At 35.6% G+C, this 72,089-nt stretch overlaps 5 protein-coding genes across 6 annotated transcripts; 2 read left to right on the plus strand and 3 right to left on the minus strand.

Moving 5' to 3' along the window:
* The first annotated feature begins 37,904 nt into the window (after positions 1-37,904).
* LOC113325093 lies at positions 37,905-38,868 on the plus strand. Its single transcript, XM_026573326.1, has 3 exons — positions 37,905-38,195; positions 38,270-38,391; positions 38,487-38,868. The coding sequence occupies exons 1-3, from the start codon at positions 37,905-37,907 to the stop codon at positions 38,866-38,868; spliced, it is 795 nt and encodes a 264-aa protein (XP_026429111.1).
* Positions 38,869-43,327: 4,459 nt separating this feature from the next.
* Positions 43,328-45,983, minus strand: LOC113325094. Its single transcript, XM_026573327.1, has 2 exons — positions 45,558-45,983; positions 43,328-44,059 (listed from the first exon to the last, which is right to left on the minus strand). Exons 1-2 carry the CDS (start codon positions 45,981-45,983, stop codon positions 43,328-43,330), a joined length of 1,158 nt encoding a protein of 385 aa, XP_026429112.1.
* Positions 45,984-50,843: 4,860 nt separating this feature from the next.
* Positions 50,844-51,813, plus strand: LOC113321336. The gene is made up of 3 exons (XM_026569228.1): positions 50,844-51,036; positions 51,121-51,182; positions 51,322-51,813. Exons 1-3 carry the CDS (start codon positions 50,970-50,972, stop codon positions 51,460-51,462), a joined length of 270 nt encoding a protein of 89 aa, XP_026425013.1. The 5' UTR covers positions 50,844-50,969; the 3' UTR covers positions 51,463-51,813.
* A 524-nt stretch (positions 51,814-52,337) lies between these two features.
* LOC113321889 (protein phosphatase 2C 57-like) lies at positions 52,338-55,430 on the minus strand. Of its 2 annotated transcripts, XM_026569838.1 has the most exons (10): positions 54,991-55,430; positions 54,377-54,505; positions 54,146-54,248; positions 53,891-54,001; positions 53,706-53,785; positions 53,544-53,597; positions 53,341-53,457; positions 53,174-53,261; positions 52,888-53,077; positions 52,338-52,702 (listed from the first exon to the last, which is right to left on the minus strand). In XM_026569838.1, the coding sequence occupies exons 1-9, from the start codon at positions 55,278-55,280 to the stop codon at positions 52,907-52,909; spliced, it is 1,143 nt and encodes a 380-aa protein (XP_026425623.1). In that variant the 5' UTR covers positions 55,281-55,430; the 3' UTR covers positions 52,338-52,702; positions 52,888-52,906. The 2 variants fall into 2 exon arrangements, with proteins under 2 accessions (XP_026425623.1, XP_026425622.1); XM_026569837.1 differs by lacking the exon at positions 52,338-52,702 and having other exon boundaries at positions 52,738-53,077.
* A 146-nt stretch (positions 55,431-55,576) lies between these two features.
* Positions 55,577-59,948, minus strand: LOC113321888 (protein NLP6-like). The gene is made up of 5 exons (XM_026569836.1): positions 59,280-59,948; positions 58,193-58,758; positions 57,978-58,025; positions 56,943-57,879; positions 55,577-56,831 (listed from the first exon to the last, which is right to left on the minus strand). Exons 1-5 carry the CDS (start codon positions 59,734-59,736, stop codon positions 55,765-55,767), a joined length of 3,075 nt encoding a protein of 1,024 aa, XP_026425621.1. The 5' UTR covers positions 59,737-59,948; the 3' UTR covers positions 55,577-55,764.
* Between the last annotated feature and the right edge of the window lie 12,141 nt (positions 59,949-72,089).

The following is a 72,089-nucleotide window of genomic DNA, read 5'->3' on the forward strand; positions in this document are numbered from 1 at the left end:
GAATTTCCATTAGCTTTCTCTTAGACATCCTTTATTCCGCATAAGATTTTCTCCAATGAAATGTATGTGAAAATAAATATCTACATCCATGTAAGATAGATATTCACTTTCTTTAAAAAAAATTCTCCAACCTCAACTTCTTAAATCAATGTGAAGATGACATGGTTAAATTTTTAGTTGACATCCTCAAGGTGAACGTCTAACTAGTAAGCTTTTGCTTAACTAAAATTAATTATAATGTATTAAATAACTATTTTTTAGTTCTAATAAAATCTTAAAACTACTAAGAATGAAATTTACATTTGATCAAAAAAAGATCACCAACAACAAGATTGGAGATGAATTTTTTTACCCCCGAAATTTAAGGAAAACTAAGAATGAGATGTGTTATTTGTGTTGCCACCTAGGAAACACACATAATAACCATCAAAGAAGTTCTGGTACCTTCATCGGGTGGTAGAAGTGAGTGTAAACCGACCATATTGTCTGCCACAGTTACGCATTTAGAAAAATCAGAATCCCACACCAATTTTCTATAAATTTTGTTGTTTGGGCCATATAAAATTATATTCCCATGATCGACCTTCCATAAAGTCTCATCATTTTTAAAATTCCATATTAACCGTGTAAACGTGCTACTAGTTATACTTCCCAACGTAGTGGAGAAACTTTTAACCCAAGATTCTTTCAACCCATATTCTTGCATCATCCATATATCAACGCGGACATTAAAAACATGAAAAACTAAAGATAGGCAACCACCAAATTCTACCACATTTATTTTATACATACCTTTTTTCAATGGTTCGTTTCGATATGGCATAGGTTCTTATGGTAGTGCCACCTCCTGGAATCTCTCATTGACCATATCAAAACATACCAGACTATTTGATCGTGTTCTTAAGGTAATCACAAGCCAATGCATACCTCCTTTGAAGAGCACTCCATAATTAAATGGTCTCATGTAAAGTATGCAGTAAGGTGTGCTTTGAGGGTCTTTCCAGGAATTTGAGCTTAACGTATAAACATCAACAGTAGAGCACTTTGAATCCAAGTCGATAACAACCCTTACCAATTTGTAATCGTCAGTCTTGTAATCATAACTCAATCTGTATCCATGTATATAATGGTTTCTGTTTATCTCTCTTTCCATGGGTATTTTCTGGCACGCTTTCGTTGTCAAATTCCAAATATAAAATTCTTCGCGATTATTTTTAATAGTACGTATCCAGCACAAATTCGTCACCGAATAAAGACACTCAACTTTATCAAAATCTTGAAACATGGAAGGGTAGTCCGTCCGATTAATAATTTCACGGCAATCACATATTGATGTTGTTGATGTTGTCAATGACAGTAAAGACGATACTGACTTATAATCTGTCGTCAACATTGTTGGAACAATTTTTAAATTATGCCTGCACAACAAATAAAAATCAAACACAAAACAATTGTTATGGCTAGGTCGCTTTCTTTAAGACGTTTCGCGGCTCTGCCCAAGATTGTGCAAGCAGTTCTTCAATTACATGTCGTCACCAGGATAAAACAACCAAGATCAATCTCTTACACAATCGCTCTTGCACGTTGAGAGGATGTGAAACTTCTACACTTCATTCTTTCTCAGAAACTCTTTAGAAAAACTAAGGATGATCACACACTTGTTTTTCTTTTTCACAAAAATTCATTTTCTAATAAACTCAAGAGACATAATAGAAAACTCTCACATAAGAAAAAGGCTTCTACAACTCTCCCAATTCTTTACATAAAAAAACTAAAACATTAAAGAACATTCATCTCTTTTTTTTATTTTTTCAACCAAAATTCTGATTTATAGTCAAGAGTTTCAAAACATTTAAAATGTTATTATGATGGAGTTAACACCATTAAAAACCAGAAATATGTAATGGTCAAAATTAATGTTAACAAAATTAATTTTTTCATTTAAGAAACTTAAATGCTATTAAAAAATTTCTTTTTATTTATTGGGAAATAAATTTATGTTTTAAATATATATTCCCAACAATCCCCACTTATATTGTTAAAACATTGAGCAAAAACGTACAGAGTTGTGCATAAGCAAAGGTGTCTGACGACTTGAACCTTTACGTAGTGTTAATAAGTTCTCTTAAAATCTGACCATAGATTGAACATAAATCTTGAACTCTAGGAGATAAAAAGATTACTTAACACACACGACTATACTAGTGTAAAGTCTAAAGCCAACACATTACGGCCCTGCGCTTGTATCCCAGTTTAATGAATGATCTAGAGAACTTCCCATATTCTCATAGAAAGAGGCCCCACTTTCACATTCATATAGGTGAGTTTATCAAGAGTACTCCTGAAAGTACCCCACTCTAAATAGAGATATAAACATCATTAAGAGTTTAAAATTTTAAAATAAAAAACTAAACTCAACCTTTACTCGTTTCAGGATGTCATGCCGTGGGATGGATTCTTCAAAAGCATGATTCTCGCATCTCCATATCATCAATGACTTAGTCTAATCCATTTGAACCTATTTATAGGTTGGGTATCCATCATAAATGACTCAATCTCAATGAGCATCAACCTCATCCCATAAGATGTATTCACACCTTCTTATTAATCCTTTCGTCAAAGGATTAACGAATACTCTTTTCAGACACTATATAATCCATATTCTCATAGAATCAACTCTTATAATTGTCGTTACATACTCAATTCATGCAATAGCCGCGGTACTATCACATTGGATTAATATGTTTGTTCCTCTATCTATTAGAGGATCGAATCACTCGATCCCTTAAAGGATTCAACTGAAAGGATGTCCAATCATCTTCGCAATATCCTTAAAGGATTGCGGTAACCATTTAGATAATGTATTTCTAGGCGTAAGATGTGTATGAAACACCTCATAACCTTCGCAACATCTTACCAATTTTTCATACTAGGATTGGTGAATCTGAATATAAAACCCCCACTACAAAAAATACTTATGTATATATATATATATAATCAATCACGTAGCAAAGAAGCATACTGAGCTACCATACTCATGTCTAGTGCAATCACACACAATCTCAAAATCATTAGCACTAAACCAAATGAGTGAAAACTTGTTTACAGTCAAGACTATATATATCTCTGTCTCTTTTAAAAATTCTATTTTCATTGAAATGAAAATTGATCCGAAGAAAGAAAAGATTCGTTTCAAAAATATACGCCATCTTCACTCAAGTCTTTCATGTCAAATAGCAAACTAAGCATGTTCTCAGTTTCATTTTCATCATATAAGTTAGAATAAAAAATCAACAAATCACTTATGCATACAAAACAAAGAGTAATGTGCATTTCACTTTCATCAATTCTGAAATCATTCGAATGATCAAGTAAAAAAAATTATTTTTTAAATTGTTTTAAAGTTGTTTTTCAGAATATAAATGATAACTTATCTAACTTATATGATTTCCTTTATTGTAGAAACTACACAGTTTTCCATGCTTGGTTTACATAGATTCTCATCCTTAACTTACACAAAAGTATATATTTCTACTTATGACTATAACAAATCATATATTGTAGAAACAACATCAATAAAACAAGCATGTAAGTTATTTAGCGACATGAATGCAAGAGTCAACAATTTTCAGTTTGCTTGTCTAAAAATAATAGGCTCATAAAAACTTTTTGCCAAAGATTTTTAATAGTAAAGTTACTCTCTATAAGAAGTTATTTTCCAGCAACAAAATATTCATGACTAAAATTTAGTCTCACTATATATGTTTTTCTAGGTTCATTTTTAGTGAATTACTTGTCACCTTCATTTTTCTAGTTCCTCTAATTTAAAATCAAAGCTGTTAAAACATAGGGTATGAAATCCCCACTATTTTTTGACTCAAACAAGAATTTCAAAACAATATCCAAAGATCCCAAAAATTGTGAAAAACTAATAAACCAATGATCTAAACCCAAAACGTTTTCCACAATATAGAGAAAAATTCAAACAATTTTCTTGAAAGCAACATTGCCTAATATTCACTACTCAAAAAACATATTTGATATCAAGAAAAGTTACTCGAAGCATCTCTAGAAAATTCTCAAATACTTTATTTCATCAAATACCATTGCAAGTTGCGTAAGATTTGAAAATGTACATGCTTTTATGAGTTTGGTAAGATTATTACAAACATGTTACTCAAAAATTCACCAAGTTCATAAGAAAATATAACATGCTCATATTCATCACTAAGTCATTGATTTCTTAAAAAGCATGACAAAAATCTCATATTTCAAATATTCAAAATTCAATTTATGTAATGATAAAATTGTAATATTATATTCAAACATTTTATCCATAACTTATCATTTGTAGCAATACAATGATCAAATTCAACAAATTTCTTACCTCACTCTTGTTTATAACAAGATATGAACACCTTGTTATTAACAAGTTGAACATCTTGGAAACTAGATATATCTTTAACAAGATTGTTCTACCCAAAGTAAACTTTTAGGCTATACCAATACCGAAAGTCCTAGTGATGTGAGTATATCTCTACGCCACTTTCTTTCAAAATGATTAGGTTCAACTTTTGAACCATAACCTATCAAAACAAATATGGTGTAAAACACCAATATATATCAACCTCTCACCGTATCCATAGTTCACTTTAGCTAAGCTTGAAAAGCGTTGTTAATAACATTTGATATCCTTGCAATGCCATGCAAGATTAGCAAATAATCTCATAATCAATATTATGTTCATTTCTTGGTGAGAGTTGATATTCACATTTTTTTTGATTAGGTTTCTAATTATTTCGGTTTTGGGTTCGTATAAAATTTCATCTCATAAGTTCAAAACTTATATGAGTCACATTTTTATTGTCATACACAATAATTCTTAATATCTTGTTTCCCTAAAATTTATTCTAAGATTGAACAATAAACTTATTCAATTTAGAATGCCATTATTTGATCACTGCAATAACTACAAATAGTTCATCAAACATACCTCAATTGCTTTTAAAGCTCAATTGGTTATAAACTCCGTTCTTTGCGCACCAACAAAGAAATCAGAAACTCCATTGCTCCTCATATTGATTAGTCTCCCACAATTTTTATTTCATTGGAAACTAAAAACTTGCTCAAGTAAGTGAATTTTCACCTGTCACAATCACGTACGTGTGAGCATTTGAAACCAAAACATAAGAAGGTATACACTTACATAATTACTTAAAAATCAACTAATATAATACTCCAAGTTTCTCTTAATTGTCAAACAAAGATTCAAAGTTATATAGTTACAACATCATATATTTATAACTCTCTATCAAGCGTTTTATCAAACATATGTGGTGCACTAGTTTGATTGCTAACAATAATATTTCTTTCCAATACCGAAACAAGAGTACGAAGTACTAGAATCAAAACATGATCTTTAAAGTAATTTCTTACATCTCTAATCTCAAGTATCATGTTTCATATTTTGGACAAACATACACAACGATTTTGAAATCACCAAATCTCTCAAACTAAATATCCAAATTGAAAATTTCAAAAAGGGTTTTAAATATAAGTTCCTGATCTACAAGTTTTGTGTGACACATGTATTCAAATTTTCCACACAAATATTAGGAAAAACGGATTTAATCAGGATTAATTTTCTGCCCGTCAGAATTTTTCAGATACGTTATGTAGTTTTCTAACTACTTTAAAAATTACTATCCAGACTCGAAAAATTTTGAAATTTGACATGAATGATTCTCATGATGTCTAATGCACCCGGTTAAAATTTCAATACCCAATTCATTTTCTTTAAAGAGATGCATATAAAACTCTAACGTTTGTGTATCTTCAACAATATATATATATATATATATATATATTATGCTGAAAACTCATGAAAAATATATCAACCATGTTACAATCCTAGTCCACCAATATTAGACATAAAATTCACTCTAGGTATCAGGTTACCTAAAATCTCAAGCATCATGTTCAAACTTTAAAGAAAAAAATATACCGTTATAATTTTATCAAACAAAATAAAACAATGATACTTATCGCGTTTGAGCAATTGTTTTCTTTTGGTATCCATGGCAGAATAAATCGTCTTAAAATTGTTGGAATAATTGCTGAATTATGCCTGCACAACAAATAAAAATCAAACACGAAACAATTGTTATGGATGAGTCACGGACTAGGTCGCTTTCTTTAAGACGTTTCGCGGCTCTGCCCAAGATTGTGCAAGCAGTTCTTCAATTACGCGTTGTCCCCAGGCTAAAATAGCCGAGATTAATCTCTTACACAATCACTCTTGCACGTTGATAGGATGTGAAACTTTTACACTTTATTCTTGCTCAGAAACCCTTTAGAAAAACTAAGGATGATCACACACTTGTTTTTCTTTCTCACAAAAATTCATTTTCTAATAAACTCAACAGACATAATAGAAAACTCTCACATAAGAAAAAGGCTTCTGCAACTCTCCCAATTCTTTACATCAAAAAATTAAAACATTAAAGAACATTCATCTCTCTTTTTTATTTTTTTCAACCAAAATTCTGATTTATAGTCAAGAGTTTCAAAACATTTAAAATGTTATTAAAAAATGTTATTATGGTGGAGTTAACACTATTAAAAACCAGAAATATGTAACGGTCAAAGTTAATGTTAACAAAATTATTTTTTTAATTTAAGAAAGTTAAATGCTATTAAAAACTTTCTTTTTATTTATTAGGAAATAAATTTATGTTATAAATATATATTCCCAACAATTCCCCACTTATATTTTGAAAACATTGAGCAAGAACGTATAGAGTTGTGCATAAGTAAAGGTGTCTGGCGACTTGAACCTTTACGTAGTGTTAATAAGCTCTCTTAAAATCTGACCATAGAGTGAACATAAGTCTTGAACTCTAGGAGATAAAAAGATTACTTAACACACACGACTATACTAGTGTAAAGTCTAAAGCCAGCACATTACGGCCCTGCGCTTGTATCTCAGTTTAATGAATGATCTAGAGAACTTCCCATATTCTCATAGAAAGAGGCCCCACTTTCAGATTCATATAGGTGAGTTTATCAAGAGTACTCTTGAAAGTACCCCACTCTAAATAGAGATATAAACATCATTAAGAGTTTAAAAATTTAGAATAAAAAACTAAACTCAACCTTTACTCGTTTCAGGATGTCATGCCGTGGGATGGATTCTTCAAAAGCATGATTCTCGCATCTCCATATCATCAATGACTTCGTCTAATCCCTTTGAACCTATTTCTAGGTTGGGTATCCATCATAAATGACTCAATCTCAATGAGCATCAACCTCATCCCATAAGATGTATTCACATCTTCTTATTAATACTTTCGTCAAAGGATTAACGAATACTCTCATAGAATCAACTCTTTTCAAACACTATATAATCCACATTCTCATAGAATCAACTCTTATAGTTGTCGTTACGTTCTCAATTCATGCAATAGCCGCGGTACTATCACATTGGATTAATATGTTTGTTCCTCTATCTATTAGAGGATCGAATCGCTCAATCCCTTAAAGGATTCAACTGAAAGGATGTACAATCAGCTTCGCAATATCCTTAAAGGATTGCGGTAACCATTTAGATAGTGTATTTCTAGGCGTAAGATGTGTTTGAAACACCTCATAACCTTCTCAATATTTTACCAATTTTTCATACTAGGATTGGTGAATCTGAATATAAAACCCCCGCTACATAAAATACTTATGTATATATATATATATAGTCAATCACGTAGCAAAGAAGCATACTGAGCTACCATACTCATGTCTAGTGCAATCACACACAATCTCAAAATCATTAGCACTAAACCAAATGAGTAAAAACTTGTTTACAGTCAAGACTATATATATTTCTGTCTCTTTTAAAAATTCTATTTTCATTGAAATGAAAATTGATCCAAAGAAAGAAAATATTCGTTTCAAAAATATACACCATCTTCACTCAAGTCTTTCATGTCAAATAGAAAACTAAGCATGTTCTCAGTTTCATTTTCATCATATAAGTTAGAATAAAAAATCAACAAATCACTTATGCATACAAAACAAAGAGTAATGTGCATTTCACTTTCATCAATTCTGAAATCATTCGAATGAATCAAGTAAATAATTTTTATTTTTTAAATTGTTTTAAAGTTGTTTTTTAGAATATAAATGATAACTTATCTAACTTATATGGTTTCCTTTATTGTAGAAACTACACAGTTTTCCATGCTTGGTTTACATAGATTCTCATCCTTAACTTACACAAAAGTATATATTTCTACTTTTGACTATAAAAAATCATACATTGTAGAAACAACATCAACAAAACAAGCATGTAAGTTATTTAGCGACATGAATGCAAGAGTCAACAATTTTCTGTTTGCTTGTCTAAAAATAATAGGCTCATAAAAACTTTTTTCCAAAGATTTAATAGTTTGAAGAACAAAGTTACTCTCTATAAGAAGTTATTTTCCAACAATAAAATATTCATGACTAAAATTTAGTCTCACTATATATGTTTTTCTAGGTTCATTTTTAGTGAATTACTTGTCACCTTCATTTTTCTAGTTCCTCTAATTTAAATCAAAGCTGTTAAAACATAGGGTATGGAATCCCCACTATTTTTTGACTCAAACAAGAATTTCAAAACAATATCCAAAGATCCCAAAAATTGTGAAAAACTAATAAACCAATGATCTAAACCCAAAACGTTTTCCATAATATAGAGAAAAATTCAAACAATTTTCTTGAAAGCAACATTGCATAATATTCACTACTCAAAAAACATATTTGATATCAAGAAAAGTTACTCGAAGCATCTCTATAAAATTCTCAAATACTTTATTTCATCCAATACCATTGCAAGTTGCGTAAGATTTGAAAATGTACATGCTTTTATGAGTTAGGTAAGAATTACATACATGTTACTCAAAAATTCACCATGTTCAAAAGAAAATATAACATGCTCATATTCATCACTAACTCATTGATTTCTTAAAAAGCATGACAAAATCTCATATTCAAATATTAAAAATTCAATTTATGTTATGATAAAATTGTAATATTATATTCAAACATTTTATCCATAACTTATCATTTGTAGCAGTGCAATGATCAAATTCAACAAATTTCTTACCTCACTCTTGTTTATAACAAGATATGAACATCTTGGAAACTAGATATATTTTTAACAAGATTGTTCTACCCAAAGTAAACTTTTAGGCTATACCAATACCGAAAGTCCTAGTGATGTGAGTATATCTCTACGCCACTTTCTTTCAAAATGATTAGGTTCAACTTTTGAACCATAACCTATCAAAACAAATATGGTGTAAAACACCAATATATATCAACCTCTCACCGTATCCATAGTTCACTTTAGCTAAGCTTGAAAAGCGTTGTTAATAACATTTGATATCCTTGCAATGCCATGCAAGATTAGCAAATAATCTCATAATCAATATTATGTTCATTTCTTGGTGAGAGTTGATATTCACATTTTTTTTGATTAGGTTTCTAATTATTTCGGTTTTGGGTTCGTATAAAATTTCATCTCATAAGTTCAAAACTTATATGAGTCACATTTTTATTGTCATACACAATAATTCTTAATATCTTGTTTCCCTAAAATTTATTCTAAGATTGAACAATAAACTTATTCAATTTAGAATGCCATTATTTGATCACTGCAATAACTACAAATAGTTCATCAAACATACCTCAATTGCTTTTAAAGCTCAATTGGTTATAAACTCCGTTCTTTGCGCACCAACAAAGAAATCAGAAACTCCTGTAGTTGCAGGAAATCCTACACTACACCCCTCATATGATTTCATTAATACTCAACTCATTTTTAGATTTAGAATCTTAATTTTATTGATGAATCTTTGAATAATCTTACAAGAAAAGATAAAGGAATGAAGAATAACCTCTGCTCTAGACTTTTTCTCTCATATTTACTTGTTTCTTACTCAAAAAAGATCTCCCTCTCTTCCTTCACCATTGAACTACAATTTATAGAGAAATACATAGTGGATGACAGCTAATCTGTCCTTTATTTTTGGATATGGCTTGCGACATTCTCGCAACCTTACAAATGTTAATCTCGCAAACTCTCTAATTTTCGCAGGACCATTACATCTTTCTCATGATTTTATCTGACGTCGTTTATTATATCGTTTCTGAAATTGTTCTGCGACGATGTTGTGTTGTATTGTTGATAATTTCGCTGAGATATTATTGCTGCGAAATTCTGATCCCACATCTTGCCTCTTCTCATATCTTCTCTGCGAAGTAGAGAATGATGTGAGAAATGCCGCAGTTATCCATCATTTCATATTTTGCATTTATCACACGTATCCTTTTTCCCATCTGTTTCTTGACACGTCTTTTGTAACTGCTGTTTTTTAATCGCTCATATCTTTCCGCATTTATCGTGTTTATCTTTTCGAGAAAAACTTTCCTCTATATATACTCTTTCTCATTCTCTTTTTCTTTCTTTTTATTTTCTCTCTGCAACTTCATCGTTCTTCTGCAAATTCCATTATTGTAACTTTTCTCTTTCTTCTTCTTTTAATCTTTTTAAGTTCTTTTTCATCTTCATACTGTTCCCTCTGTAGATCTTCATCATTCGTAATTTTCTTCGAAATAATCTTCCTTCTAGTGTTTTCCATGGATTCATCAAGGTTAGTTTTCTTTTTTCTTCCGTATGGGTTTTGCTGAAATTGATCTTGCTTACTGCCTTATTTGATGTTGTTTATGTGATTCCCATACTCTTGTTATTTCAGCAAAAGCGCCTCCAACACTAAATTTACGGTTCATAACCCCAATATTCCCAAACCGCAACATAAGATTGTTGTGCATAAAAGAAAGTCTGCGAATCACAGGGTAGTAAAAAACATTATTCTTTTCTAATAATAATATTGTTGCCTCTGTTTCTTATCTGGATTATAATTCGCAGGGTGATAAGGATGTCAATAAACCTCTCAAGAAATATCGCCACCTTAAAACTGTTGAAACCTCTGTTCCATTCCACTTACTTATCTCTTCTAAATCTCCTGCGACATCTTCGCAAGATAAACCATCATATCCACCTCAGACTTCATTTCTTCAACTGACCTTTCAATGATTGAAACCCCCATTATTGATCCTTCTGTGAATGAAACTTCTTCTCTTCCTATTGATAATGTTTCTCAACCTTATATTATTGCCAGTTCTCTACCTGAGTCTCTTCCCTTTTCGAAAGAAACCGTGGAAGGAATAGATATTGCTTTCAAAGTTTTGTCTAAAGTCCTGGATGATGGAAAGAAGTTTTCCATTGATCATGTCAAGTCTAGTATGTGCGAAATTCTGAGTAAGTATTTCGATTCTGAAAGAGCTGCTTCGCAAACAGCTTTGGAAAAAGAGTGCAATGCTCTTCGTCTCGAAAATCAAAAGCTTCAGAATGTTTTGTTGGATCATGACAACCTTCGCAAGAAGAATGATGAATTGAGAGGTATGATTTTCTTATCTGTGTCTTCAATTTGCCTTTTTAATGGTTTTATCCTTCCCATATTTAATTATCCTTGAAATCCCTCTTTCACATGTTAAGCCTTAAACCAGAAACGAATAATGGAGAGATATCAATTTGAATCTGCTGTTGAAGAAGCCCGTGTTGATAAAGAGATTTTGATGGATCAATATAACCAATTATATAACCTTTATTCATATTCTCTTGATCATATAAATAATCTTACCAATAAAAATACCCAATTAGTTCAGAGGCAAGAATTATTAAGTAATGAAATATCTCGCCTTTCTTATTCTTTAACTAAAGCTAATTTAGGGATGGAAACTTTACTAGATGAGAATAAAACCTTATCTCAAGAGAAACGAACTTGTTTAAACAACATGGCGATATCTTCGCAACAACTTAGCATTCTTCAGTGATGACCAAGAACAATCTCTTCGCTCTTTGAGAAATGAACTTAAAGAAGTAACAGAGTCATCTATTGCTGAAAGAGATACACTCATTCAAGGTAGAATATATTTAAGTGTAAAGGCGAATCAACTTAAAGAACAATATTCCAAATTAGAAGAATCGTATTCTTCTCTTGCGAAGAAAAATGCCTTTCTTATTTATAAAGTGCAAAATCTTCAGTCTCGACTTAAAGGTTTAGTTGGAGATAAATTTATGACGCAATGGACCGTTGGGAGAATAGTTGTCTGACCTTGATTCAACACCTTATTTCGCAAAAGGAAGGTAGTCATAATAGTTTGACTGCCTTAACTATCTTTTCTTTGTCATATATTTTTGAGTTCTTCATCTTATTGAATTTTTGTATTCTACCTTTCGCAGAGTCTGAGAAGAATCTTCATTCCTCCCTTTCTGTTTTGGAGGCTAAATATTCCCAAAATTCGCAAATAAAATGCATTACTCGTCTCTGTCCTTACTGGTTCTCGCGACCGAGCAGAAAGAAGACTTGATTATCTTGCTTATTTTAAGGACATTCAAGATAGGAATCATCAGAGAGCACTTCTTCGTCAAGTTCATCTCCAGGCTGAAGTCCTTGTAAATGATATTTTATTGTCTAAATCTCTTCCTCCTACATCAATCGAACCTTTGGAAGTATATAATGATGAAGTTCCTCGTCCTGCTGACAGTGATTATGATTATGAAAGTGGTGCTGAGGATAATTTTTTGGAAGATGGAGAAGAAATTCCTTCTAAGGAAGCATCTGCTGGTTTTAATCAAAATGAAAACGAAAGAGAAATCCCTTATGAAGAAGTAATTGCTGGCGATAACCAAGGTGCTAATCAAGGAGAAGATCAGAATCGAAATGAAGGAGAGGCTGGCGATAATGAGAACATTGGCGAAGAACGTCTATTATCTCCTTCTAGTGGAATTAATACTGAAGCATGAGATTCTTATCTAGTTCTAACTTCTTGAATTGTCTTGTATTTATTACTTTTTGCGAATAATATTCTTCAACCAACTTTGGAATCAATTTTCCCTTTTAGTATTTTGCTGGTGAGAAAAATAATGCCTCTAATTTATTGATTCCCATACTTGCCTCTCATTATCTTTCTTGCGAAAAATAATCTGTTATGAATACTTATAAATATTTTTTTTGTCATGTGGTCTTATTTTGCCTTCCTAATTAAAGGTCTTATTATGCAACATCTTGTCATTGTGACAAAATCGCAGGACGTCCTTGCACTTTTATGCAAAAACCCATTGATCTTTCCTTAACTTTTTCTTTTGTATTGTGGCCTCTTCAGGAATGTTGCGACAATATGACAGACCTAAATATTCTTGCGAAAATAAAGCCCCATGACATTGCCGTCTTGCGACGAAATCGCAGGACGTCTTCGCACTTTCATGCGAAAACCCATTGATCTCGTCTTATCTTTTTCTTTTGTATTATTGCCTCTTCAGGATTGTTGCACAAATACGACAAGCCTTAATACCCTTGCGAATAAAAGGCCTCATGACATTTGCGTCTTAAGATACTTATCAGCTCCCTAATGGAGGGTGTCGCCCTTATCTCCCCCCTGGTTGCCCCTTCAAGGAGGCGTACTTCTACCGTACAAGGTTAGCTCCTCCCATCCAGTCTTAACAACAACCAGTTTTTTTCGCAGCCTCTTATCCCTTTTACCTATAGGGATTATGGTTACGAGACTTCACCCTAAGTGGGGTTTTCTTCAGGCCGAGTGCAGTATAAGCCAAGAATTATCAAGAATGGAAAAGTACGCTTCAAAAGCCCCTGGCACCCTTGACTCAACCGTGTACCTCTGCGCCTTGATCAGATCTGCACTCCTTGGGAGAGTCCTTATTACCTTAGTCTCCCAACCTAAGTCATATGCTTAAGCTGAGAATCCAAGGTGCCTCTCCCGGATGGGCTTTATTGACCCCAAATCTCCATGACTCAGGTTCCGGTGGCGGTGTAGACTTTCCCTGAGCCATGCAACAGGTACCCCCTTATATGACGTACTTTAGGTCTTACATTTGCCTCTTGCGAAATTTTATTTGCGAACTAAGGTGTACGCCATAAAGGTTCGTCCCTTTCTTTTATGTCATTGTTCTGTGATTATCTCTGCGAAAGTTTTGCACATCATGATCTTGTTTTGATATGAATAATATCGCAATTATTTCAGAATCCATAACTTCTCAAAGATTCTTATGGATAATATCTTTTTAAGTACAACCTGTTCCATGGTCTGTCAAGTCTGTGACCAACATCTCTACCTTCTGGATCCATTAATCTATAAGCTCATGTTCCAACTATCTCCTTAATGATGTAAGGTCCTCCCATTTTTTCGCTCATTTTCCACCATTTTCTCGCTGATATATTGGTGTCTCTCGCATAACTAAATCTCTCAGTTGGAATTCACGTACTTTGACACGTTTATTATACTCTCGGGCTAATCTTTGCTGAATCTCCATATGTTGTAAAACTTTTTCTCTTCTTTCTTTTAATTCATCAAGTTTGTTTAAGATCAAACCCGCACTAAGATTTTTCTCCCAAGCTTCTCTCTTTGTTGTCGGAATAACAACTTCTGTTGGTAACACCGCTTCAACTCTGTATGTTAAAACAAAAGGTGACATTCCAGTAACTTCTCTTCTAGTTGTATTATAAGCCCATACTGCATTATGTACTTGTTCGCACCATGCTCTGTGATGTCCTTCCAATTTCTTCTTTAATATATCTTCAACTGTTATGTTTGTTGCTTCTACCTATCCATTAGCTTGTGGATACAAAGGATTAGACTTTCCACATTTTATCTTAAATGCATTAAGTAACATTTCTATGTTCTGTCCTTCAAATTGTTTCCCATTATCAGATACCAACTGCGCAGGAATTCCGAATCTGCAAATGATATTTTCGAATATGAATGTAAAGATATCTTTATCGCGAATATGCTGTACTGCCTTCACTTCTGTCCATTTTGTGAAATAATCTGTTGCGACTATTAAGTATCTTCTTTGTCCAGAACCTGGTAAAAATGTCCCCACAATTTCTAAGCCCCACTTTCCAAAAGGCCATACACAGTTTGAAGATGACAATGGTGCTCTAGGTGCATGTATTTTCTTTCCATGCCGCTGACAATCTTCGCAACGTCTTGATATTTATTTTGCATCTTCGTTCATGTATGGCCAGTAATAGACTTGCATTTTTGCTCTATGTTCCAAAGATCTTCCCCCGCTATGATTGCCAGCATCCCCACTATGTAACATTTTTAGCACTTTTTTCTCCTTCCTCTCGTGTCAAACATCTGAGTGATGGTCCATTAAAGGATTTTCGGTATAACAACTCATCTCTTAATTCATAATTCGTTGCGCGTCTTTTTAACTTGTGTGTTTCCAATCTATTTCTTGGTGTTTCTCCTTTCACCAAATATGCATGAAGTTCCGTTCTCCAATCTGTGATATTGTTCGCTTGTTCTTCTTCTTCACCGTTTTTTATCATCACGTCCACTTCTTCTTCTTCTTTATTGATTGATGGTGACAGAAGTGTTTGTATTTTTATGCATCTCGCAGTTGGATCTGTCATCATGCTTGAGATGAAAGCAAAAGCGTCTGCGAGTTTGTTATCCTTCCTTGAAATGTGCCTCCATTTTATTTTTGGGATTTTCGCTGACAATTCTTCAACGAGCTTCTTGTATTTCTTCAAGGATGATTCATTTTTAGTATACTCTCCCTTTATTTGGCGAATAACTAGCTGCGAAACACTAGTGATCCTAACATTTGCTAGTTTCATTTCTATTGCGAATTTTAAGGCATGTATCACAGCTTCATATTCCGTTTCGTTATTAGTGGACGCGAATTACAATCTGGATGAAAAAGCCATCTTTATTCCTTCTGGCGAAGTTAAAACAATTCCAACTCCATTGCCTTCTCCATTTGATGATCCATCTACCAATATCTCCCATCTATTTGGTTCTGTTAATAAATCTTTTGGATCTCCGTGTTCTTCTTCTACATCCATCATTTCTTCTACCGCTTCATCTTCTTCTAAAGGAAATTCTGCCAAGAAATCTGCAACAACATGTGATTTTGGTGAAGACAAAATTTCATATTTAATATCAAAGTGGCCTACTTGTGCGTTCCATCTCTCCACTCTTCCTGATCTTTTAGAATTCTTCATCACTGATTCAATTGGTACTTTCGTTAATACCTTTATCTTGTGCGCTTGAAAATATATGCGGAGCTTAAATGATGCATAAACTAATGCTAAGATCAACTTCTCAATCTTTGAGTGATTCTTCTCGGTAGTATTAAAAGTTTTGCTAATGTAATAAATGGGTTTCTCCACTCCTGCGTCTATTCGCAATAACAAAACACTTAATGCATGCGACGTCGTCGCAAGATAGATCAATAATTCTTCTCCTGACTCTGATTTTTGTAAAATAGTTGTATTCATAAGATTTTATTTGATCCCTTGAAAAGCTTTTTCGCATTCATCAGTCCATTTGAATTTGGCACCCTTCTTGAGTATATCGAAAAAAATATTTGCATTTGTCTGATGATCGCGAAATGAATCTCCCCAGGAAGCTAGAAGCCCATTCAACTTCTGTACATCTTTTATTGTTGCTGGTGTTGGCATGTCACGAACTGCTTGCACTTTTTCTGGATCAACCTGTATTCCTTCCTTTGATACAATGTAGCCTAAAAATTTTCCCGATGCAACTCCAATAGTACACTTCTCAGGATTCAGTTTAATGCTATACTGCCGCATTTGTTCAAAAATCTCCCTCAGGTCCTGTACATGGTATTTGGCTTCTTTACTCTTTACTAACATGTCATCCACGTATACTTCTAATGTTTTTTGTATCCATTTTGCGAACACCTTCTCTACCATTCTTTGGTATGTCACTCCCACATTTCGCAAACCAAATGGCATTTTCGTGTAACAATATAAACCTATAGGGGCGAAGAAAGCAGTATGTTCTTGATCTTCTTCAGCGAGAGGGATTTGGTTATACCATTTGTATCCATCTAAAGACGATACCCTATCATTTCCCGCTGCGGATTCCACCATTTGAGGAATATCTGGTAACGGAAAACTATCTTTTGGGCAAGCTTTGTTTAAATCAGTGAAATATATGCAAATCCTTATTCCGTTGTTTTTCTTTGGGACAATCACCATATTCTCTATCCATTCTGGGTATTTAGCTTCTCTTATGATTCCCGCATCAAACATTTTTTGTAGTTCTTCTTCTATTTGGGAATGGTAAGTTGTTGCAATTTTTCTTATTCTTTGTTTAAATGGTCTCACATTTTTGTTAATCTCCAACTTGTGGCATGTAATTGATGGATCTATTCCCGGTATCTCATCCATGCTCCCTGCGAAAACGTCTTTATATTCTCGCAAAAGGTTAACAATTATTTCCTCTTCTTCTACATACATCTTGGTTCCAATTCTCAATATTAGAGGTTCTTCTATAGTCCCAACGTTTATTTCTTTTGTTGGTTCTGCGGCAGTGTAACTGGGATTGGGTTCTCCCATTGGTGTTGGTTCTTTTATTGTTTTCACAGGTCCTTCTCCTTCTTCCGAAATTTCGCTGGGTATTCCCTTGCCTTCTTTTTCCCTTAGCATATATACTCTAAATTCTTCTTCTTTCTTTGCTTCCTTTGCCAACTTTCTGCGAAATTATTTCCTCTTTGCTTGTCCTTCATAATGCTTTACTTCAATTTGATGACATGGTGGGCCCGGGAAAGCGTATAAAATTGAAGCGAAATGAAACGCGGGCCTACAGTAATACCGCAAGTGCACGGTCGTCGGTTGTAGCTCGTGCAAGTACGGATCGATCCACAGAGACTGGGTGTGTTTTGGAGTTTTCTAGCTATTTTGGGCTCTAGTTGGCTATTGGGCTTTAGGTATCAAAGGGTTGTGGTACCAATGGGTTATGAATACCCTTTGGAACTGTTGGGCTTTGAGTACCCTTTGAGTAAATTGGGCTTAATGGGTTTGTTGTAATGATGAAGTGCTTTAGGCCTTGGGCCTTTGAATGATTTGGGCTTGGGCTCAGTGTAGTGAACTGAGAATGGGGTTCAATATCTTTTGATGTGAACTGGACTTGGTAACAGTGAACTGTGGCTGGGCCTTAACCTGAACTTTGAACCTGTGCTTTGATTAAGTCCACAGTGGGCTTTTGTAATGAATCTGGGCTTCAGCAGTCTTTGAAATGAACTGAACTGGTAGCCCAGAGTTGAACTGGACCTGAAGCAGCAGCAGTGCAAAGGGCTTCAGCAGCAGCAGAAGCAGAAGCAGTGCACAACAGCAGCAGAAGGGGGAGAACAAGGAAGCAGAGCACTAGTGAAGAAAAAGGGCAGGTGCTCAGCAGGGGAAGGGAGAGCAGGAGCTGTGCAGGCTGACAAGGTAAGGCAGGCTGGGCAGGGAAGCAAAGTAGCAATGGTGAGAGTGCAAGCCAAGTAATAAAAAAACAGAGATAGTTGCAAACCAAGGCTACAAGCCAAGGGCAGGAGTGTGGAGATAAGCTGACAATTAAGTAAAAAAAAAGGAAAAAAAAAAGCAAAGCCAAGGCAATGGGTTTAGGCATTCATCTAGAGTGGGAAGAGAACCAGCTTGCTCACAGTCACTAGTGAGCACTAGTTTCTCCCCACTGCTCAATCAACTCAATGCTCTAAGGCTCTAACCTAGCATTGACACACAACAGTAAACTAATCCTAACATTTGAGAAGCTAACAGTTGACACTAAAAGTGAACTAACATTAAACACAAAACTAAACATTAAACACAAAACTAACAGTAAACTATCAGTGAACTATTGAGAAAACAGCAATGAAGGGAGACAGTAAACAAGAGTGATGAAAGAACACTAGGATGTTGAATCCACCATTAACCTAAAGGATATTCTACTCACAGCTAAGATAATTACCAAAGTGCTAATTGTCTGATTAAAGCACAACTAGTCTAAGGGCTTAGCAACACTGAACATGAGCTGCACATGATGAAGACTATCTCAGCTGGTTCATAATTTCATCTAGTCCTAGCATTTGGGATTCAGAACATTCATAACAGAAACAGTACAGAACATTACATCAAATGGAGAAACTGAACAATACACAGAACATGGAAAAACATGGATAACAAAACATGGATAGCAAAACATGAATTGAAACAAGATAAACTAAAACTGAATTTGGAATTAAAATTGCAAATTAAAATTAAATCTACAAATACAAAACAGGGAAGAAAAATCTACCCAAGAGGAACTGGCTAGTCCAGCCCTCATGGGGATACACTGGCTAGTCCAGAGATGCCTTCTATTCGACACCCTTGTGTTCAATTTATACAAAAAGGGGCCTATGAACCCTAAATTAAAAACCCTAATTTTACAGACCTAGGGTTTGATTTTTTTTTACCTAATTTTGTTGACAGGTCTTCACCACATCGTCGACCCATGCTTTATCTCTCTGCTCTGATTCTTCTCACGCTCCTGCTGCTGTGTCTAGCATGAATTACTTCATCAAATCCACACCCTAGGGTTCAGAGGCGTGAGTGTGGGTTTGATGAAACAATAAAGGCTAGGTGGATGGGTTTTTGCAGATATGGGGGGTAGTTGGTGGCAGTTGGTGTAGGTGGTGGCGATGGCAGTGGCAGTAGCAGGTGGAGGTGATCGTGGCGTAATGGGTGTTGCAGAGAGGAGGTGGAGAGAAAGAGAAGAAGAAGAAGGAAATGAAAGAGAAGTCGATAGATTTTAGGGTATAGGGTTAGGTCTTTTCGGTGTGAGGCGGAACAGAAGAATCTGATGATCAGCGTGTGAAAGACGTTGGATACGAAGATGGTTGGTAGATCTAACGGTGGTATGAGAGATGAATCACTTCGACCGTTGGATTGTGAAATACAACAAAGTCAACGGTGCTAGATGATGTTAGGTACTGTAGTGTAAAGCGGGAGTATCTAATTTTGATGAACAGGCATAGGAGCGACCGTTGGATTCAAATACAATCTAATCTGAAGGCTTGGAATTTAACCGCTGTGGTATTTGGCAGAGACTTCAGATTTTGATGCTCTATGAATGAGCGACCGTAGGATGATGAGTTGGATCCAATCTGACGGCTGAGAATGAAGGCGGTTTTGGTTATAGAAAATGGGTTTGGGTGAGGGTTTTGGGCCTCGGGTATGCCAAGCCCATATCTTCTTTAAGAACAATTCTTCCTTCTTGAGCCCATTCCTAGCTTTTTGGACGTGCGCTCCATTCTTTACGGCTTCCTTGCGTAATTCTTCCCGGCTTTTCACTACTTTTATGCTCTTTTTGCTCCGCGACTCATCCGAACTTCATTTATTACCTAAAAATGCAAGATTAAGTAAGAAAAATATTTATTCTTGAAAACAATGAAAATACAGAATATGGGATAAAATGGAGAATTAATGCACAAAAGATGAGTTGAATGCCAAGAAAAATATATAGAAATATGCACTTTTTAGCACTCATCAAATACCCCCAAACCTGAATTTTACTTGTCCTCAAGTAAAACAAAACTAAGGAAATCCTAACTATACCACTGTCGCTGGTCTCTCGAATGCATTTAGCGTATGCACTAAGCCTTTTAAACCACTAAGTGTCCCTAGTGGACGAGTGAAGTCTCGTGAAGGTTTGCTTAGAACGTACCTACAAAGTTCTAGGTCAAAATATAAGCTCAGATTCCATCAAATGTGACATGTGCAAGACAGTTTAAGCTCACAGCAAAATGGAGATGTCAATCTAGCTATCAAAGGCACAATCCTAGCACTGATAACAAAAAAAAGACATGTGATAAGAGTGTAAAGTGTATCTACACATGTGTAAAGAAAGATCTGAAGTTATGACTACTAATCACCAAGAGATAGTTTCTCAGGCTAAGAACCAAGGTCGAAATCTAGCTAGCTGTCCGTACTTTACGAGAATTGTGAATGAGTTGGAGGTATTTCACAATTACTCGCGTTGTACATCAATGGCATACACCCTTCCTTGCTTATTACAATAAAACAAAAAAATGACTATTTACATGACTCTTATTTACATTGACTATTCTCTTTTTATTTTTGGAACAAGAGATGATGGAATTGATAAATACTTGATTTTTTTGTATTTTTCTGATTTTTTTTTTTTTCTGAAAATATACATCTTTTTTTTTTTTTAATAAGGAAACACTTTTGATACATAAACAAAAGGAAACAAAAAATTACATGACACTTTGCAAGAGGTAGCCCTTTTTGATGCACCCAGTTAAATTCGATGGTTGTCTTTCTTAATGTAACCTCCACCTTCTATCCCAACCAACCAAAGAACAAGCTAGTCAAGTTTCGTTCAGTATTCTAAAGTGATTGGCAATCGTGACTTCCTATCAAACACCTTGAAGATCGAGGCTATACATGTATTGGTAGATCATGCGCGTGCAAATTTCTTATCACTATGTGAATTGTGCTAGAATCAGGGTGCCTAAATATCTAGACTAAGACTCCTAATAAAATTACATATTTGCACAAGAGTCAACATTTCAAGGTAAATGAGCTCCATTTTTATGATTTTTCATTTTTTTAATTTTTTTGAATTTTTTTCGATTTTTTTAAAAGAAGAAGGAGTTCGTTTTCAATTATAGCATATTATCATGGTATCTACTTTTCACCCCCAAACCTAAACTAAACATTGTCCTCAATGTTTCAAAATATGGAAAGAATTATAAAACAATATATGAAGAGGAACATGCTGAGTAGAGTAAAAGGAGAGAGAATACCCGATTGTACGGCGAAAGCTCCATTATTCAAGGCAAAAATCCATCATATTAGGAGTCACAATGGATGAGCACAAAATATATACAAAAGGAAATTGAACTAACACATTATCTACAAGAAAATTTGGTTTTTAATGGGATTGGACTTTTTGGGAAAAATTTGGTTTTGTCGGGAGACATTTGGTTTTGATGGGAAAAAGAAAAATTTTGGTTTTTAGGGAAACATTTGGAAAACTTTGGTTTTTATGGGAGAAATTTTTGGTTTTTGAAATTGGGAGCAAGCCCACTGTTGGTCCTCTAATGGAATGGGAGGAAGGCTGCGGCCCACGAAACACTAAGTTTTAATTTTGAAAGTTTAATTTGGCCCAGTTGGTTAAGGCCCGACGTTTGTTTTAAAACTTTGGTTTCGAGGTCCACTCTTGAGTGGAAACAAGCCCACAATCGGTTACAAGCTCAGCTGGGTTTAAACCCAGAGTCCAAAATACCAGTCCAATGAAAGAATTTAAACAAGCCCACAAATTAAACAAACAAGCCCACAAAAATTAATTACAAACCCAACAGAAAATAAAAAGCCCAAAAATTGGCTTTAATATTACAAGCCCACAATTAAAAATTGGAAGCCCACAATTCGGGTTCTCTTAAATGGGTTACCTTTTTAGCACAGCCCAGCTGCTCTGATATTGTTGCAAAAACCCAGTTGGGCTTTGGTTCTTTTCCTTGGTGGCGTCCCAGCAGAGGAAAAACTGGTTCAGAACAGCAGGTCCAACAGCAAATGAAGTGAAGCAGATGCAGATGCAAATGCTATGCAGTGAAATGCAAAAATAGCTAATAAAACTACTAGAGAAACAAACCCGAGTCCCCGGCAGCGGCGCCAAAAACTTGGTAGGCATTTAAAGATGTGAAAATAAGACAATAAATGGATGCCTACAGTGATACCTGCAAGTGCACAGGGTCAGTTGTAGCTTGTGTGCAAGAACAGGGTCATTCCACATGGACTTGGGGTGTTATGAAGTTTTCCTAGCTAAGCTATATGCAAGGCAGTGACAATGAGGGATAGGCCAAGGCAGTGAGCAAGGCAAAGCAATAAGGCAGAACAGTTAAGAACCAAGGCTGTAAGCCAAGGGCAGGGGGAGTTTGTGCACTGATTTCAGTGCACAGCAAGCTGTAAATTGCACAAAAACTAAACAAAGCAGCAAGGAAAATTTAACTAAGCAATAAGAAAAACAGATTCGGAGTTGCAAGTGACTGTGAAAACAAATTGTGGGTTAAGCTAAGGGCTTAGAATCCACCTTGTGTCCTAATCAAGCAATGCAATTCTAGGTTGAAATTAGGATCTTAAGCATACATTAGAATGGGAGGAGAATCAGCTTGCTCATTGATATGCCCCTAGTATTGACTGTCTTTTGACAGCACAGTCAATCACAGGCATATCAGAGCACTGACTTCTTCCCATTGCTCAAGCAAGACAAGCATTAAGACTACTATCCTAGCAATACATCATTCAACAGTGCACTAGGCTTCATCTGAGCCTTAGCAAGTGATAAATTAAAACATGATGAACATAAAGAGCAATTGAAATTGAAAGTGAAACAACAACAGAACATGAACAATTGAGGAACTGGCTATTCCAGTCCTCTTGGTGGTGCTCTGGCTAGTCCAGGCATATCTTCTATTCGACACCCTTGTGTTCAATTTATACAAAAAGGGACCTATGAACCCTAAATTAAAAACCCTAATTTTACAGACCTAGGGTTTGATTTTTTTACCTAATTTGGTTGACAGGTCTTCACCACATCGTCGACCCATGCTTTATCTCTCTGCTCTGATTCTTCTCACGCTCCTGCTGCTGCGTCTAGCATGAATTACTTCATCAACTCCACACCCTAGGGTTCAGAGGCGTGAGTGTGGGTTTGATGAAACAATAAAGGCTAGGTGGATGGGTTTTTGCAGATATGGGGGGTAGTTGGTGGCAGTTGGTGTAGGTGGTGGCGATGGCAGTGGCAGTAGCAGGTGGAGGTGATGGTGGCGGAATGGGTGTTGCAGAGAGGAGGTGGAGAGAAAGAGAAGAAGAAGAAGGAAATGAAAGAGAAGTCGATAGATTTTAGGGTATAGGGTTAGGTCTTTTCGGTGTGAGGCGGAACAGAAGAATCTGATGATCAGCGTGTGAAAGACGTTGGATACGAAGATGGTTGGTAGATCTAACGGTGGTATGAGAGATGAATCACTTCGACCGTTGGATTGTGAAATACAACAAAGTCAACGGTGCTAGATGATGTTAGGTACTGTAGTGTAAAGCGGGAGTATCTAATTTTGATGAACAGGCATAGGAGCGACCGTTGGATTCAAATACAATCTAATCTGAAGGCTTGGAATTTAAGCGCTGTGGTGTTTGGCAGAGACTTCAGATTTTGATGCTCTATGAATGAGCGACCGTAGGATGATGAGTTGGATCCAATCTGACGGCTGAGAATGGAGGCGGTTTTGGTTATAGAAAATGGGTTTGGGTAAGGGTTTTGGGTCTTGGGTATGCCAAGCCCATATCTTCTTTAAGAGCAATTCTTCCTTCTTGAGCCCATTTCTAGTCTTTTGGGCTTATGCGCACCATTCTTCGCGGCTTCCTTGCGTAATTTCTTCCGGCTTTTCACTACTTTTCTGCTCTTTTCCGCTCCGCAAGTCATCCAAACTTTATTTGGTACCTAAAAATGCAAAATTAGTTAATAAAAATATTTATTCTTGAAAACAAGGAAAATACAGAATATGGGATAAAATGTAGAATTAATGCACAAAAGATGAGTTAAATGCGAAGAAAAATATATAGAAATATGCACTTTTTAGCACTCATCAAATACCCCCAAACCTGAATTTTACTTGTCCTCAAGTAAAACAAAACTAAGGAAATCCTACCTATACCACTGTCGCTGGTCTCTCGAATGCATTTAGCGTATGCACTAAGCCTTTTAAACCACTAAGTGTCCCTAGTGGACGAGTTGAAGTCTCGTGAAGGTTTGCTTAGAACGTACCTACAAAGTTCTAGGTCAAAATATAAGCTCAGATTCCATCAAATGTGACATGTGCAAGTCAGTTTAAGCTCACAGCAAAATGGAGATGTCAATCTAGCTATCAAAGGCACAATCCTAGCACTGATAACAAATAAAGACATGTGATAAGAGTGTAAAGTGTATCTACACATGTGTAAAGAAAGATCGGATGTTATGACTACTAATCACCAAGAGATAGTTTCTCAGGCTAAGAACCAAGGTCGAAATCTAGCTAGCTGCCCGGACTTTACGAGAATTGTGAATGAGTTGGAGGTATTTCACAATTACTCGCGTTGTACATCAATGGCATACACCCTTCCTTGCTTATTACAATGAAATAACAAAATGACTATTTACATGACTCTTATTTACATTGACTACTCTCTTTTATTTTTGGAACAAGAGAGGATGGAATTGATAAATACTTGATTGATTTTTTAATTTTTTTAATTTTTTTTTTTTTTGATAAGGAAACACTTTTGATACATATACAAAAGGAAACAAAAAATTACATGACACTTTGCAAGAGGTAGCCCTTTTTGATGCACCCAGTTAAATTCGATGGTTGTTTTTCTTAATGTAACCTCCACCTTCTATCCCAACCAACCAAAGAACAAGCTAGTCAAGTTTCGTTCAGTATTCTAAAGTGATTGGCAATCGTGACTTCCTATCAAACACCTTGAAGATCGAGGCTATACATGTATTGGTAGATCGTGCGCGTGCAAATTTCTTATCACTATGTGAATTGTGCTAGAATCAGGGTGCCTAAATATCTAGACTAAGACTCCTAATAATTACATATTTGCACAAGAGTCAACATTTCAAGGTAAATGAGCTCCATTTTTATGATTTTTCATTTTTTAATTTTTTTGAATTTTTTTCGATTTTTTCAAAAAAAAAAAAAGAAGGAGTTCGATTTCAATTATAGCATATTATCGTGGTATCTACTCTATACCCCCAAACCTAAACTAAACATTGTCCTCAATGTTTAAAAATATGGAAAGAATTAGAATGCAACATATGGAAAGGGACATGCTGAGTAGAGTAAAAGGAGAGAGAATACCCGATTTCGGCGAAAGCAGAATTAAAACTCCGTTATCCAAGGCAAAACTCCAACATATTCGGAGTCACAATGGATGAGCACAAAATATATACAAAAGGAATTTTAACTAACACATTATCTACAAGAAAATTTGGTTTTTAATGGGATTGGACTTTTTGGGAAAAATTTGGTTTTGTCGGGAGACATTTGGCTTTGATGGGAAAAAGAAAAATTTTGGTTTTTTAGGGAAACATTTGGAAAACTTTGGTTTTTATGGGAGAAATTTTTGGTTTCTGAAATTGGGAGCAAGCCCACTGTTGGTCCTCTAATGGAATGGGAGGAAGGCTGCGGCCCACGAAACACTAAGTTTTAATTTTGAAAGTTTAATTTGGCCCAGTTGGTTAAGGCCCGACGTTTGTTTTAAAACTTTGGTTTCGAGGTCCACTCTTGAGTGGAAACAAGCCCACAATCGGTTACAAGCTCAGCTGGGTTTAAACCCAGAGTCCAAAATACAAGTCCAATGAAAGAATTTAAACAAGCCCACAAATTAAACAAACAAGCCCACAAAAATTAATTACAAACCCAACAGAAAATAAAAAGCCCAAAAATTGGCTTTAATATTACAAGCCCACAATTAAAAATTGGAAGCCCACAATTCGGGTTCTCTTAAATGGGTTACCTTTTAAGCACAGCCCAGCTGCTCTGATATTGTTGCAAAAACCCAGTTGGGCTTTGGTTCTTTTCCTTGGTGGCGTCCCAGCAGAGGAAAAACAGGTTCAGAACAGCAGGTCCAACAACAAATGAAGTGAAGCAGATGCAGATGCAAATGCTATGCAGTGAAATGCAAAAATAGCTAATAAAACTACAAGAAAAACACAGCACCAATCCCCGGCAGCGGCGCCAAAAAACTTGGTGGGCCCGGGAAAGCGTATAAAATTGAAGCGAAATGAAACGCGGGCCTACAGTAATACCGCAAGTGCACGGTCGTCGGTTGTAGCTCGTGCAAGTACGGGTCGATCCACAGAGACTGGGTGTGTTTTGGAGTTTTCTAGCTATTTTGGGCTCTAGTTGGCTATTGGGCTTTAGGTATCAAAGGGTTGTGGTACCAATGGGTTATGAATACCCTTTGGAACTGTTGGGCTTTGAATACCCTTTGAGTAAATTGGGCTTAATGGGTTTGTTGTAATGATGAAGTGCTTTAGGCCTTGGGCCTTTGAATGATTTGGGCTTGGGCTTAGTGTAGTGAACTGAGAATGGGGTTCAATATCTTTTGATGTGAACTGGACTTGGTAACAGTGAACTGTGGCTGGGCCTTAACCTGAACTTTGAACCTGGGCTTTGATTAAGTCCACAGTGGGATTTTGTAATGAATCTGGGCTTCAGCAGTCTTTGAAATGAACTGAACTGGTAGCCCAGAATTGAACTGGACCTGAAGCAGCAGCAGTGCAAAGGGCTTCAGCAGCAGCAGAAGCAGAAGCAGTGCACAGCAGCAGCAGAAGGGGGAGAACAAGGCAGCAGAGCACTAGTGAAGAAAAAGGGCAGGTGCTCAGCAGGGGAAGGGAGAGCAGGAGCTGTGCAGGCTGACAAGGTAAGGCAGGCTAGGCAGGGAAGCAAAGTAGCAATGGTGACAGTGCAAGCCAAGTAATAACAAAACAGAGATAGTTGCAAACCAAGGCTACAAGCCAAGGGCAGGAGTGTGGAGATAAGCTGACAATGAAGTAAAAAAAAAGGAAAAAAAAAAAAAGCAAAGCCAAGCCAAGGAAATGGGTTTAGGCATTCATCTAGAGTGGGAAGAGAACCAGCTTGCTCACAGTCACTAGTGAGCACTAGTTTCTCCCCACTGCTCAATCAACTCAATGCTCTCAGGCTCTAACCTAGCATTGACACACAACAGTAAACTAATCCTAACATTTGAGAAGCTAACAGTTGACACTAAAAGTGAACTAACATTAAACACAAAACTAAACATTAAACACAAAACTAACAGTAAACTATCAGTGAACTATTGAGAAAACAGCAATGAAGGGAGACAGTAAACAAGAGTGATGAAAGAACACTAGGATGTTGAATCCACCATTAACCTAAAGGATATTCTACTCACAGCTAAGATAATTACCAAAGTGCTAATTGTCTGATTAAAGCACAACTAGTCTAAGGGCTTAGCAACACTGAACATGAGCTGCACATGATGAAGACTATCTCAACTGGTTCATAATTTCATCTAGTCCTAGCATTTGGGATTCAGAACATTCATAACAGAAACAGTACAGAACATTACATCAAATGGAGAAACTGAACAATACACAGAACATGGAAAAACATGGATAGCAAAACATGGATAGCAAAACATGAATTGAAACAAGATAAACTAAAACTGAATTTGGAATTAAAATTGCAAATTAAAATTAAATCTACAAATACAAAACAGGGAAGAAAAATCTACCCAAGAGGAACTGGCTAGTCCATCCCTCATGGGGATACACTGGCTAGTCCAGAGATGCCTTCTATTCGACACCCTTGTGTTCAATTTATACAAAAAGGGGCCTATGAACCCTAAATTAAAAACCCTAATTTTACAGACCTAGGGTTTGATTTTTTTTTTACCTAATTTGGTTGACAGGTCTTCACCACATCGTCGACCCATGCTTTATCTCTCTGCTCTGATTCTTCTCACTCTCCTGCTGCTGTGTCTAGCATTAATTACTTCATCAACTCCACACCCTAGGGTTCAGAGGCGTGAGTGTGGGTTTGATGAAACAATAAAGGCTAGGTGGATGGGTTTTTGCAGATATGGGGGGTAGTTGGTGGCAGTTGGTGTAGGTGGTGGCGATGGCAGTGGCAGTAGCAGGTGGAGGTGATGGTGGCGGAATGGGTGTTGCAGAGAGGAGGTGGAGAGAAAGAGAAGAAGAAGAAGGAAATGAAAGAGAAGTCGATAGATTTTAGGGTATAGGGTTAGGTCTTTTCGGTGTGAGGCGGAACAGAAGAATCTGATGATCAGCGTGTGAAAGACGTTGGATATGAAGATGGTTGGTAGATCTAACGGTGGTATGATAGATGAATCACTTCGACCGTTGGATTTTGAAATACAACAAAGTCAACGGTGCTAGATGATGTTAGGTACTGTAGTGTAAAGCGGGAGTATCTAATTTTGATGAACAGGCATAGGAGCGACCGTTGGATTCAAATACAATCTAATCTGAAGGCTTGGAATTTAAGCGTTGTGGTGTTTGGCAGAGACTTCAGATTTTGATGCTCTATGAATGAGCCACCGTAGGATGATGAGTTGGATCCAATCTGACGGCTGAGAATGGAGGCGGTTTTGGTTATAGAAAATGGGTTTGAGTGAGGGTTTTGGGCCTCGGGTATGCCAAGCCCATATCTTCTTTAAGAACAATTCTTCCTTCTTGAGCCCATTCCTAGCTTTTTGGACGTGCGCTCCATTCTTTACGGCTTCCTTGCGTAATTCTTCCCGGCTTTTCACTACTTTTCTGCTCTTTTTGCTCCGCGACTCATCCGAACTTCATTTATTACCTAAAAATGCAAGATTAAGTAAGAAAAATATTTATTCTTGAAAACAATGAAAATACAGAATATGGGATAAAATGGAGAATTAATGCACAAAAGATGAGTTGAATGCCAAGAAAAATATATAGAAATATGCACTTTTTAGCACTCATCATGACATAATTTCGCATTGTCAACATCTTCTCTGATTTCTCCTATTCCATTTGGTGTGGGGAATTTAATACATTGATGCAACGTTGATACTACAACTTTTATCGCATGTATCCATGGTCTTCCTAGCAACATATTATATGGCGTTTCCATATCCATCACGCATAGTGTTACGTGTGTTTCGATCTCTCCTAGTGGAACTCGTACCACTATTTTTCCTTTAGGTTTTGTTGTGGTTTTTCCAAAGCCATGAACAAAATATGTTGAAATGGACATTTCTTCATCTTTAAATTCCATTCCCCTGAATGCATGATAAAATATTATATCCACTGAAGTTCCTGTATCGATTAAAGTTCTGTTCAACATCCATTCTCCCGTGGATTTTGTTGTTGTCTCCTTCTCTTTTCACGTAATAGGCACTGTAATAACCAATGGAGATGTGTGGTTCAAATTTTCTTTTGGTATTTCTGCCGCCATGAATGTGATTTTTTGCTTTTCCCAATCTTTCAAGGGTGATGTCTTTTCTACCGCCATAACCTTCCTTGCTTCAAAATTTCGTTTATGTACTCTTCTTTTGATGTTTTCATGGAATTCATTAACCATTGTTTTTTTTATCATATTACACTCCAATCTTTTTTCATCTTCATTGACTCTAATCATTTTTCTTTTAATTGGTTCAATGATTTATTTAATCACTTTCTTGATTTGAACAATCTCAACAACAATCTTCAACTTTCGATCTTCAGCCCCCCTCCCTATTTCTAGCGCCATTATGTAGTTGCAGGAAATCTTACAATACACCCCTCATATGATTTCATTAATACTCAACTCATTTTTAGATTAACAATCTTAATTTTATTGATGAATCTTTGAACAATCTTACAAGAAAAGATAAAGGAATCAAGAATAACCACTGTTCTAGACTTTCTCTCTCCTAATTATTTGTTTATTACTCAAAAAAGATCTCCCTCTCTTCCTTTACCATTGAACGACTATGTATAGGGAAATACATAGTGGATGACAGCTAATCTGTCCTTTATTTTAGGATATGGCTTGCGACACTCTCGCAACCTTACAAATGTTAATCTCGCAAACTCTCTAATTTTCGCAGGACCATCACATACTTCTCATGATTTTAGCTGACGTCGTTTATTATATCGTTTCTGAAATTGTTCTGCGACGCTTTTGTGTTGTCTTGTTGATAATTTCGCTGAGATATTATTGCTGCGAAATTCTGATCCTACAGTAACATTTGATATCCTTGCAATGCCATGCAAGAATAGCAAATAATCTCATAATCAATATTATGTTCATTTCTTGGTGAGAGTTGATATTCACATTTGTTTTGACTAGGTTTCTAATTATTTCGGTTTTGGGTTCGTATAAAATTCCATCTCATAAGTTCAAAACTTATATGAGTCACATGGTTATTGTCATACACAATAATCCTTAATATCTTGTTTCCCTAAAATTTATCCTAAGATTGAACAATCAACTTATTCAATTTAGAATGCCATTATTTGATCACTGCAATAACTACAAATAGTTCATCAAACATACCTCAATTGCTTTTAAATCTCAATTGGTTGTAAACCATTGTCCATTCTTTGCGAACCAACAAAGAAATCAGAAAATCCATTGCTTTTCATATTGATTAGTCTCCCACAATTTTTATTTCATTGGAAAATAAAAACTTGCTCAAGTAAGTGAATTTTCACCTGTCACAATCACGTACGTGTGAGCATTTGAAACCAAAACATAAGAAGGTATACACTTACATAATTACTTAAAAATCAACTAATATAATACTCCAAGTTTCTCTTAATTGTCAAACAAAGATTCAAAGTTATATAGTTACAACATCATATATTTATAACTCTCTATCAAGCATTTTATCAAACATATGTGGTGCACTAGTTTGATTGCTAACAATAATCTTTCTTTCCAATACCGAAACAAGAGTACGAAGTACTAGAATCAAAACATGATCTTTAAAGTAATTTCTTACATCTCTAATCTCTAATCTCAAGTATCATGTTTCATATTTTGGACAAACATACACAACGATTTTGAAATCACCAAATCTCTCAAACTAAATATCCAAATTGAAAATTTCAAAAAGGGTTTTAAATATAAGTTCCTGATCTACAAGTTTTGTGTGACACATGTATTCAAATTTTCCACACAAATATTAGGAAAAACGGATTTAATAAGGATTAATTTTTCTGCCCGTCAGAATTTTTCAGATATGTTATGTAGTTTTCTAAAATACTTTAAAAACAAAGAGTAATGTGCATTTCACTTTCATCAATTCTGAAATCATTCGAATGAATCAAGTAAACAATTTTTAATTTTTAAATTGTTTTAAAGTTGTTTTTCAGAATATAAATGATAACTTATCTAACTTATATGATTTCCTTTATTGTAGAAACTACACAGTTTTCCATGCTTGGTTTACATAGATTCTCATCCTTAACTTACACAAAAGTATATATTTCTACTTATGACTATAACAAATCATACATTGTAGAAACAACATCAACAGAACAAGCATATATGTTATTTAGCGACATGAATGCAAGAATCAACAATTTTCTATTTGCTTGTCTAAAAATAATAGGCTCATAAAAACTTTTTGCCGAAGATTTAATAGTTTGAAGAACAAAGTTACTCTCTATAAGAAGTTATTTTCCAACAATAAAATATTCATGACTAAAATTTAGTCTCACTATATATGTTTTTTTAGGTTCATTTTTAGTGAATTACTTGTCACCTTCATTTTTCTAGTTCCTTTAATTTAAATCAAAGTTGTTAAAACATAAGGTATGGAATCCCCACTATTTTACTCAAACAAGAATTTCAAAAAAATATCCAAAGATCCCAAAAATTGTGAAAAACTAATAAACCAATGATCTAAACCCAAAACGTTTTCCACAATATAGAGAAAAATTCAAACAATTTTCTTGAAAGCAACATTGCCTAATATTCACTACTCAAAAAACATATTTGATATCAAGAAAAGTTACTCGAAGCATATCTATAAAATTCTCAAATACTTTATTTCATCCAATACCATTGCAAGTTGCGTAAGATTTGAAAATGTACATGCTTTTATGAGTTAGGTAAGAATTACATACATGTTACTCAAAAATTCACCAAGTTCATAAGAAAATATAACATGCTCATATTCATCACTAACTCATTGATTTCTTAAAAAGCATGACAAAATCTCATATTTCAAATATAAAAAATTCAATTTATGTTATGATAAAATTGTAATATTATATTCAAACATTTTATCCATAACTTATCATTTGTAGCAGTGCAATGATCAAATTCAACAAATTTCTTACCTCACTCTTGTTTATAACAAGATATGAACATCTTGTTATTAACAAGTTGAACATCTTGGAAACTAGATATATCTTTAACAAGATTGTTCTACCCAAAGTAAACTTTTAGGCTATACCAATACCGGAAGTCCTAGTGATGTGAGTATATCTCAACGCCACTTTCTTTCAAAACGATTAAGTTCAACTTTTGAACCATAACCCATCAAAACAAATATGGTGTAAAACACCAATATATATCAACCTCTCACCGTATCTATAGTTCACATTAACTAAGCTTGAAAAGCGTTGTTAATAACATTTGATATCCTTGCAATGCCATGAAAGAATAACAAATAATCTCATAATCAATATTATGTTCATTTCTTGGTGAGAGTTGATATTCACATTTGTTTTGACTAGGTTTCTAATTATTTCGGATTTGGGTTCGTATAAAATTCCATCTCATAAGTTCAAAACTTATATGAGTCACATGTTTATTGTCATACGCAATAATTCTTAATATCTTGTTTCCTTAAAATTTATTCTAAGATTGAACAATCAACTTATTCAATTTAGAATGCCATTTTTTGATCACTGCAATAACTACAAATAGTTCATCAAACATACCTCAATTGCTTTTAAAGCTCAATTGGTTATAAACCATTGTCCGTTCTTTGCGCACCAACAAAGAAATTAGAAACTCCTGTAGTTGCAGGAAATCCTACACTACACCCCTCATATGATTTCATTAATACTCAACTCATTTTTAGATTTAGAATCTTAATTTTATTGATGAATCTTTGAATAATCTTACAAGAAAAGATAAAGGAATCAAGAATAACCTCTGCTCTAGACTTTTTATCTCATATTTACTTGTTTCTTACTCAAAAAAGATCTCTCCCCTCTCCTTTACAACTGAACGACTATTTATAGGAAAATACATAGTGGATGACAGCTAATCTGTCCTTTATTTTCAGATATGGCTTGCGACATTCTCACAACCTTACAAATGTTAATTTCGCAAACTCTCTTATTTTCGCAGAATCATTACATTTTTCTCATGATTTTAGGTGATGTATTTTATTATATCATTTCTGAAATTATTCTGCGATGCTGTTGTGTTGTGTTGTTGATAATTTCGCAGAGATATTATTTTTGCGAGATTCTGATCCTACACCTTGCCTCTTCTCATATCTTCTCTGCCAAGTAGAGAATGATGTGAGAAATGCCGCAGTTATCCATTATTTCATATTCTGCATTTATCACAGGTATCCTTTTTCTCATCTGTTTCTTGACACGTCTTTTGTAACTGCTGCTTTTTTACCGCTTATATCTTTCCTCATTAATCTTGTTTATCTTCTCGAGAAAAAATTTCCTCTATATATACTCTTTCTCACTCTCTTTTTCCTTCTTTTTATTTTCTCTACAACTTCATCGTTCTTCTGAAAATTCCGTTATTGCAACTTTTCTTCTTTCTTCTTCTTTCAATCTTTTTAAGTTCTTCTTCATCTTCATACTGTTCCCTCTGTAGATCTTCATCATTCGTAATTTTCTTCGATATAATCTTCCTGCTAATGTTTTCATGGATTCATCAAGGTTAGTTTTCTTTTTTTACTTCCTTATGGGTTTTGCTGAAATTGACCTTGCTTACTGCCTTATTTGATGTTGTTTATGTGATTCCCATACTGTTGTTATTTCAGCAAAAGCGCCTCCAAACTAAATTTACGGTTCAAAACCCTAATATTCCCAAACCGCAACATAAGATTGTTGTGCATAAAAGAAAGTCTGTGAATCACTATGTATTAATAGTGAAGATTAGACTATGGAATAGGAGCCACTAAAGTTTATCTTTTTTGTATTTCATATGTATTAATAGTTTTGTCACTAAAATTGACAAAGGGGGAGATTGTTAGAGCATAGATCGGTCGACCTCGCATGCATTGTTATCTCAAGCATGTTTGTCAATGTTAGTGATCAAAAGTATGAGTCTTTATTTCTAGCCTACATAGCTAAGTCTCAGACTAGGATAGAAAAGTGTAGTTGAGCTCAAGGACTTCATGGCGATTCATCATACAACGACGAAGATCTACTCAAGGAACCGTGGAACTTCATCAACAAAAAGGTATGTGGATACTTGAACTTATCTATCACTCAAAAGTATATCTCTTCTATCTCCTACTTCTTATGAGACAAAAGTCGTATGCTATATAGTCTGGATCATACACATTTGATATTTCGAGCCGAGTATATCTCGCCTATCTATATCTCGAAATCATTTGTTGGTAAAGTATTTTGCTTTGATCAGGTTTATCTTCACCTAGTGACGAAAGTCATGAAAAGTTTCAATTACTTTGAGAATTGCTCTGACGCGAAACGGTCTGTGAATAACGGCTATATAACGTCCTCTGAGAATGTCTCAATGATTGGAATGAGAGTCTAGATTACATAACCATGTATTCCTTAATCCGAAGTTTTCGAACTTTGTTGATTGAGAGAAACCGGAGGAATTGGCTTTGCCAAGTCCGCGAACCCAGTCTGCGAACTGACGGAAGTTCTCGTACCGAGAATTTCTGACGGTATTTTCCAAAAACTCGTTTGCGTGTAAGTCCGCGAACTGGAAAAAGTATCTTTTCCGAGATATTCCGCTGAGTTTGGAAAACTCCACCGGTTGTCTTAAGTCCGCGAACTTGTTTTTGAGCTTAAGAGGTTATGATCTAAAGAGGTGTTCTGAACATGAAACTTAAATTATTAAGGAATGCTTTATACAAACTGTGGCTATAAAGTTCATGATCCGATTCAATCGAATCAAATCATCTTTCTTTCAATTGTGTCTTGTGTAGTTACATAAGATCTCGTAGCAATTGAACAACTCTTTAACTAGTTCATTTGAGTCAGTTGAACTAGTTATGGTGAAGAAGAACTAGGTTAATATGAAATGCTCATATGGTTAACCTTTTGGGTTACTATGTTGAACCAACATACACGTACACATTTGGGCATGGTTTTCACAAATCCAGTAAACGTCTACCCAAGTGTGTGTGACAAGCTAAGTTTTCGATCTAACGGTTGAGAAATATTAGCTTGAATCTAAATCAGGTTTTCATCTAACGGTGAATATGGATTTCTTTGTAACTAAGACAAAACCCTGATTTGAAGGCTATATAAAGGAGACATCTAGCATTGTGAAAAACTAATCCCCACACGTCTGTGTGATACTAGTGCGCTCGCTAGAGTCGATTCTCCTTTAACCTTTGGTTTTCTTCTCTAAAACCAGGTTAACGACTTAAAGACTTCATTGGGATTGTGAAGCCAGACCAATACTACTTTTATTGTAGTTGTGTGATCTGATCTTGCATCTTCTATCGTACTAGTACAATCTTTGATTGGCTTGATATCGTGAGAGTTCTCCGATAGGCAAGATAAAGAAGTCACAAACATCTTCGTCTCACTGTTTTTTATTCCTCGACAAACCGCCTGTGTAGTCAGGAAGGATTGTAGAGAGGTGATTGATTAATCTAGGTTGTTCTTCGGGAATATAAGACCGGATTATCAATTGGTTCATGTTCACCTTGATTTCATTTCTTAAGACGTAACAAAACCTAGGGTTTATCTGTGGGAGACTGATTTATCCTTTGATAGACTTTTCTGTGTGTGACAGATTTGTTTATTATCAAGTCTGCGATTTTGGGTTGCAACAACTCTTGGTTGTGGGTGAGATCAACTAAGGGAATCAAGTGCGCAGTATCCTGCTGGGATCAGAGGCGTATGATTACAACTGTACCTTGGATCGGTAGGAGACTGATTGGGGTTCAACTATATTCCACTCCGAAGTTAGCTTGGAGTAGGCTAGTGTCTGTAGCGGCTTAATACAGTGTGTATTCAATCTGGACTAGGTCCCGGGGTTTTTCTGCATTTACGGTTTCCTCGTTAACAAAACTTCTAGTGTCTGTGTTATTTATTTTCTGCATTATATTTTATATAATTGAAATAATACAGGTTGTGCGTTCGTGATCATCAATTTGAAATCCAACCTTTGGTTGTTGATTGATATTGATTGATCCTTGGACATTGGTCTTTGGTACCGTCCAAGTTATTCCTTGTATTTGATAAAGACTCTCTATTGTTTTTAGCTTGAGTAAAAATCAAATCAAGAGAGAGATATTAATTCCTTGAGATACTTTTATCTAGATTGAGTCTGACTGTCTAGTTAATTCTCTAGCAAGGTATTTAGGAGTTAGTCCATACAGATTGCTAAGAGAAATATTGGGTGGTGTTGTTAGACCCCCGCTTTTTCAAGGTACACGCAACCCAGTGAAGGTATCCTCTAAAGAACACTCCTTCAACGTATCCTTGTTTTTGATAAAAATAGTAAGGTAGGCTCTGAACTTCGTCCCATGAATTTGAATGTAATGTATAAGTATAAACATAAGTTGAAGTCCTCCTGCCGTCGGCAAACACCATTACCAACTTGTAAGCATCAGTCTTGTCATCATAACTAAATTCATATCCTAGAATGGAATAGGAACGGTTGCTAACTTCTACTGGTATGTTGTCATACCTTTTTGTTGCCGGATTCCGTATGTAAAATTCTTCACAACTACTTTTAGTACGGCATATCGTAATTGTTGAAGGTTAAACAAGATAGTGTGAACACAGTGTTTCATATATGGAAACTACCAGTTTCCTATTTATAGTGTGAACACGGTTTTTCTTATATATGGAAGGTTCCAGTTTTAGGAAACTGGTTTATAGTGTGAACACGGTTTTTCTTGTAAATGTCAGTTTTAGGAAAATTTGTTATCGAGGAGTTTGTTTGGCCTAAGAATTTGTTTAGAGTTTTGAGTTTCTAGAAGAATTCTATGTTTAGAGTTTGACTTATATTAGGAAAGTGTTTTCTTAGTCGTCAAGTCTTAAAAAAAATATATATATATAGGTTGTTGAGCCATGAGTTTTAATTACATCAATAAAGAGAATTGTTTGAGTTACGTTTTGTGTTCATTAAGTCTTTGATATCATATTTTATACATCTGGTATCAGAGCACTGGTATCAGATTCTAGGGCTGTGGGTATGAGTTGTCGAGAATAAGAAGATGACGAGTTTAAGTTCAATCAAGGTACCGGTGTTTGAAGGTAAAAACTTTGAACACTGGAGGTTACAGATGGATAATATTTTCATATATCAAGAGGAGTGGGATATTGTGAAAGATGGTTATGATGAACCAGCAGCAGGATTTGTTTTAACAGCAGAACAACAAACTGCTTTAACAGCAAACATGAAGAATAACTCTAAAGCAACCTATATTCTTCATCAGGGTATTCATGAGTCTCTCATGGATAGGGTTATCTATATTAAAGAAGCTAAAGCAGCATGGGATGGTTTAGTAAATTATTACAAAGGTTCTGACAAAGTTAAGAAAGTGAGATTACAAACTCTGAAGCGTAAATATGAATACAGATGGAATCATCAGAGACAATATCAGACTTCTTATCAAAGACATTGAATGAGATGAAAGTTAATGGTGACACCATAGAAGACTCGGCTATTGTGAAAAAGATCTTAAGAAGCTTACCTGAGAAGTTTGAAGCAAAAGTAACTGCTATAGAGGAATGTAATATTGCTGCAACTATGACTCTTCATGAGTTATTAGGTTCATTAACGCTTATGAACATAGGTTACTTGAAAAAAGAGCTGCTGCAAAAACAGTAGAAGAAGCACTACAAAGTCAAGTCAGATGGACTAACAATCAAGGAAATTCTAGCTCTGGAGGAAGATCAAATAATGGAAGTTATCAGGGAAGATATAATTTTGGAGGAAGATCAAATAATGGAGGTTATCAGGGAAGAAAACCAATAGATAAAGCAAAGCTTCAGTGTTATAATTGTGGAGATTTTGGACATTTTTCTTTTGATTGTCCAAATCCTAGAAAAACAACAGAAAACAACTACAAATCCAACTTCAAAGCAAATATAGCTGAGAGTCAAGAAGAAGAAGAAGAAGAACATAAAGCTGAAAACACGTTACTTTCTTGTCATACTGCAGAAGAACAACCTTGACTTAAGTGGTACTTAGATACTGGTTGTAGCAATAATATGTATGGAAGAAAATACTTATTTGATAAGCTTGATGAGTCTTTGAGATCAACTATGAAGTTTGGTAATAGTTCTACAATTCCTGTTATGGGAAAAGGAAGAATAGGAATTGTTCTTAAGAATGGTTCAAAGGAATACATAATGGATGTATTTTGTGTACCTGGTTTACATCAGAATTTGCTAAGCATGGGGCAGTTATCAGAGAGAGGATACTCTATTCCAAAAAAAATTATTTCCTTTGAATATTCAGCATCATAAGGAAAGTTGTTTCAGTACGCATGTGCATAATGATAATTGGTTATGGCACAAGAGAATGGGTCATGTAAACTTTAATAGTTTACAAGTCTTATCTAAGAAGGAGATGGTGTCAAGTCTACCAATTATAGAGCTTCCAGAGTCAAGATGTGAGAATTGTATATTTGGCAAGCAGCACAGAGATCCATTCCCAGTGAACAAAGCTAGAAGAGCTGAACAATATTTGGAGATAATACACAGGACTTGTGTGGTCCTATTGAAGTTACATCACATGGAGGTAATAACTATTTCATAACTTTCATTGATGATTTTAGTAGAAAGGCTTTGGTGTATCTACTTAAACAAAAAAGTGATGTTTTTCATGCTTTTAGAAGTTTTAAAGCATATGCTGAGAAACAAATTGGTAAGAGCATCAAGATATTAAGAACTGATAGAGGAACATAATATAATGTTGTTGATAATTACATGGAAGAACATGGTATTCTACATCAGTTAATTGCTAGATATACACCTCAACATAATGGTGTTGCTGAGAGAAAGAACAGAACTATAATGGATATGGAAAGAACTATAAGAAGAACGAAAGATTTACCTAAGAATTTTTGGGGTTATGCAGTTGATACAGCAGTGTATTTACTTAACATATGTCCTATAAATAGCTTGAATAATAAGACACCAGAAGAGTCTTGGAGAGGAATAAGACCAAGTGTAAGACATTTGAGAATTTTCGGGTGCATTGCATATGCACATGTACCTAAAGAACTTAGGAATAAGTTAGATGATAAGAGTGAGAAGTGTATTCTGGTTGGTTATAGTTCAGTAACCAAAGGATACAAGCTTTATAATCCAGAAACAGGAAAAATAATTACTAGCAGAGATGTGATTTTTGATGAAGATATTGGAATGTTACAACTACAAAAGAAACTGTCAGAACAGTACTAGTTACAGTTGAAGAAGAAATAAGAACTCAGAATGATGTTGTAGAGCATTAAGAAGAAGTTAGAATTGATGTTGCACCACAACAAGAAGAAAATACAAGACCAAGAAGAAATATTGTTACACCAGCACGCATGAATGATTATGTGTTAACAAGAGATGATGATGATACTGATGAAGAAGTAATTAATTTTTCTTTATTTGGAGATTGTGATCCTGTAGCTTATGAAGAAGCTTCTAAAGAACAAGGGTGGATACAAGCCACAGATGCAGAGTTGAAGTCTATTGAGAAGAATAATACATGGGAGCTTACAGAACTTCCACAAGGAAAGAAAGCAATAGGTGTTAAGTGGGTTTACAATACTAAGTATAAATCAGATGGTGAAGTAGATAAATTGAAGTCAAGATAGTTGATAAGGGATATAGACAAAAACAAGGAATAGATTACTCATAAGTGTTTGCACCAGTTGCAAGATTAGATAAAGTACGTATGATTATTGCTTTAGCTTCTCAGAAATATTGGAAGATTTTTCAGATGGACGTGAAGAGTGCATTCTTGAATGGTGTACTAGAAGAAGAAGTTTATGTTTAACAACCAGCAGGTTATGTTATGGAGGGGAAGGAGAATCAAGTATACAAGCTAAATAAAGCTTTGTATGGTTTAAAACAAGCACCACGTGCTTGGTATACAAGAATAATTCATACTTCATTGAGAAAGGTTTTACAAGATATCCATATGAACATACACTGTATTTGAAAGTTGATTCTCTTGACAATCATATTATAGTTTGTTTATATGTGGATGATCTTATTTTTACTGGTAATTGTTCAGAGATGATCAATGAATTCAGGGAGGATATGGTGAAGGAGTTTGAGATGACATATTTGGGATTAATGTTTCTTGGTATTGAAGTACAACAAACCGAAAGAAGTATCTTTATTAATCAACAGATATATGCAGATAGAATACTTAAGAGGTTTAAGATGGATAATTGCAATCCTATTTTAACATCAGTGGAGGAGAGGTTGAAGTTGACAAAAGATGGATCAAGAGAGCTTGTGAATCCTACTGACTTTAAGTGTCTGGTTGGATGTCTTAGATACTTAACTGCTACAAGACCAGATATTATGCATGCAGTTGGATTGGTTAGTAGGTTTATGGAATCAACAAGACAGTCACACTTACAAGCTGCAAAACGTATTTTGAAGTATGTTAAAGGTACAAAAAGTATGGGAATTATTTACACAGTTTTAGAAGAACCGAAACAGATAGTGATTGGGATGGAGATACAGAAGGAAGAAAGAGTACTTCAGGTTATGCATTCCATTTAGGAACGAGATTTTTCTCTTGGTCATCAAAGAAGCAACAGGTTGTTGCATTGTATAGAACAACAGCTGAATATATTGTTGCTGGAAATTGTGCTACACAAGCTGTATGGTTGAGAATGATGTTGAAATCTCTTTTCCATGAGCAAGTAACACCTAGAACGATAATTTGTGATAATAAGTCTTCAATTTCATTAACAAAGAATCCAATGCTTCATGGAAGGATTAAGAACATTGACATCAAGTATCACTACATTAGAGAGCTTGTCAGTAACAAAGAAATAGCTCTGGAGTTTTGTGAAAGTGAGAATCAAGTAGCCGATATTTTCACCAAGTCTTTGAAGTCTAATACTTTCATATACGTGCGTGGAAAACTTGGAATGATCAGTAAAGAATATCTTAGTTTAAGGGAGGATGTTGAAGGTTAAACCAAGATAGTGTGAACACGGTGTTTCACATAAGAAAGGTACCAGTTTTAAGAAACTGGTTTATAGTGTGAACACGATTTTTCTTGTATACGGAAGGTGACAGTTTTAGGAAACTGGTTTATAGTGTGAACACGCTTTTCTTGTATAAGGAAGGTGCCAGTTTCAGGAAACTGGTTTATTGTGTGAACACGGTTTTTCTTGTATACGGAAGGTGTCAGTTTTAGGAAACTTTGTTATCGAGGAGTTTTTTTGGCTTAAGAATTTGTTTAGAGTTTTGAGTTTCTAGAAGAATTCTATGTTTAGAGTTTGACTTATACTAGGAAAGTGTTTTCTTAGTCGTCAAGTCTGTTAAACAATATATAGGTTGTTGAGCCATGAGTTTGAATTACATCAATAGAGAGAATTGTTTGAGTTACGTTTTGTGTTTATTAAGTCTTTGACATCAGATTTTCTACAGTAACGAAGGCACTAGACAAAAAATCATCTTCAGAAATATCTTGAAACATAGAAGGGTTGTTCATCCGTCTGAAGGGTTGTTCATCCGTCTAAAACACATACACATAGTTTTTGATGATCTTGACAATGGCAATAAAGACGATTCTGACTTGTAATCAATCGTATAATTTTTTTTCCTGAACCGTTACATAACATAATACTAGTATTATACTTATGATGCATATTTTTAAAACTAGGGCTATCAAATAGTGCACAATAAGACTTGCTTACGCACCTGAATCTCTTAAGAGACTTCACTGGTAGCCGTAAGAAGATTTCTTGGAGGATCTCTTCCGGGAGGGAAGTTGACATTGTTGCAATTGCCTCTTTCTCCATCTTCTTCAACTTCATGACGTGAGAGAGGAGTAGGAAGAAGAAAATAAGGTTTTCAAGTAAGTATTTGAAAACCCTAACATGGAAACACTTACAAATAAAAAGAGGATCGATTAACCTAACTTAATTAAAAATAGGATCCATATTTTAGGTTTGTCATGTTTTAACACAATTTCCTTCGGGTCAAAATTTTAGCCCATTGAAAAAGTTATACATTACATCATAATGTTTAAGCAGATATTTAGTCGTCGAACAACATAATGAATGGGTGCATCACATTATTTTGCTAACCGGATATTAGACACCAAATATTTGATTTTTCCCATTTCTTGTTGATTTATTAACAAGACAAAAGAAAGAAACAACATTCTATGCTTTCACACAGAAACCGTGCACCTTACATATCTAAAAGACTAATCCACGTTGCTCTTTAAAGCAAACCCAGAAGAATTCAGGAAATGAGCAGAGAGACGCCTATAAACTTGAGACAATGAAAAAAGACCAGCTGAATTCGACCAAAAAAGAAATGAAAATAGATGTTTTAGTTCAGATTATTGGATCATCTAAACATCAACATGGACATTAAAAACTTGAAAAACTATGCATTGGCCACCCTCTAAATTCTCTCTCCTTACTTAAGCAAAACTGAGCTAACCATGCATATGATTTCTTGTTACAGACCACCTTCTAAAAGCATCAGAATCCAACTTCAGTTTTCTATATAGTTTGCTGTTTGAGTCATATAAAATGAAACCCTTATCGACTTCCCACAAAGTCTCATTGTTCTTGAAACTCCATGCTAACTTCAAATCCCAAATGTTACTAGTCATTATCTCCTGGGTAATGGAGAGACTTTTAGCCCAGGATGTTCTCACCCCATAATCTCGCATTATCCATACATCAATGCGGGTTCTCCAAATCCCAAAAACTAAACATAGGCACCCTGCCAATACACCCAAATCTATGGCGATATCTTTTTTCAAAGCCTCTTCTGGACATGATGGCATAGGTGTTTCTGGCAGTGCTATCTCCATGGATCTCTCATTGACTATATCGAAACACATCAGTGCAGTGGAGTCCTTTCCAAAAGTATGCGCAAACCAATGAAGAGCTCCATTAAAGAAGACTCCTTCATGAAGGTATTTGTTATATAGATAATAAGGTACTCTCTGAATTGTTTTCCATGAACCTGATCTTAGTGTATAGACATTAATATCTGAACAATTTGTAGCCCGTCTGAACACAACCGTAACCAATTTGTAATCTCCAGTCTTGTAATCATAACCAAATCCACACCCATCAAATTCTTTTCGAATCCCATGAGTATTTGCTTGTACCCGTTTGTTGTCGGATTCCAAATATAAAACATTTGACACATATACCTTTCATGACGTACACAAACCAAGCCATTACATGAACACAAAAACTTAAAATCATCAGAATTTTGAAATATAGTAGGGTAATCCATCCGATTAAGAAATTCACACATTCTTGTTGTTGATGATGTTGACAATGGCAATAAAGACGACATTGATTTATAATCCACTCTATAAATATTGCTAATCCAAACATAGGTATGGTTGTTTTTGGAGTTACGTATAACCTCATGAAACACAATACTAGTATTGTTTTTTATGTTACTAAGCTCATGATGCACATTTTGAAAACTAGGGTTAGAAATTAATGTGCAAAAAGATTTACTCACGCACTTAAATCGCATAAGAGACCTTCTTGGTAGCATTAAGAAGATTTCTTGGAGAATCTCTTCCGGGATGTAATTTGACATTGTTGCAGTTGCCTCTTTCCTCTTCTTCAACTTCATGTCGTGAGAGAACTGATAAGAAGAGGAGGAAGAAGAAAATAGGGTTTTCAAGACGATTGGATTTCAACTTAACTTAAACATGCATGGTAGGTATTTTTAAAATTTTAACACAATTTCCTTCGGGTCTAAACTTGCGAAAACTTAGGCCATACCCATTGATCAAAACAGGAAACCCAATTAAAGGTGCACCATCCGTGACAATAACACCCACATGCTGTAGCATGGTTTACTGGAGAAGCGCCCCAGGCTGAATATTACATGAAAATGAGGATGATGACCACGACAAAGATGGTGATAAGAATGACAAATTTTAGTGCTTCAGCTGCCGTTAATGTAGCTTTTCTTAGTAGATCTACTAAACCATCTGAGCAATGAATTAATAGTACTCTGGTTCTTGATGCAGTGGTTTTTTTTAAGTTAGTTCGATCCATCCCAATTTCTTTTACATATAGCATCTTACAAATTAAGGTTAGTCTATGTTACCAAGGGGATAAATTTATTTCCTCTCCTGGTTGTGCAAACTAAGTTGTTATATCAAACATACAAACATCTCGTTTCATCAGAGGGCTCAACATAAAAATAAGAAAATCCAAAAGAAACAATTAAGTAGTACACTAGAGAAAATTTTCATCACTTTGTATAAAAATAACAAATGAATGACACGCGACAGAAATAATGCACAGAAAGAAAAAGAAAATACTTATTATCGAGCCCTTGTGCGTCAACCAAAGCTGTAAGTCTGAAATACCCGAGAAAGTTGAGATATTGGAGTATACTACTAAACAATAACCTTTATGACAGTAGTGCAGGAATAAACAAAAAGGTTCCAGAGAATTATATATTGGAGTAACAATTAACTAACAATTAATTTTTGTGTATAGCTACTTGAGATTGAATTCCTTCTATTAATCATTCTTCAGTAACAAGTGAATCCCATCCGACACCAGACTCCAGTATCTTTTGGTGTTTGGGTCATATAAAACTAAAGTCTGGTCGACCTCCCATAAAGTCTCATTGTTCTTGAAACTCCATATTAATTTTAAATATGTGCCACTAACGATACTCTCATGAGTAATAGAGAAGCTTTTAGCCCAAGATTCTCTCACTTCATAATCTTGCTTAATCCATACACCAATGCGGACATTAAAAACATGAAAAACTAAACATAGGCAGTCTCCCGATGCCCCCACATTTCCATGGAACCTATTTTTTCCCAAAGGTTCCTCTGGATATGGAATAGAAGCTTCTGGCATTTCCACCTTCTGGAATCTCTCATTAACAGTATCAGAACAGATCAGTACAGTGGAGTCTTGTCCAGCAGCACGCGCAAGCCAGTGAAGGGATCCATTAAAAAACACTCCATCATCATATCCATCGTGATAAATACGGTAAGGTATTCTGTCAATTAATTCCCATGACTTTGATTTTGATGTATAAACATAAGCTTTAGAACGCATTGAACTCCAGATGTCGACAACCACCATTACCAACTTGTAATCATCAGTCTTGTACTAAATCCATATCTACAATTGAACCTGTCACTTAAATGTAGTGGCATGAATATTTTGTGATACCTTTGGTTTGCCTGATTCCAAATGTAAAATTCATAAAGACTATTTTTAGTACGGAGTATAGTAACCAAGGCATTAGTCAAAAGATTAACTCTATAAAAATCTTGAAATATAGAAGGGCTGGCCGTCCGTGTAAAAGATTTAGAACGTTCCCTCATAGTTGACGATGACAATGGCAATAAAGACGATACTGACTTATAATCTATCTTATACATTCTTTCGCGTAAACAGTAACAAAACATAATACTAGCATTGTTTTTGATGTACTAATGATGCATATTCTGAAAACTAAGGCTATCAAATATAGTGCACAACAAGACTTGCTTACACACCTAAATCGCGAAAGAGACTTCTTTGGTAGCATTGAGAAGATTTCTTGGACAATCTCTTTCCGAAGGTTTGACACTGTTGCAATTTCCTCTTTAAAAACTTCATGTCGAGTGATAGGATGAGGAAAGAAGAAAGGAGGAAAGAAGAAAATAGGGTTTTCAAGTACAGCGTAACAAGAAAAGACTTATAAATAAGAAGAGGGTTAACTTTAACTTAAACAGGAGTATAGGGCTAGGGGATGTATTTTAAGCTTTAACACAATCTTCACTCGGCTCTACAAATAAATTAAGAACGATTTTTTTGGGACCATGGTTTTATTTTTAGTAAGACATTTAGAAGTAAATCTAGGTCATCCCTTATCTAGATATTTATATTAATACCTAAATTACCCTCCTGATTAATTTTGGTACTGATTAGTTAGTGTTAATATTAGTTAGTGTAATTTGATTAGTGAAATGATTTAGTTAAAAATAATTAGTTAGATTAAAAAATCAGATGGATTTTCTTAAAAAGAAGTAGAATTATTGAGTAAAGTTAGAGAAGATGAAGAAGAAAAACATGGAAAAAATTGAGTTCACTAAGCTTGAGTATTCAAGTGATGGTTCAATTGATGGCTCATCTGAATCATGTTACCGAACAAAACCGGAGGAAGAGTATTTGAATGCCCAGGTATGCTTCAAACTTAGATAATGTTGGTTGAATTGCTCCCAATGTTCAAAAAAATGTAAATTTTTGAAGTAGATTTGGCCTTGTTCGGTTACCTTATGTGAAGAACATGTAACCGAACACATCTGAAAGTGTAGTTCGGTTAGTTTTTCCAAACACGCAGGTTACCGAACAAGCTCATTAATGGAGGTTTTTAGTTGTTCGGTTAACAGACATGTTACCGAACTTTGTTTATAGGATTTACAGAGTAATGTTCGGTTTTCCCGCAATGTTACCGAACTTTAGGGTCTAGAAGTTCGGTTGGTTCACAAACAATATCTAACCGAACTTTACGTGAACATAAGATTTTACCAAGTGTACATAGTTCGGTTGGTTCGCAAACTTCATCCCAACCAACTATCTAACCGAACTTTACGTAAAAAAAAATTTATACCAAGTGTAAGAAGTTCGGTTGGTTCGCAAACTTTTACCCAACGGCATATCTAACCAAACTCAATATCAGAGTGAAGTTCGGTTAAAGTAAAAACTTAACATTTTTGCGAACGAACCGAAGTTTTGGACTTTTCATTATTTTCGTAAACTAAAGTTCAGTGATATCCTTATTTTGCGAAGGAACCGAACTTATGGACTTGTGTTGTTCTAATACAAGGAGTTCGGTTAAAAGTATTTTTTGCGAATCAACCGAACTCTGAGTTCGGTTAAGAAAAAATTAATTCGTGATAACCGAACTTTTTACGACGAAACCGAACGTTTTGCGATGTAACCGAACTAAAAGTTCGGCTGAGACTTGTTTTTTGCGACGTAACCGAACCTTTCTCTGAACAAAAACTCCACTAAACCTCTATGCAACTTCCATTTTCAAGTCATTTTGATGATTACTTCTCATTTTTTTCAACCAAAAACAAATGACAAATAATGGGTTTGTGAGAATATCTTTGTTAATGATTTAAATTAAGCTATATATATAGAGGTGGTGGTGGTTGGTGGTGGTGGTAATCGGAGGTGGTGGTGGTAATCGGTGGTTGGTGATGGTGATAATCGGAGATGGTGGTGGTGGAAGGAGGTGGTTGTTGGCGGTGATAATCGGAGGAGGTGGTGGTGGTAATCGGCGATGGTGGCCGCTGGTGGTGGTGGTTATATATATATATATATATATATATATGGTTATTAGGTTGATTTTAAATTAAATTAGGTTAAGGGTAGGTTAGATATTTCAACGCTTTAGGACACTCCTTATAACTATAGGGAAGGTGGCCTAATAAAATCATGGTCTCCTGAAAAAAAAAATCATCGTCCCTAAAAAAAAATCGTTCCAAATTAAGCACTAATGCTTGCTAAAATAGGCCCATGCGAAAAGGAACGTAAGGTTAGGCCCATACTTAAAAGAACTTTTAGGTGCACTGCTACAACAACTGTAGATTGTTTGTTTTTTCTTCAAACTTAACTAACTCATTACATTCGGGTCCAACTTCTGACGTATCTGATATTTCATAAACTACCAATTAATAGAGAAAACTTTTGAATCTAATCATCCATGCGCCCAACAAATCAGATATAAGATTACACCCGACTAGAATATCTCAGGGTCATACGTAAGTGCTAAATTAAACTTCAGAACAATGAAATAATAAATGATCTGATATCTGATTCGGAACGAGTCAATGCAGAAGCAAATTTAGATCATGAGTCAGATCTAAACAAAGCAAGTGCGAGATTCAGATTACAAACTCGGCGGGTTGTTTCTTTGCAATCTTCTGCAAAAATATTTTAAGAAATAAACAATTTTGATTGGACTAAGGGACGAATCTACTAAGGGGCTAACCTAGGTTATAGTTGGTCATTTTTTTCAGCCCATTAACATTTTGTTACGTTACTACGTAGGATTTGTCAAAATTTTATGTTTAGCCACTTACAACATTTCGTCCCAATTAATATCAGAATTAGCCCTAGTTACGTGGTTCTTTATGAAAAAGAAATTATCGTGGCCTTCGGTCGCCATGCAAATTAGTGGCTTTCCAGCATTTCCCAACGATGGATCCTGAATCCGTCCCTGGTTGGACTATTGTCAAATCCATTCTTTAGGATCACTTAAACTAGGACAAACCTAGCTAATATGCATGTGTGTGGAGTCTGGCCTGGCCTAAAGAAAACAAAGAAAAAAGAAGTAGCTTATTTTCAACTTTATACAAAAAAGAAGTAGCTTATTATTTTCAACTTTATACATGGAGTGATGGACAAAGAAGGTGGTGATGATGTAGACTCGATAGTTTACTTGATGCATCATGAATTATATATTCCATGATATGACTGCCACCTTTCAAGTATGTTTCTACTCATTAACCCCATAGACCACCACCCTTGGTGGAGGTAACTACAATCTTTCTCATGTGTGTGTCTATATATATATATATATATATATAGAAATTGTAGATGAATGATTTCAATGCATATATTTATGTTTACTATCATTTTTATAGTTAAAATTCAAAATTCATCAACATTTTAATTTTTATTAATATTTGTTTAAAATTTGGATTATAAAAATTGTTTTAGGGTCTGTAATAGCAACCATGATCGAGCGGGTACGGATATATGCTACATATCTATTCCGTTTACGCGACAAACTCGAGTTATTCGACAGGAAAATGTAGGACTAAAAACAGGTCCCAACACAAAACACCATGATCAAGACATTAAGTCGTCCCAACAACATAATGGCTGCATCATTATTAAGTTTAAATTTTTTTGTTAACCTTGATATTAGACATGGATATATTTGGGTGTACCCTCAAAAGTATGTATAACTTAGTGTTATGTTTTATCCTATTCTTATAGCTAGTGCTCATGTACTTATTGCTAACCTAATAAACCCAGTTAAAGTCCACTCTTCAAAAAGCTTCCAACGCTTAAATTGCACAAGAAATTACAACAATATCTACTTAATTTAATTATCCCCCCTAATTTGTGCTCTAACTAAGCTGTTGAACATCACTTCCAAAGGTCATTCAGAAGGAAATCTACTAAAGCTCATCCCTTTCTGGTAGAGTAGTAACGCAAACCCTCTTGCAGTATCAGTTGTTGATGGATAGTATCCTCGATCTGAATTCGAAACAGACAAGATCAAAACCCTTTTCTAGTAGTGGCAACGTCATCGGTTGTTGATGGATGGTATCCTTTATCTGAATTCAAAACAAACAAAATGAGAAAAATGGGTAGATATATAGAATTAGAAGGGAAAGAACAGTGGGACAAGAAGATGAAATAGTCAAAAAGGTGATAGTCTACCTGCCTAACATGAAGAAGAGTGTACACATGGTGCATGTTATAGTGGGGATCCTTTTTGAGTAAGACTGTAAACACTACACAATTGGGTTGCTGAATAAGATATATTTTCATGGAAAAGGTAAGATAAACCAACAAGCCAATAGCAAGTACTTATCTGTTAGCTCAAATTTCTCCAATATTAGTAGAGTTTGAGCCATGCAAGGGATTGATTTCTGTCTTTTTACCTAACGATAAGTTAATGCAAGCTACATAGACATGATGATGAAGAGGAATTCATGAGGATGATGATGGAGTTTGAAGTTTAGTTTCTTTTGTTTTGGTTTGTACTGAAAAAGTAGTATAGTTGACTTAATATGGGGGTGTTGTGGGTTGTTAATGGGGTAGAGTCTTTGCATTTCATCATGTATTTTCACAAAGTTTTCTTTCTTTATAAAGCATGTAGTGGAATGCACCTATATGTCTTAATCATTCATCTCATCTCATGGTCTTGTCCTTCTTTATATATACCCTAACTTGCAACAATAAGCTAGCACTTGTGTGGATCAAAAGAAAGAAAGAAAAAAGAAAATCAAGAAAGACGACTAAATTGCAGCTTGCGTGCATCTTCCATGATCAGTCATGTCTAAGATCTCAGTTCTTTGTCTCCTCGTCCTTCTTTTGCTCTTCTATTCTTACGCATCCTCAGGTAACTTAATGATAATATAGTATTCACCTAAATATCATCAAGTATGAAAATATTTCTCACGTTCTTGCATGTCTACCTTTACAGGAAATGGTGCCGAAGGCTTTGTCCATGACAATGGTGCCATGAATCCAGCTTCTCTTCATGAGGTACACTTGACACTGTACACTATATATTAATGTTGCATAAGCGTGTGATACGTCGTTGAATGATTTGTATGTGCATATAAATGTAGTTTACAGTTTAATTAGCTAGTATACTAATGAATGGTTTGTTTGAAATTTCAAGGGTAATGGTATGAAGGTCGAGAAGATATTTGCAACGAGAAAGCTACTGGCAGAACCTTATCATGCAGTACTTGATTATGATTATGCAGGGCCAAACCCCAAACATGAACCAAGGAAAGGCAAGCCTGGTGGTGGATGGTAGAGACAACACAATATCGACTACTAGTACGTAGCTAATACACTCACAATGAATCCTCAACATCTCCCCTTGTTCGTCCATCGATCTCAATTTCGCTTACCATATAAACTATTAAGAGTTAAGAATAAGAGAAAGTGTTCTCTACTTAAGGAACAACAATATAATTCTTATATGAGTTTCTAAAATGATCTCTTCATGCTTATGATAATGGGAGATTAATATTCAGGTTTGATTAATGTAATTAAATACTTGCTAGTTAGCTAATTAAATTAGCTTTGTGTTATTATGGACATTCTATTATGTAGCAACATTTTTTATCACACACTTGAAGATATGAAGATTAATCTTCTTTTATCCACTATCATGAGCAATTTTCCTTGTTATTGTGTATCTTCTGGTGTTTGTAAGACGGTTTTTTTCGGTATTGTTCACTGACAGCGTGTTTGGATGCACCTTCAGAACTTGTTTTACGACTTCTAAAAATAATTAAATCAGAAATTGTGTTGAAAACAAAATTTTACTATGACTTCGAGAAGCAAAAATCTTTATGAAACAAATTTTTCTGTTTATGGTGTCCAAACACAAAATGTTCCTCGTCTTTAGAAAAGTTATCTTTATCTCCAATCTTGGTTGAAAAATATGTCATTACAGATTCGATGGAGAAATCTGTTCTGGCTGTTCTGGCTTCTGAACGTCATTTAGTCAGGCGTTGTTGATCTCCATTTGTACTGGTAATAACGCGATAAACTACATTTAAAATGTACTTAATGGTATAATTGGAGACACAAATAGCTAGATATGTAGGTTTACTGATCTCTCCACTTCTCAAAAGTTGACCTAATTCAGATATGTGATGTGTGGGCTCTTCAAAGCATATATAAAAAGCATTAATGACTGTTGTGCTGTTCATGATAACAAAGATATCATATCACCATGGTTTTCTAATGTTTATTTGAAATAACTTTTCTTTCTTTCAATGGTTCACATTTTGAATCATAACACCCTTTTCTGAGCTCTATTGATATCCATTCATGGATAATCCTATGGAGGATTTAGTCCTATAGTGCTTCTGATCTTCTTTTGTACACGACAGCTGGTTCGATTGGCCAATGACCCGACCAATTACTAGCCAGATCAAACCATATACATGCATCTCCTTTGTTGCATTGTTATGGTGCTATGCTGAGATTCTATACATGTGCAGACGCTGGTAGATTCCTCATGCTCATTACATCTCAGCGCCCTGGAGGGCCTTATATAAGTTAGATCCAGAAATTGAATAACTTGTTCAGACGAATTACGAAGTACATAGTAAGATAGCACATACAGAAGTAAAAGATTTTTAGTTTCGTTCCTACGATGGCTGTAACACTAATAACATATATGAGAGAGATCCATTTACAAGGCGTTGGTTATTATGTACATTACCAGGAATTAGTGTAGAAATCTAAGAGGAAAGCAACGATGTCATCCATATTCCAAGGGAAACCATTGCAAGAGTTGCAAAAGCTTGGCTAAATTCAAGTACGACATTTTGTTGTTCGGCTGGCAAACTACTCCAATCTGTCTTCCCAAAATCAGCTATTACAATGCTAACATTATCCTGTGAGCGTCGGTCCTGCAGACGTGTATAAAACTCAAGGTCGGTGAGTCAGTGTAATTGCACCCCGTAGACAACTGATCACGGAGAGGCAAGATATAGATGGATAAGTACCAGAGCTAACTGTGCAAGTGCTTCGCAAGCTAACTGAACGTTTCCATGTTCCCGTAGTTGATTCCTAACAAAGTTTACTGCGTCCGAGCTGGAACATCAACAAACAATTGCAAATATCATAATTAACACAAGAAATATGCCAAGAATAAACAAGTAACACAGCTAACCTCTTCATGTAATCCCATAAGCCGTCTGATGCTAACAACAAAAATTCTGCATCTGAGCCAAGATTTACATTATAGATATCTGGTGAAGCAATGACTAGATCATCCTTAAATTGTACTCTGCATCAACAAAACCAAGTTGCATTTGGTAAGTTTCTTATAAGTCAGAGCTAAAAGCATGCAGTAAATATACTGCAGAAACATACCGAGATATAAACTTTTTTGTCCATCTACCCTCTTCAACACCTTTCTCTAACATCCTACACAAGAATGCGAATGCAAATCGAAATCGTCAGGATATGAACACCAAAAATGTAAAATTGACTATAAGACCAACTCAGCATCTGTAGAGGAGTACAGGGACGAACTCATTCTTCTTTGTCTTGAAACGTGTATCACCAAAAGCACGAGAAACAGAGATGTCGCCGCAAATCCTTCCATCGGTTATCTGTATATACCAACACAACAATTCGACTCAGCATTGAGACAAGAAATTGAAACTAACAGACGCTGATAAAATAGATTGAATCGTCAAGAACAGCAAAAAACACACCCATCCACCTGCTTCTCTGATCCTTCTTATCTCTTGAAGAGAAACTTTGTTGCTTCCGTAAGGTCGATGAGGATTAGTCACTATTTCTGTTTTGCCAGCTCGTGAGAGAACCTGCATCATTCACAAGTTACTTACGCGCCATGAACGAAAAAACGGGTTGCTCTAAATTAAAAGTACTATTCGACAAATTGTAAATCAAATCAAGTGTGAATCAAAATGAAATAGATCATAACTTCACAAGGGTTCGACTGATACCACGCATGAGTCACCAATGTGCGAAATGATTAACATGTCGTTTCCAACAAATACAACTGTTGCCGTCGCGCCAGATTCCTCATCTTCTCCTTTCGCATCAAGCCTTTCAACAGAAAATGTCAAAACGAATAACAAAACTTCCACCAAACACAACAATGTGAAACAAAAATTTACCAATAGTAATTTCATGCATAGTCAGATACACGTATGTTCAAAGTTTAAAGTTTTTACCATTTCAACAATTTCGTATCCGCGTTGACGAATGCTTCTTGCAACGCTTGTTTTGCAGGGTTGAGATCTTTTGCACATAAAAGCAACCCACCTTGTAAAGCTTTCACACATTCTTTGTATAGCTCGTCTCTAAAATGTCACATTACAAATCAACCATGATAACAAGTCAAGATCAAAAACCCGAATTTAATAACAGTTGTTGGGTTTATTTATTACTTTCAATAATTCTAATTTGCCTCTTCATTACCTTTATAAGATGTGTCAAAAGAGATGGAGTCACCATTTGATACAAGAAACCACTTTTTATGGCTTTCTAAGGACATTTTTTATGAGATGTGGAGAATAGTCAGAATTCCTAGGATTCTCTATATAAACCCTTTTCTTTTAACTTGTCTATACAATTTCTCTTGTCATATAATGTTTGTATCATTTCTTTGAGACTATAATATGCGTCATACGATCCGGAAGACAGACGCTCGGAAGCTCAAGAACGCATGATTCTAGTACCGATCGAATTACGCGATAAGTTTTCTAATCCTTTGTTGTTATAATTTAATCAGTTGTTTTCTAGCAATATATAAACACTAGTAGTCAAATAGATAATATATTCTTACCGGAGGAATTCGACGGAAGAAAATCCTGCATGACCGTCAAAAACAGCTGCAAAAGAGAACCCATTCAAATCATCTGACCGGAGAACGATGTCATCTTCCATTTCTTCTCGTGGACCTTGCAATCGACTCGATCCCCATCTAATACCTGAAACACCAGTTAAAGATGATGGCGAATCGATTACTATAGCTGAACAACATGTTTTTCTTTCTCTATAAATGTTATTCTTCTTGGTTTTCAAGACTGAATTGTAGCTAATTCCATTGAGTAAGAATTTTTGCAGTAAAGCCATTGAAGAAGAAAAGCTTTTGAAATTACAGCAAAAGCTTTACTGAGACCAAAAAAAAAAAAAAAAACACTGAGTATGTGCTTTTTAGAAAGATAAGAGGAACAAGGTAGACCTCTAACTGCCTCAACAGATTAGATTTCAGATTCCTGTGTCCAAATTTGCTTTCCTGAGATATTTTTCCATGCTGCAACTAGTTTGTATTATAGTAGAACGGACCGGGTGAGAATATCTCGGCCGTACACGTAAGCATACATTGTCGACTTGATTCCAAATCAATGACAGTGATGGATGACAACTCATTTCACCACAAACAATCATGCAAAATTTATAAGAGAGGAGTTTGAAAGAATAGTTATAACCACTGGGACAGGATTACAAAGCCTAAATCTACAGTTTCACCTGTCCAGTAACTTACATGAGTAAAAATACTACAAATTTTCTTTTACCTGATTTACAATCTACAATAAGCTTCTTCTTCTTGGTTGAGTTAATCTCCTGAGCTCTCGCAGGAGCTCTCGAAGCTGCCCATTGCATCATGAACCAACAATCTGATAACATGTCCACCCGATAACTTCGAAATATCGAAACACTCTAGTAAATCAGCATCACAAGATAGTAAAACCCATTCATGGTCATCGTCAAGATACTTGACTTCGAATGTACCCACTTCCAACCGTAGCCTCTTGGCAATTTCTTCTTTCAGCTCTGTAAGTCCAGACATTAGAGAGACTCGAAACCTGATGATGGCTTCTTTGAAACTAACTTTTACGCTCACAGTCCTGACATCTTGTTTTGTTCTGATGCTGTGAATTATCTGAGCAGGATTCGTCGTGTCTGGAGGAGAAGAATGATTAGTAACACAGATCGGATTCGTCCAGGTTGACTTCAAGAACTTTTCATCAGGATAACTTTCTAGTGCCAAATTGGAGAGGTTTCTCAAATCTGCAGAACTTCCCGAGTCCTTGGTTAGCAATCCACTCGGAGCCCGTTGCAATTCAGTCGTCATACGGGCATCGGGAGTCGAGTAGGCAGCACATAAGTTTATTTCTCGGAATGGTTGAAACGACAAACCAAAGGATCTACGGGTTTCTTGACCATGTTCCTGAGTAGATGAAACAAATAGATCCTTTGACGGTGTGACTTCATTATTGGCAGGGCTACCTTGGCATGACAAATGAGAAGTAGGAGTACCTGCACTGTCATCTGTTGAACTGCTCCCTGTTTTTGATCTCTTTGCACCTTTGCGAGGTTCGATAATGTTCTTCGTATCGCAATGTTCCTCATTTCCTGGGGTCATTCTTCTAGGTGATTCTATAGGAGGCTTGGAACCTGGGAATTGTTCTTTGCGGTCACTTTGCCAGGAAGGAGAACTAACTGGAGCAGGTAATGGGCTTGATGTGAGAGAAGTCAGATCGAATGCTCCTTCACCACCGTGCACAGATTCAATCACACGCTTGATCTTTGAAAGAGAGCGATTAACTTTGTTGATCTTTCGTGATGGCCACCTAGATATACCGTGCTGTCTACAAATGCGTTTCATGGTGGTTGGGCAAACTGTAAAACCATTAACCGCAGTAAGAGGAGTAGCCATTTCATTTACTATTGGTGAAACTCAAAACCTGTGAAAACAACTACATAAATAAAGAGAAACAATAAAATGCTTACCCCCTAGGCTCTTTGCAGCATCCTTAAGACTACCAGAAAAATATTGTTGCAGAACATCTAGACTAATACACTTCTCAGTTTTGCCCCGCCTTTTCTCAGTTGTTTTTTTCACTTCTCGAGTGCCAGAAGGAGAATTGGAGGCGTGATTTACATCAACGGTATTTAGATACTCCACCTTCCTTTTAGCATCATTTTCCACCGGGAACCGCTTTTCCAACGAATCTGACTGATTAACACCTCCTGCCTTATTCATAAATCCATTTTGCATTGGCGGAAATTTAGTCACAGGGGATATTTCAAGTTTCGGATCACATTTATGCTCTACAGATGCTTCGATAATTTCGATGGATCTCTCCTCGTCTTCTAAATTTTTTCCAGATGCAACCTTCAGATTTCGGAAATGCTGCTTCATTGTTGCAAAGAGAGAGCTAAGAAAAGCCTGTTGCTGGTTAGTCTCGATGATGGTAGGAGGTAGAAAGAACTCTAGGATATAATCATCTGTCCCTGTGTAAGCACTCCGCAAGCAAATTGCGAAGCTGCTACGTAAATCAAACATGCGAGCATAGTGAACGAGGGGGTAATTAGTTTTACTGAACTTGGTGATATCTCTGGAGAAACATGAACCAAGTGACAAAAATGCCCTTCCTGCGACCCCCTGTCCATTCTGTAAATGATGTTCAGAACAAGCATCCCGGAAACCCCACATGTGAGGATCAATGACATAGAAGGCTACATCAGTTGTAGACATGCAGATTTGTCCCATGCAGCTGCCATCAAAACTCGTACAACTCTTCTGAACACCACCACCGTGGGCAATAATGCTCCTATGTCTGCACGGAATCCAGGTCTGGGCCATAGGCAATTTGTGGGTTTCACACACCACTGTCAATATTTCCAAAATTTCAGCCAGTGCATTTTGACGACCTTCGTTACATATCTGGTTTCAAAGAAAAACAAAAACGCATACTGTGAGCTAGAAGTAAATTAGCAATTTCAGAACCTATAAATAGGAATTCCAAGAATCAGTTAACTCACTTGAACACTAGGAGAATCCATTATCTCGGAGGTTTTAAGATTTACTGCCTGCAAGGGAACTGAAATTATGTTACAGACGGCAAAATATTGTAGAAACAACAGATTAGCTTGAGAAATGGCAGACATGGATCATAAAAAAGCCGTCAGATGATAATATACAAGAAGAAGCAGAATTAAGATGTATTTAAGAACACAAAGATAAGAACATCACCAACCTCAAGAGCTTTGCAAACTTTATCAACTTCAGGAGCATAATTCACCTTATGGGATGTCGTTATAAGCTCAATAACACCAATACAAGACTTTCCAGAAGTTTCAAAGACCGGCAAAGCCAATGTTCCACGAACATTATAACTCAAAGCATGATTAAGTCGCTGATACTCTTTGTCGCTATAATATTGAACATTTGGAGTCCATTCCGGCAATTTCTGCCTAAACACACGACCAGGAAGCCCCAAATCTCGATCACTCTCTCCATCAAGATTAAATATATACATCAACGAAACCGTTCTATACTGAAGAAGCCCATTATTGTGTGCATCAAGTACAAAGGGTTGTCCAGAAGTCGTAAGCACATATTTATCACCTTTTTTAACGGGTGCCCAAACCTGCGCCAAAACTTGCTGAGTTTCCATTGATTCCTTGAAATACCTAAGTGCTTGCATCATCCTTTCTTTCATGACGCAAGATTCATCCGGTCCCTCCGCCGAAAACAGCTTCTTTTTGCCCTCCTCCCCACCAAGTTGCCCAAGATGTTTTTCCATCATTGAATCGGTATTACCTGAATTGTTTAGTCACTTTGTTAGAGACAGAAATTCATTCGACACAACACGGAAACTTTTCGAGCAAAAGTAAGCGCTCTATTTGTCAATCGAAATGATCACGCATTCGGATTTATGACGAAGTCCTAAAATGAGCTTACTTTATTCTTTTTGTTGATGTAATGAGTTTACTGTTTCCAAATCTTATCATTTTACCTAAAACAGCCAAAGACAAAAAATACCTAATCTCAACTATAATATCCAAACAATTTACACAATTCATATAAAAATAGCACAAGCAAAACACACCAAATTGCATTGCTTGTCAATGAAATTTGGGGAAGAACAACAAAATTGAAGTCTTTTCATGAAATTTTCAGACTAAATCTAAAATGGATATGAATGAAAATTACATACAAGTGAAGCAAATTTAATGAATTAATCCCCAAAAATGACTAATTTTTGAATCAGATTCATAAAAAGATGCAAACTTTACACAAATTGAAGAAACCCAGAGCTGGAATCTGAAAGAAACACTTACTAGATAGAAATTTAGGCCGATTTGTGAGTTGAAAACCACCATTAGAGGAGTTAGGAAGAAACCCACCACCACCATCACCACCACCACCAGCAGAAGCTTTGTCCTCAAAATCTGTGAAAACCCATAAAGGAGAAGAAGGTGTTTCAATTGATAAACCAGGATTGACAGGATTATGATGAGGTGGAGAAAGTGAAGTGTTCAGAGAAAGAAGAAATTGAGAAGAAGAAGAAGAAGAAGAAGGTTGATTTCCAAGGAATGGATTTGAAATGAATGAATTTGAGATTAATGGAAACATATCAAATGAAGACCATGAAGATGAATCAAGGTCAACTGAATCAAGATCCATGAATGGATATCTACTGTTATTATTGTTACTCTCCATGTTTAGAGATTTTGAGAAGAAATTTTTTAAGTTAATGTCTTCTTCTTCTTCTGGTGATGAAGAACAAGACATCATCTTCTCCTGTACTTCTTCTTCTTCCTCTTAATCTGTTCCTCTGGTCTGTCTGTTTCTAGAGAGGGAGAGAAAGAGAGAGGAGGGTGAGGGATTTGAGATGGTAATGGCAGACTGGCAAAGACTGAGTGATTCCAATTCTTCACATTGATAGAATCTATTTGTGTAAGTTGTATTTTACTACTACTTGCATTAGAAAACACTTAAAAAACTTTCAGTGGAAAACAAATAAAAAAAAAAGACACAAATAGTAAACACACAAGAAAACAAATGTAGCGGGTAAACCCAGTAGTACACACACACATAACTACAAAACAAAAATTGTAAGCCGCCAAGTAAAACCATATATTGACATGATGGCAAAAGGGCTGGCCGAAGGGCTGGAACTAGCGTTAGCGACGCTGGTACCATTTGAGTGAGCCACCCGCCAATATCACTTTTAATTACTTATTTGTCTTATATGGAATGGTATCAGTCCCGATAATGCTGGTACAGACTTTAACAATCGTGATAATCAGGTTCTGAGAATGACGTCATAAGTGTCCCCCAACTAGCCTATGCACTTTGTTTGTCGGGGTCTGACTCGAGACCGAATATAATTTGGTATCTGACTAGATCAGATGCTAGATAGTTTTGTTTGTTTTTTTCGAAACTTTGTTGGTACCAGACTTTAGCTATCGTGATAATCAGGTTCCAAATAATCTCTTGCAAAATGGTTCCATCTTTACTCACAAGTGTCCCACAACTAGGCTATGCACCTTGTTTGTTTGGATCTGACTAGGGATCCAAATCTGATGCGATAGCCGACTCGATCAGATGCCAGAATGCAGATAGTTTTGTTTTGTTGAAGTCAGGGTATGCACCTTGTTTGTTTGGATCTGACTAGGGATACAAATCTAATTCGGTAGCCGACTCGATCTGATTCGGCTTCCATCTTGCCTCCCACATGAGCCCCAAACTAGGCTATGCACCTTGTTCTTTTGGATCTGATTCGGAATATGAACATGGTTTGGTATATGACTCGATCTGAGTCAGATGTCAAATCGTTTGTTTGTTTTTGTTTTTCTGATGTCTAACTCAAGGTTTGTCTCAGCTCATACATCTGATTTGGATGTCTTTGAATCAGGTATCAGTTTCTACTTGATTCATTCGGCACATATTTTTCCGGGTTTGAAAGTCTTCAGTAACTTTATTTTCCAATAACGTTGTAGTCAAATATAATAAGTCAGATCAGATATAATAAATTCAGATGAGGCGGTTAAATCAAAAGAAAAAAAAAATACTTGTGACATCTTGTTTGTTTGGTTTTGTTTCGGAGTCTAAATCTGACTCGACATCTGATTCGACCTAAATCAGATGGCAAATTTGTTTGGTTAGAGGTCTGGCTCGGATCATAAATCTGGCTCTCAAAATGGGTATCACTTTGGACCTGATTCGTCGGGCATATATTTTACTGAATTTAAATTAGTTAGTAATTATATTCTTTAATAATTTTTGAATCATACATGATAAAACAGATTCAGACGAGTCTGGAAAAATAAAATAAAAAAACGACATATTACTAGTGTTGGTTGCGGTGATAACCCTCTTTTCGTATGAATAGGATCTGGTGGATGAAACCGGCCTTGGTAATTACATGTGAAAAGTTATTGAAGCCGTCGAAAACAATTGGTCTCAAAATCTCACATAGTTAGTGGGTTGATGGAAAGGGGACATGATTCCAAGTAGTCATGTGCATCATTTTGATTCTTTGAGTTGATTGACTGAATGTTACTCCATTAGTTCCAACTTGGGCAACCCACATGTTTTAAACTAAGATTAAAATCTTTAAAGAGAAAATTCTTTTCTTGATCACAAAATGTTCTTTTTTCTATTTTCTAAAACATCCTTAGTGTTTTATGTATAATCAACAAACATCCTCAAAAATGTCATTATATGGACTCACAACCCCTTACGTAGATAGATATCAAAGGTTCAAAGTTTAAACCATAGTAACCATCATTGACCAACAACAAAATTTTATAGTTTTCACATGGCATATTCATTGGTTTCACAAGAATGTTACCATCATTGTTAAGGAAAACAAAATACAACTTAAATTCTTGAATACTAGTTTAATAATATAAAATCAGTTTGAAACAGATGTCACCATAATATATTGGTAAAATCGTTGTATGATGATTCATTAATTTATTCGAACAAACAAAAGGAAAACAAAAAAATTCTTGCCATTCTGTTGTGCTTCTCACGCCCTTGTTGTTTTGCATTTCTATGATTGAAGAGAAGATCTTAAAATCTCCTCTGGACGCCATATGCTACACTACTTCTGTTGCAAATACCTCAAATAATATTTTTAGGATTTTTAGTTGATGATTGATTAGGTTTAAGACCCCCTTAATTGTACTTTGCAAGATTATTTTTGTTGGCTTTGGTCTCCTCTTTATTATTATTGATCATTGTACTATAGATATATGTATTTAATGTATAAAAATAATTGAGGGGTGGTATTGTCATAAATGTGTAAATCATTCATAGGGTTGGTGCAAAATTAACTTTGATTGAGCTAGGTCTAGCTCATAAATTTTAACCCTAGATGTTATCCACTAATCACAACGCTATTTGATGAGAATTGTCACAATTTTATTGATGTGATTTTTATTTGTATGACAATAATTTAATGATAATTAACTGGTGAAAAAATAAAAACTAAGCAAGGCTTGCTTTCACAAAATAAAAAACTCAAATATATCTTGTTAAACTAAAACATTGAAGATTTTGCTTTTGAACAGAGTTGATTATATCAGCAACCAATCCAGAATTAACTAATAACTAAACTGATTAAAGGAGATTCATATTGCCCACTCAGAATATATTTTTTTTTTGAACAGAAAGGAATTTTATTAAGAGAAGAAAGAGGAGTTACAACAAATAAACAAACAAAATTTGATGTATTTTTTTTTTTTGTTAACTTGACCATTTCATTAGGACTAATATGGAATCATACTAGATTACCAGTTGCCACAATACTGTATACTTAGCATGTTCCCTGTGTTGCCAACCATTTACTTGCCACTGCTAACGCGTTAAGCATTCATATAAACACTATAGACTTTCATATTCGCATCCTAGACTTTTGAGGCAACAATATTCATCCGGGTGAATGTCGTAATCTGAGTAACCATCATAATCTAGGTAATCAAGCGAGGAAAGAGTGTGAATCAACATTTTTTTTCCTTCTCAATTCATTTGCCAATATATTTGGGCGACTCAGTTAATCAAGATACCTTCTATTTATTTTTAGGTCAATCTAGATTTGTTGATTGATTTAAGCTTGAAACAGAGTATATTGCAACAGATAACATCTCCCAAAGTGTGATGAAATCACCACTCTATGAAGATCATAACATTACAAAGAGTACGGTGAGAATCCAAAAACGACTTAAACCCAAAGGGCGAAGGCAAAGGCCGCAGTAATTAAAAGCCGTTACCCAAAGGTCATGTGATTCTCATCAAAGATTGACCGAAATGAAGACACACTGATACAAAATTAGGTACATAAGTATCATTTAGTTGTTTGTGTGTGCATTTTTTACTACTTGTCAATGAATCTTTTTGTACTTGCAAGAACTAATATGTTTCTTTAGTTGTTGTTCTTTTTCTTCTAGTATTTTTGTATTGGAGTCACCCACAAGTACCTATTCTGATGGTCTGGACTTAATGGATAATATTGTATGGTTGAACATGACAATTACACTAATCATAATTAATCAAAGTGGAGGTAGAGAGGGGCTGGCTAGCTAGTGGAATGATGCAATACATTAATTAATTATATGATTAACAATTAGTTTAATCTAATCCTCTAATTAAACTTTGTCGTTAGCATATAATCATAATCATTGTGGCATAAATAAGATATGTTTTTGAGTTTATAAGTATAATCTTGTTTTCGTTAACTAATCTTAACAATTCCTGTTATTTCCGAAATGGATATCATCGAATATAGACGGTCTGGATTATTCGATTGGTTTAGTAAAAAGGTATTTTGATGCTTACAAATACAATATGGAACTTCAGGGTCGGCCCTGAGAATTTGATGCCCATAAGAAAAAATTCATATAATGCCCTATTGCTTAGATAAAAATGAATTAACTTTCACCATGAACAATCTCGATGATGTTGATGGTAGATCTTTTTCTCCTGGTAAATAAGATGAGATGAACATGTAGAGAAAAAGTAAGTGATGATCTGAACCACCTCTGCCCGAATAAGTAAGAATTTCCAATATGTGTTTTTAGGGTTAGATGTCGTACTTTTTAGGTTTTACATCCTTTGTATTTATACAATTGTGTTTCTGGGAACATCATTTCTCAGGTCGTGGTAACTTAGTCATCAAGTAATTAAGCCAGAACTTTCTTTTAGGACTTTGAAAATGGACCGCCGAACTGGCTGTAACACCTTGCACTTTTCGGATTATGTATGCTCCAAGAGCGTCGTTGAATGAGGCGGTCGACGCCTTCATCTCAAACTTGTGTTGTGTGCTTGGGGTATGTTATCCCATAATAGATAATACACCATCATGATGCATCACGAAAAATGGCATGATGTCCAAGAGCAAAATCAAACTACTGTGACGCAATTCGCAAGTCGAGTGTTAGCGGAAAACTGAAATTTAACGGTTATGGTTCATAATATCTGAAACTTGTTGTCGTGAGAGCAGGTGAACTTGGTACATATTAGGAAACAAATTCTATTTTAAGTTTGTTACGAGTTATATTAGGAAGAGTTCTCGTATTCTGTAAGTCTTGTGTCGTGCTGACCAAGTCATATTGATGTATAAATATCTTGAATATCTAATGAGAAAGGTAAAACTTATCGTGAATTTAACATGGCATCGAGCCTGGTTAAAACCCTAAAACCCTAAAAACCCTAAAATCAATTTTTTTTCATTAAACAGAATGGTAGAAGAAACATCAAAAGATGGAGAAAAAGGAAAACAACCGGAGCATGATTCATCGAAGAAAAATCCGGTGTATCATATAGGATCGAGTGATGGTCCTGGTATTCTTATTACCCCGATTGTGTTAAGAGGAACTAACTATGATGAATGGGCTAGATCCATTAGAAGATCATTAATAGCCAAACGAAAGTTTGGTTTTGTTGACGGCACAATAAAACAACCTACAGATCCCGAACAATTGGAGGAATGGATTGCGGTTCAATCAACCATTGTTTCTTGGATTAACAACACCCTGGATTCTTCAATACGATCGACGCTGGGAGATTATGATGATGCTTCTCCTCTCTGGACACACTTGCGGAAACGTTTTTGTGTGGTAAGTGGTACAAGAATCTGTCAAATAAAATTATCTTTGAGTGAGTGTAAACAAGGTAAATCTGAAAGTGTAGCTGTTTATTTTGGAAGATTAAACAAGTTGTGGGGTGACCTAGTGACATATATGAAAATACCACAATGCAAGTGTGGTCATTGCACCTGTGATATTGCAAGTCAGGTGACTACTTTGAGAGAAGAAGATTATCTCCATTATTTTTTGATTGGTTTAGATAGTGTGTATGGGTCACTACGTGAACAATTATTAGCAAGAGATCCTTTACCATCAATAGAAGCTGCGTACCAGACGATAGTTAACTCTGAACGGTTGAGAATGGGAGATGTTCTTCTATCTAAGGACGTACAGGAAAACGTTATGGCTTTTAAGGTACAACCTAAACAAATAGCAACCACAAATACTTATGATGCTTCAAATTTTTGCAAGCATTGTAATCGAGGGACACTCTGATGATAGGTGTTATCAAATTATTGGTTATCCTGAATGGTGGGGAGACAGACCTCATAGTGGCAGAGGATATGGCAGAGCTGGCAGAGCTGGTGGTAGAGGTCGAGGTGGTTTTGCATCTGGCAGAGGTGGCAGAGGATATGGCAGCACCCATCCTGTTCGTGCAAATAACTTGAATATACCAGCAGCTCAGCAGTCGAATACGACATCTACAGATGGAGCTGGCTTGACTGGAGTGACAGCAGCTCAACTTCAACAAGTACTTGAGTTTTTGAGTTCAAACAAACCAAAAATTCAACTACAAGGTAAACAACATCAGGCTTCCTGGATTGTAGATACAGGAGATACGAATCATGTCACATGTAATATGGATGACATGATAGAAGTAAAAGATATTACGGCATGCTCAGTAGGTTTTCCAGATGGAAAGTATGCGAACTCTGATAAAATTGGAACTGTGATTCTTCCTGGTGGTTTGAAACTTGATAATGTGCTTTATGTACCTCAGATAACTTGCAACTTAATCTCGGTCATACAGATGATCGATGAGATAGCTTGTGTTGTGCAATGTACTAACAGTTTATGTCTTATAGCAGGACCGGTTGACGAGGAAGGTGATTGGAGTGGGTGAGAGACAAGGTGGACTATATTTGTTTCGTGGTGTACCTCCAGTTAAAGTGTTTGCAGTTAGTGGGGATTCGTACGAGCTGTGGCATCAAAGATTGGGACATCCTTCAGAAAAAGTATTGAAAAAGATACCTGTTGTGAGTTTGTTATCTAAGAAGAATAATAATGCTTGTGATATTTGTCCACGAGCAAAACATCGTAGAAGTAGTTTTCCTAATAGTCAGAATAAAGCTAGCTGTATATTTGAGTTGGTTCATTTGGATTTATGGGGGCCTTACAAGACACCTTCGTCCTGTGGAGCTCATTATTTTTTAACAATAGTTGATGATTTTTCAAGAGGTTTGTGGATTTATTTGATCAAATCTAAAATTGAAGTTGAAATGGTATTTCTTAATTTCATTTCTCTCATTAAACGTCAGTTTAGCAAGGAAATCAAACATGTTAGAAGTGATAATGGAACAGAATTTAATACTTTGCGTGGATATTTTAAGACTAATGGGATAATATTTGAGACATATTGTGTTGGTACGCTCCAACAAAATGGGAGAGTTGAGAGAAAACACCAGCATATAATGAATGTTGCAAGAGCTTTGAGATTTCAATCTAATTTACCAATACAATTTTGGGGTCAGTGTGCATTAACTGCGGCATACTTGATAAATCGAACACCAACACCTTTACTTGATAACAAGACTCCATATGAAATTCTGTTTGGAAAGCATCCACCATATGATCAGTTGAAAGTATTTGGGTGTTTGTGCTATGTACATAATCAAAACAGTAAAGGAGATAAGTTTGCAAGTCGTGGAAGAAGGTGTGTATTTCTTGGTTATCCATTTGGTAAAAAGGCATGGCATTTATGACTTAGACACAAAACAATTTATAGTGTCAAGAGATGTGGAATTTTATGAACACCAGTTTTCATACATGATGGAAAATATTGGGCAGTCAAATCATATTGATCCCTCCAGTAATGAAGTATGTTGGAGTGATGATGAGGATAGAGAAGAAGTACAGTTACCTAGTGAAGCTATTGGATATAAACCGTTTGAGTTACAACAACAACAAAGTAATGAAGAACCACAACATTATATTGAATATGAAGCAGAAAAATTAGAAGGAGGTGTTCAAGAACATCCTAAGGAGAGTACACAGGATGCTCTCTCTAGTGATACATCAGTGGAGTTGTGGAAGATAATAACAGAAGTGACATGGGTAAAGGAAAACGTCAGAAAATTCCTTCTAGCAGACTTAAGGGTTTTGTGACGCATATTGTACGAGAAAATAGTCGAGAAAATAGTCCACCTTCCACTCAACCTACACAATCATCGGCCTCAGGTACACCTTATCCTTTGACATATTATGTTAGTTGTGATCATTTTTCTGTGGCACATAAAAATTTTCTTGCAGCTATAACAGCTGGAAATGTGCCTAAGAACTTCAAAGAAGCTATGAAGCATCCAGGATGGCAAAAAGCCATGGCCGAAGAAATAAAAGCTCTAGAAGAACAAGGAACATGGGAATTGGAAAAATTGCCACCAGGAAAGAAGGCATTAGGAAGTAAATGGATTTACACTGAGAATCATGATGAAAATGGGAATTTGATACGTCTCAAAGCAAGATTGGTAATATTTGGGAATCATCAAGTTGAAGGATTGGATTATAATGAGACCTTTGCACCAGTGGCACAGATGACAACAATTCGTACTTTTCTAGCTGTTGCAGCAGTTAAGAATTGGGAAGTGCATCAAATGGATGTCCATAATGCATTTCTTCATGGTGATCTGGAGGAAGAAGTGTACATGAAGATACCTCCGGGATTTTCCAAAGGAAATTCTAATATGGTTTGTAGAATGAAGAAATCATTATATGGCCTAAAACAGGCGCCTCGATGTTGGTTTGCAAAGTATCAACAGCATTGAAGAATTATGGCTTCAAACAATCATATTCAGATTATTCTCTTTTTACTATGACAAAAGGAAAAATGCAGTTGAATGTCTTAGTTTATGTAGATGATCTGATTGTGGCAGGAAACTATCTAGTTGAACTTCATAAGTTTAAAACTTACTTGGGACAATGTTTCAAGATGAAGGATATGGGAAAGTTGAAATATTTCTTGGGTTTAGAAGTGGCTCGTAGTAAACAAGGTTTCTACATATGCCAAAGAAAATATGCATTGGATATTATCATGGAAACATGATTATTGGGTGCAAAACCTGCAGAGTTTCCAATGGAAACGAATCATCGACTATCATTGGCGAAAGGCGCTGTACTTGGTGATGTGGAAAAATATAGAAGACTGGTAGGTCGTTTGATTTATTTGTTAGTCACAAGACCATATCTTGCTTACTCAGTGCATATTTTATCACAGTTTATGCAACAACCAAGAGTGGAACATTGGGAAGCAGCGCTTCGTGTTGTCAGATATTTGAAGAAGAATCCAGGACAAGGAATATTGTTGCGGTCTGATAGTGGTCTTAGTTTAAAAGGATGGTGTGATTCATATTGGGAGAGTTTTCCATTGACTAGACGTTCATTAACTGGTTGGTTTGTTCTTCTTGGTTTTTCTCCTGTGTCTTGGAAGACTAAGAAGCAGCATACAATCTCCCGTTCCTCAGCAGAGGCAGAATACAGATCTATGGCAGCAGTAACATGTGAGTTGAAGTGGTTGAAACAATTACTTGGTGATTTGGGAGTTCACCATATGCACGGGATGAATCTATTTTGTGATATCCAATCAGCGCTATACATTGCCCAGAATCCAATACTTCATGAGCGAACAAAACATATTTAAGTGGACTGTCATCTTGTCAGAGATGCCATCATACGGAAGATTATATCACCCTCCTATACTCCTACAATGGTGCAATTGGCTGATATCTTCACAAAGGCATTAGGGAAAACTCAGTTTCAGTTTCTTTTGTCCAAGATGGGAAGTTGTGATCTCCATGCTCCATCTTGAGGGAGGGTATTAGGAAACAAACTCTATTTTAAGTTTGTTACGAGTTATATTAAGAAGAGTTCTCGTATTCTGCAAGCCTTGTGTCGTGCTGACCAAGTCATATCGTGAGAAAGGTAAAACTTATCGTGAATTTAACAGTACATGTCCATCCTTACTAATTTTTCCTAGTTGTACAAATGCTAACAACACATATATGGAGAATGGATTTTGATTAAAGGTGCATGAAGGAAAAGGGCACCACTAAGCTATAAAGCTTAGCTGGTAAAGAATATATGACGCAAAACACCATTATGACGCATTGCTTAATCGAGAATGTTGTTCCATTGCAAAACCAAGAATGCATCATAATGCATTCCGACAGAAAGGTTTGTGATGCACTATCGTGTGCATCATTTGCAAAGGACCCTTTGACCTATACAGACTAAGATTTTCTTCGCTATGCAACACGTGCTGGATTTAGTTACTAGTCCCGACTCGGATGAATACTACAGTCAGCGCTTGATCTCTTAGAGTTACTGAGTAGGGTAACAATACCTTGCCGATCGTCAATGAGTTATCTCTCCGAGACGAGATAAAGAATATATGATCCTTAAATTAAAAACCCCAAGTTGGAAACAGAACATTCGAAAACTAACCGAAAATCACACTGAAATAAAATTGTCAATGTATCTAGGTCTCCACCTATATAAGATTGAGATCTGAGATTCACTTCATTGCCTGCAATTGATATTCAACCACCAAGTATCATGTGTATTCTGAATAAAGTCAATAGGTATTGACATTTACAACCTAATTTGAATTTTGCCAACATTTCCCGATGATAAAAGTAGGTTTCAAAACTTAGGTAGCCAAAGCATCAGAGAAGGACTAGATTTTGATTTTCTAAAATCGGCTATTAAATATATTTTGATTTTGGGGGTGGCAGGAGCATCCTAATCACCCACCATCGGTCCTTCTCCCATCATGTTCGGAAATTGCTTTTGAACGTCCTCAAATATTTTTAGTCTACAGTAGAACCTCTCTACATTAATATTTTTGGGCATCCATAAAATTATTAATATAGGGAGGTTATTAATATAGAGAGGTACCTATAGAAAATGTAAAAATTCAAGTCCAGTGTATGTGCAATGTATTTGTAGTTGTATTAAGATGATATATATACATTTTTATAGTTCCAATATGCAAGTACATATATAATCTTGGAATTTGTAGTTCGAAGAAGCTTGGAAGCTTTAAACATGGTCGACAAGTTGGAAATATTTTGGCCACATGTTAAAAGATGTTGTAGTAACCCAAAATAAAATAAGTATTCTTTTTTCTGAAACAATAAGATAAGTATTTCTTTGTGAGGCAGAACTGTAAATAAATAACATAAGTATTTCTTTTTCTCAAACAATTACAGATAAGTATTTTGTTTAATCATAAATTTCATGTAACTAAATATATATTTTTCAATATAATACTGATTATCACTACTTGGAGATAAATTTTTTAAGGAGGAACTGGAAAAAGATCATTAATATTAAACTGGAGAGTATTAATATATAGATCATTACTATTTCTCACAGGTCCAAGTTGGGATCATAAATTTTTATTAATATGTGGAGGGTATTAATATATGGAGTATCAATATACGGAGGTTCTATTGTAATGGTTTTTATGCTCCATCCCATTGGGATGCGGGAATCCGAATCTCGTAGTTGCCAAATAGACTCCCATTTAAAGCAGTTTGGACGGAGGTTAGAGCAATTGCAGTGGTGCGATCATAACCAAAGACCAAGGACCAAAAAAAACGACCAAATTTAAGTTTAGTCCGTGGTGTTACACTAGGGTGGAAGAGTAAATTTGGTCGCTAGGAAAAAGTATACACCAGGATCACATTATATGCTCGCCCCATCACCAGGATCACATTATATGCCCGCCCCATCACCAGGATCACATTATATGCACGCCTCATCAGCCATCAGGCGAACTTTATATGTACGCCTCACCAGGATCACATTATATGCCCGCCCCATCACCAGGATCACATTATATGCCCGCCCCATCACCAGGATCACATTATATGCACGCCCCATCAGCCATCAGGCGAACTTTATATGTACGCCTCATGAGGATCACATTATATGCCCGCCCCATCACCAGGATCACATTATATGCACGCCTCATCAACAGGATCACATTATATACCCGTCCGGTGACAAACGAAAATTATACGGTTACTCGACTATTTATAGTTTTGGTCTTGGTTCCAGACCAAATATAGTCTGGAATTTGATTTTGATCCGGCTGTTAGTTTTTACTCCGTCCCGCTGTATCTCGTCTCTGGACCATAGTTATAGGTTTGATGGTCTACTGTGGACGCTGTTACGAACCCTGTTTAGCTATTGAAAAGAATACTTTAACAGTAGGTTTTTAGTTTCGACCTATTATACTCCTAATTCCACGGGCATCCAACACGTGTCAAACATATTACACAAGCTCGTATCTTGTTTTGTGGAGATGGCACACTTGTGGAGATGGCACACTTATAAATGTAGTATGGAGGTTGCATACGTAAGGAGTGATTTTGTCTGAGATCAGTGGTGGGGTGCACTATCTATGTTGCATCATGCATGTGTGACCCTCATTGATATCACCTTCCTTTTCTATCATCAACTTGCAAGTTGCAAAGTTGATGTTGTTGTGCTTGTGGTTGTGTTGCATAATAGATCCAAAACAAAAGTTTAAGAATGTATGTGCAAGACGGTATCTGCGAGAAAAAAAGCATCTTAGTTTTGATCGTCCAAAGTTGATCTTGGAATGTCCGGATTGTAATTGCACCAAAAAAAAGAAGTTTGTCATTTGCGACTTTGCTTGTTCGTTTACATATGGCACACTTGAGGGCCCATGGAAAATATAGACCTCACACAAAGCTGGAATATCCTAATCACTTTCGATCCATTTTCCCAATGTTACTTATAAATTTTTTT

This window comes from Papaver somniferum, chromosome 11 (assembly GCF_003573695.1).
Source record: "Papaver somniferum cultivar HN1 chromosome 11, ASM357369v1, whole genome shotgun sequence".
Lineage (NCBI taxonomy): Eukaryota > Viridiplantae > Streptophyta > Magnoliopsida > Ranunculales > Papaveraceae > Papaver > Papaver somniferum.

Coding starts and splice junctions, on each gene's coding strand:
- LOC113325093 (XM_026573326.1), top strand. CDS start 37,905: ATGACGAGTTTAAGTTCAATCAAGGTACCGGTGTTTGAAGGTAAAAAC. Junction 38,196..38,269: donor AAGCAGCATGGGATGGTTTA/GTAAATTATTAC, acceptor ATATGAATACAG/ATGGAATCATCAGAGACAAT. Junction 38,392..38,486: donor TTAAGAAGCTTACCTGAGAA/GTTTGAAGCAAA, acceptor TTATGAACATAG/GTTACTTGAAAAAAGAGCTG.
- LOC113325094 (XM_026573327.1), bottom strand. CDS start 45,983: ATGGTGGTTGTCGACATCTGGAGTTCAATGCGTTCTAAAGCTTATGTT. Junction 44,060..45,557: donor CTATTACTCATGAGAGTATC/GTTAGTGGCACA, acceptor ACGTCATGAAAG/GTATATGTGTCAAATGTTTT.
- LOC113321336 (XM_026569228.1), top strand. CDS start 50,970: ATGTCTAAGATCTCAGTTCTTTGTCTCCTCGTCCTTCTTTTGCTCTTC. Junction 51,037..51,120: donor CTATTCTTACGCATCCTCAG/GTAACTTAATGA, acceptor CTACCTTTACAG/GAAATGGTGCCGAAGGCTTT. Junction 51,183..51,321: donor ATCCAGCTTCTCTTCATGAG/GTACACTTGACA, acceptor TGAAATTTCAAG/GGTAATGGTATGAAGGTCGA.
- LOC113321889 (XM_026569838.1), bottom strand. CDS start 55,280: ATGGCTTTACTGCAAAAATTCTTACTCAATGGAATTAGCTACAATTCA. Junction 53,786..53,890: donor TCAGAGAAGCAGGTGGATGG/GTGTGTTTTTTG, acceptor TGGTATATACAG/ATAACCGATGGAAGGATTTG. Junction 53,458..53,543: donor ACAAAAAAGTTTATATCTCG/GTATGTTTCTGC, acceptor TTGTTGATGCAG/AGTACAATTTAAGGATGATC.
- LOC113321888 (XM_026569836.1), bottom strand. CDS start 59,736: ATGATGTCTTGTTCTTCATCACCAGAAGAAGAAGAAGACATTAACTTA. Junction 58,759..59,279: donor TCGGCCTAAATTTCTATCTA/GTAAGTGTTTCT, acceptor TAAACAATTCAG/GTAATACCGATTCAATGATG. Junction 57,880..57,977: donor TGGATTCTCCTAGTGTTCAA/GTGAGTTAACTG, acceptor CTTTGAAACCAG/ATATGTAACGAAGGTCGTCA.